The following is a 72,089-nucleotide window of genomic DNA, read 5'->3' as shown; positions in this document are numbered from 1 at the left end:
CTGTTGGTAAAGCGCCGGACTTTGGTATATTTTCATGTTTTCAAAAGCGCTCGATAGTAAGCGCATATGCTAACTATCGAGGTTTTACGGTAGAAGAACGTGTCTTGACCGACACTCTCATACACAAGTGCTTAATTTAATTGAGGGCATGTGTTCGAGAGGACACAAAGTCGTACATTATATACAGGACATTTTGTATCTCTAATTTGGAGATTTTTACAAAGAGACATGGGTTTTTGTCTTACTCGGGAAGAATGCCTAAACCAGCTATTCATATTAATATGTGTCTGATATATTATAATTATAATGATTCTATTTCTTTTCTTTTGTATTGTTGAATATATGTCACACTGTAGTAGTGTATATAGTTTCGTGTTGTGGCCACTGAGTTGTAACCAAGGTTTTAGAACGCCAAAATGTAATTATTCTGTTTTAACAAGGCTGCTGTTGTTTTTTAATATAGACAAATAATTTCAAATATTCAAGACCATTGGCATCCGTTCCTTTTCATCAAATTAATGTATTTATAATGAATGCTGCAAACAAAAAATGTCTAAAATTGAGAGTCGAGAATGTTAATGCTGTATTGGACTATTCCAGCTGAAATCCATGATACACATGACTTAATCTCCCACACAGACTGCCCATTCAGGGAAACCTCGGTTGAAATTCTCGCTCCCTGTGTGGAAGATTAGGGTCTTCCATAGGGGTGTATGGAAATCAACAGTAATAGCCCTTTGCCAGATGGTAGCAATTTTACAATAATACTTAAAAACTGAAATAGTGGCGTAACCGGCTAAAAATTAGGGCAGGAAGGTCGGGAGATGTTATTTCCAAGCCGTGTAGTCCACAACCACAATGTTTTTTGTTTCATTTACTTGTGTGATACAATCACAATTTACATGATTTATACTTTTTTTTTGACATTGGCAACAATGAGTTGTATCATCAACAAGCCATTATTTACCACAACAATGCTGGTTAACAATATGCAGACTATTGTTCTTATATCAAAGGCCTCACACAGTATTGTTACTGTGCGTCCATCCACTGTTTGCTTTGTAATATGGTGCATCCAACTGAAATTATAATATCAATATAGCATCACAACCCATAGCAATATCGCACATGTAAATCAGTCACATGTGTTTGTGGACTTAACACGGTTTGGAAATAAGCTCATCATATACACATTTCTATAAAAAGAAAAACCATTTTGTGATTTTGGGTGCACTTTCCAACGATTTTTCAAAATGCACTCTGAATGGACAATTTGGGTGCTTTTGGGTGCAAATTGGGTGATTGGGTAGGTCTAGTTACGCCAATAATAATAAAAATTGTTTTCATGGCCTAAGTATGCTAAGCAACGCGCACGACACCCGTTTTCTTATTTGAACCATAACTCTCAAGTCGCTCCATTAAGTTACAATATTCTTAATCCTGTCGCTAATCTTTACCTTAAAAAAAACTAACTTATCCTGCATGCACAAAGCAATCACCGCGATTTGTATACATTTATACCTCTACCGTACAGCATACACCAAGTGGTATTGTCTTTCAAGTCATGGACATCCGTTTTAAAGGAAATTTTGTATTTCATTTTTTAACATTCATAATAAGTGGGGTGTGTGGGGGAAGTGGTATGTATTTGTTGTGGTGTGTAGGGGTGGAGTGGGTTCTGTGTGAGGTAGTATTGATGCGTATTCATGTGGTTATTGGGTGTGTGGGGTGGGTTAGGGTGTGGGGTGGTGGTATGTGGGTAGGTGTAGAGGTGGAAGTGTGGGTGTGTCTATTATATACTTTCATTTCGTATTTTGTGATGATACCCAGCGCATGGAAAGTTGACATTAGTAATAAAACTGTGAATGTTTTGTTACCATGCTGGTAGATTTAGCATGGTCCCAGCCTGACGTTTAGCAAAAAATCGTTGAAATGTTGTGTTATATAAAAGACTTATAAAGGGTATAAAACGTTTTTATAACTTTTAAAAAGTTTTGCGAACTTGCAGCGAAACATTTACTTCTAACATCACACAATGTAATCGATAAAACAACTAAGAGTTGACAAGATATTTTGCAAAAGTGTTTGCCAACAAAAACATTTTGATAACATTCTAAAAATGTTGTTGTAGACCTTTATTTAATCCGACATTCTAATGTCTTTGCTGGGATTATGGTAAGGAATATGTGGGGTGTGTCTGTGGGGTGATATTGGAGTGGGGTGTGTGTGGGAGGGAGTGTGTGACGGAGTGCGTGGGTGTACATAGTTGTACAATAAACAATGAATATGTAAATAAAATGTATATTTAAGTTCATATCTGGACAGTGTGCAGCATTAACTTGCAGATGTGTTTACGTAATGGGTTATTCCATTTAAAATCCACACTACCCCTGTGGAAGATTTTAGAAATATCTTCAACAGGGGGAGTAAAAATTTTAAATGGAATGAACACATTAGGCGGCTCCATTTGAATTTCATTCATCCTCTTAGGAAAATTCAACCCGAATCCTCCATAGAGGGATGGTGAGTTTGAAATTGAGTTGGTTAATGTGTTAATTCCATTTGAAATTCATAATACCCCTGTGGAAAATATAGAGTGTATTTTAAGTGGAATAGCTCATTTTAAGTAGAAACAAGGGATGGTAGCCGAAACTGTGTCAACTTACAATAATATGTTTTCTGAAATAAAAAGCTACCATACAACGAATGTAGTTTTTCTTTGTTTCCATATTTCAGTAATCTTAATGCATTAACGTGATACGTTCGAAAAAATATTTTCAATGACGGTATGTGTTACATCAACTTTTTAAAGTTGATGTAACACATACCGTCATACCGTCAACGTATTAAAATACGTTGTACTATTACAGATAAAAGATGATAATTCAGATAAACTACATATCTACCAAGAAATTAGTATAAAGTCGCAAGTTGGAGGTTTCGAGACATCCTGGTTGACTGACCCAGCAAACACAAAACGTTTTCGACATCATTCGCAAAAGGTTATAAAAGGTTGTCAGAAAACGTTTAAATGTCGGGTTATATAAAGGGTATATTAAGAGTATAAAACGTTTTCATAAACATTTTTTTATATTATACTGCTCAGCAAACAAAAATGTTTTAGAGAAAACGTTTAAATGTCGGGTTATATAAAGGGTATAAAAACATTTTAATAACTTTCCAAAAACATTCTTGAAAACTTGATACAAAACATTCTAAACAGAATATTATTTTGGGGTTGAAAAAATATTTTGCAAAAAATGTTTGCCCAAAATATTTTCAATAACGTTTTAAAAACGTTTTGATGACCTTTATATAACCCGACATTTAAATGTTATTAAAAGGTTTTGAAAAAAACATTTCTGTGTTTGCTGGGTTCAAATATTTTATCATAATGTTATTTAAGTATTGACACAATATTTGGCAAAAATGTTTGCAAAAATAGTTTACAATAACATTTTTTGAAAACATTTTAAAAATATTGTTGTAGTGTGTTTTCATACAAAACGTTTGTAAACGTTATCATGACCATTAAAACCCGACATTTTAATGTTATTAAAACGTTTTTACCTAAACCAAAAGCCAAAATATAACTTATTTAAAACGTTTTTAAAACGTTTTTGTGTTTGTTGGAGTGGGTGTTCTTTGTTTGCCGCGCACCTGTACAAGCAAGTAGTATGTCCTTCGTGAAAGGACATACAGACATACTACTAGCTTGAACAGGTGCGAGTGAAACAAAGAACACCAACGCAATAATAGGGCGTCTTGAAACTACCAACTTGCGACTTTATACTCATTTCGTGGTAGCAGGTCACATGGCTTTCAGTGAGGATGAGAGGCGACTCATACTCCATATTCGATGCATCAAGTATTCGTTATTCAATCTGTTTCCAGTCATTTTTATTATCTAACGAATGTTTGTTGATAGAAAATAAGTATTCGACATCTAAATTTGGTGACGCGATTCGACGTCAAATATTCTATGGCATGTACTACTAACAGACACTAGTTAGAAGATACAAAGGACTTAAAAGATTGCATATCCAATACTATAAAGCCCGCTGCAGATTTTTGTAGAATAATTATTCGATGCAACATGTCTTCGTTTTTTAATCTATTCCAAATCTATTTCCAGTAATGTTTATCTTCTAACGAATGTTTGATGACGTGAAATCAATAATACATTTCCAAGAATAAAAATATAAAATTTGGATGGAAATCGCACATTATGGCTTTAAAGACTAACCGCGCCCATAACAGAATATCCATCTTTCATAAGAAATATTAGACATGGAAATTCAATTGTGAATTTTGTTCATTTTGAACAATTCCAAGTAAAAACGAAGTTGATTTACTCACGTTTTAGTGACGTTTCACCACTACACTACTGGCTTCATCAGACTGGCAACTCATCACATCTGACTGCTTGCTTTTATAGGCAACAGGATGCACCGTGGAGGGCGTGATGAGTTGGTCAAAGACGTCACTAAAAACGTGAGTAAATTAACTTCGTTTTTACTTGGAATTGTTCAAAATGAACAAAATTCACAGTTGATATCAACATTCCTAATGAACTTGTTCAAAGAAATGGAAATTCAATGTTTTTGAAAAGGTTGTAGGACCCTATGTCCTACCATGATGCAGTCATGTCTACAGTAGAATTCACCACGACCTTTGCAGGACTTAAACCCCATTAAAAGCTATTAAACCAAGATAACACTCATTGAAAACAGCTCAACCGATTAAATCAGATCTTCTCTGGTTGTACACATGTGTCTGTTTTACATGTGCGGTATCGCAATGATAGCTGGTATTAAAGCTTCAGTTGGGTAACCGATTATAAAGGAAACGCAAGGAAACAATGGTATGTGGACCTTTGTTCACGAAATGAGACAATGGTCTGCTTTTTGTTAACCAGCATTCTTGAAAATGAGCAACATAATGATTGTTGACTTAACACGGGTTGGAAATAATTTCTTCATATTTTTTGGTGTTATCTGTCTTTTACATATCCTTCCTAAAACACAAAAGTGCGACTATTTCCAAACACCTAAATTAGCTAAAAATTTAGGACATGTTACAAAACTATATTTTCTAGAATTCCATAGAATACTTTATATGTAGCTATAGTACCGGTTTTTTTTTGTGGCATCCTTCAGAACTGAGCGGTCCGTTACCAATATTTTCGGTCAAATCTCCATTCAATTAACACGGGGAATTGGCTAGCTATGAGCTAGCTATGCCTTGCCCTCACTCATATTTTACGAAAGTGCGACTATTTCTGAACATCTAACCTAGCTGTAATTTTAGGTCATGTTAGAAAAATATATTTGCTAGAAGTTTGAAGAATACTTTAAATATTGGCCGGTTATTTTTCACACAGTGATGTTAACTAGGCAAATGCATAGTACTTCTAACATACACTATTTGTAAAGGTCGCGCGTCAATGGTGAGAGTACTGTGTATTGTGTATAGGAAAACGGACAGTAACTGCAGTATGGGTAACACGATTGGCTCAACAAAATGGGAACTAACAACGTTAGTAGATATCTTATGTACATTTAAGTGTTTTGCCAATACATTTCTAAATTTTTTAAACCACCACCACAATAATAATAAACAAAAATTGATCCCGCAATAAATGTGAATACCAGAGACTGCAATTACTCACCCAACGTCAAGTAAATATTTTCCTTGGTTCGATTGATACCAAATGCGTTGGGTTGTTTATAATTGAACAACAATCAATAAGTTAATGCAACCAAGTTATTTACGGTTTATCGAAGTGGCAAAGGCCTCCATGCAAGCCTACCTAGAGTTAGGGTCGCTACAGACTCCGAGTATTCGACGTAGAATATTCGATGTAACATGTCTTCGTTATTTAATCTATTCCCATTCTATTTCCAGTAATGTTTAAATTCTAACGGATGCTTGATGACGTAAACTCGATAATACGTTATGTAGAAATTTCTGGTGGAAATATATTACTGAACTTTTTCATTAAAATAAAGTGCGATTATTCTCCTTAGATGATTCGCTTCATTAAATCATTTAATATAATTCTTTTATAATAGCTCTAAACAGAACAAAACGCGTAATTTAAAAAACACATTCTGCCTGAAAAATCCCAATACAAGAATTTCAACACCACAGAATGTATATTCGTACATTTTTGATGGTATATATATATCGAACAGACGAGTTATTGGTTATGTGAAATTAGTATTTCTAGTATTTGAGCGTATATTTACAACTGCCCCCCCCTTCCCTTCGATTCTCCCGTGCGAGTATTGTCTAAAATCTATTGTTGAGCGTGCAGGTTTCAGATAATGCATTGTTTAGCGTGCATGTTTATTCGCTGTCGAAGTCACGTAATAGTCGGATTAACTACCATAGCCATAGGGTAAAACAATTTTTGAATGTATCGTGCTGCACTACAAGCAGATTGTAATCATCACATGTGTATGTCTGCAATCATAGATTGAATACAATACCGCTCCTTTTAAATATACTAATCTTACAGGTGCGAGTGATCATCTTGATATGGTTCAATGCAGAGGTACCGCGTGAACGTACTAGTGAAGAGGGATCTATTCAAAATTGTTTTACTCTATTGCTATGGTAGTTAATCCCATTATTACATTCGACGGCGAATATGATGGGCTATGAAGGGTAGTTGTAAAATATAACGCACGGGAGAAGAATATATAACGATTGATAGAAATGGACAATCCTCTAAATTGGGAGTTTCAGCGGGTTCACCGTTGGACAAATATAATACTGTCAAGCTTTCGTCATGATTAGGTCTGACTTCTTCAGACAAAATTAATAGGGGTGCTGCATGTAGACTAGATACGTAAGTACAAATATCTACTTCAGAGATGGCGGCTCTGAAAAGAGCTTTTCCTCTTTCCATTTGGTGGCTCTGAAAAGGGCCGTTCAAGCTGGTTGACCCCTAGCGTGTCCACTGAAATGTATGTGGCTAAAGAGTTGTTGATATTTGATGCCCTTTCATACTGAAGATTTGGCAGTATTATATCATGTTCATCAGTCACAAGTGATAAACCCTCAATCAAATATCAGGTCTGTCTAATGGAACTAATGTAATGTCGTTGCATATCTTCACCCTGCTACGATAATTACCGAGTCATTTTTTGGAATTTTGATAATAAAGAACAAAATATGGTCCAAGCATGCATTTAAACATATCACCAGAACAAATGATAATGAGACAAACTAAAGAGAAAAATCCGAAGTAATTAGTGTGATTACGATGCATGCTGGAACCATATTTTGTACTTTGTTCTCAAAATTACACAAATGACTTAGGCAATTATCGTAACAAGGTGACGATATGGATATGAAAGTTTTATCCATAAACCACTGAAATTTCATCTAAACTCATTATTTCGTGGGTTTAACCTCAATTGATATTATTATGACGATTACAGCGCACTCATCAGTAGATTCAACAATGTTCAATAGCACTATTGGTGCTTAATCCCGAGTTCACGGAGTTCGTCACACATGACTGTCTTTGGGTTCAAAAGTTATTAACATAACATCTTGCCAATACCAGCACGATGTTGGAATTATATTTTTCATACAATTAAAATCAGTACAAATCCCTTTCAATAACATTGTGAAAGAATCCGCAGGCTTCGTAATATTGCTTAATGCCACATTCAAGGAAGTAAATAACATTTAGTGCCTGCGTCGGTTTTCGAATACATGTACATACACGAAGATAAGGACAAGATTGCCTGTTTGGAGAAGAAACGATTCTCCTTTGCGGGATTGCATCGCGGCGACGAAACTCATTATTGGATACCTTAATTATTGGATACCTAGAGCATTTACTGAAGACCGGCTAGATACATTTATATGTACCTTCCTCGTATAAACCAGAACACTTACCAGACCTCGTCTTTTACATCGGATTAAGTAAGCATTATTGGATACCTTAATACCTTAAACCTGGAGCCTTTACTGTAGACCGGCTAGATACATTTATATGTACCTTCCTCATATTAACGAGAACGCTTGCCAGACTTTCATATTTTACATCGGATAAAGTAAACATGGAGTTCAAGTTGTTTTTTGTTCTTTTCTTTGTTGCAATCATGAGAATGACCGACGCGTCTAAAGACATCTTGATTGAAGTGAAGATAAACGATATAAAAGGTACTGCTACCATTGCATGTACTGTAACACCCTTTGTGAAAGACATTGACAATCTGGTGATCACCAAACGTCATGCTTACTGTCCTTATATGCAGGGTGCTACAGGTGGGTACTTTTGTGGTGTTGACTATGACAAGAATATCCACCCTTTGAATTTTACAGAATTGATGGTTTGGGATGCGAAACTGACACACCCGTATGTGACAGAAAGATCTGCTGGTTTAGAAACGCAACCATTACTTGACGGCGATAAACTGGTGTTAGAGGTGACTATTCGTGATGTCAAGATATCTGATGCCGGACTTTATACTTGTCTTGTTATTCCAATTCACGATAATAGTACTGCTGTCATATCCGCATATGAAGGGGAATCTACAGTGCTACCAATAGAAGCAGTTAATCGTACTCTGCCACGATGTTCGACAAATATGACGAGCCTGCAAGGTAATGCGGGGACGAAAGTACAAATAGGATGCTCTCAATTTGGAACGTCGAACCTGAAGTTCCAGTGGTTTCGAAGTGACCAAGTACCGAATACTGAAAATCAACAGTTTTATCTGGGAGAAGATGGGAATCATTTGGTTTACTCGAGCTTTGTTCACACTCTCAGCGAAACAGATGACAATGTTACATTTACTTGCATCACAGGTGAGAACATTGATATAAACACCACTGGATATGGATCGGCACCAACGTGCTCCGTTGGTCCTTTCAAAATTACCGCCATAGAAAATGGCATCTTAGGCTTGAGTGTGACGGTATGGATGAGTATTCAAATATCAACAGGTGTTATACTGATTATCTCAATTGTCATCAACATTTGTTTGATCACACAAAGATGCCGCACGAAGACTCCTAGCCCACATGTGACATATGAAGTCAATGGTGGTAGGGTGAGCTTTCCTACTTCTGATCCGCCGAAAGGTACTCATCCAGAGGAAAACTATGATAATCCAGCACCAGACGATGATCCATCAACTGGAGAGCCTTACTATGATAATACGGCGGGAATGAACTTTGCCAAAAATGCTGGATACCGTCCGCATGGCTCTGTACCAATATTTCGTTAAAATCAATGCTGAGACTATTGATTGGGGCAGATGAAGCGTGGCATGCAGTCCATCATCAGATCACCGATGGGCAGCTTAATTTGTGTTAGGGTATACAGTGTAATTGATATCCAGAAGCCCCAGATAAGAATGAACCGCTTACCGATCAAATGCAGAGCAGCAATCTTGATAAATTAAGAAGCGACAGTTCAAAGGGTACGTACGGTTGCACATACGACTCAATATTGCAAGATTTTGGGATCGAACATTCACTCTTGTCGAAAGAAACAATTCCTGCTCCGACCTAAATGAGAACACAGGCATGATAAACTGGTACCGAGAATTACAAATCGTATTCTATGCATGTCAATTTGACGTAGAATAACAGCGACCGTTTTTGAAACATTAAAGGACCCCGTGACGTGCCTTACGCAATTCGCCGAGCGCGAATAACCATTTATGTCGAAAGAGGCTTTACATGAAGTTTGCACTGCAAACAAATCGATAACTTCGCCCTCTATAGTCGTTAAAATAAAATATAAACAAAATTATTAGGGGTTCGTCAGTATGCGTGACTCATGACGAATTATTCTGGTAGCCAAACAGTTAAAGGTGATGGTGATTTCTTCATTATTGTACACTCTTAAAAATATGTGGTCAAATATGCACCAAATAAAAAACGGGGTCAAACGATGCCCCGTTTTTTCAGTCGGTGCATTTCAAGTGACCACGTATTTTTATAGAATGTAATAATGCATGTACAAGAATACTAATTTCTTATTATATTCAGATTAAGCAAGGGAAATAAATACTCATGAAACGTTCACCCACGAATTTCGGGAACCGAACTTTCATCAAGTGATTTCATATACTTTCTATCTTAGAGACATTGTTTTAAGATTTTCTAATTCAAAAATGGGTCTGTCATTTTCAAGTATCATGAAAAAACCCATCATTGTATCTGAAGAGAAAACAAATCTTATAATGGGTTCATTATGCCATGCCACTTGCCGCTTTGCCACTCTGTGGTAAAGATTTTTACGCAAACTGTTACCGCTTGCAGAAAATTGCAAGCGGCACGATGAAGTGTTACGCAGCTCAGGGGCAAAGCGGCATGCAGTATGAAACCAGCATTAGTCTGAGGCTATATGGGCTGCTCTTGTACGGTGATCTTGATGAAAGTGCAAGGGCTGGTAACTTCTTCTCTCTGGGTTAATACCTTTTAATGTGCTGGTATATTGCTTTTATTATATTTTATATTCAGTTGTACTATTTTGGAAAAGTTGTACTATTTTGGAAAAGTATCATCATCATGCATATTGTAAGAAATGTATTTGATATTCAGTTGTGTTATTTGATTTTGATAAATTGTGACCGTACAGCACGAATGAGCCGTAAATGTCCTCAATTGTATTCTGAGTTACAGTGTAAAATGGGCATGAAGGTCGTATTCATAGGTACCTCAATTTGGTGCTACGTGTACCTCATTTAATGAGATACACGTAGCACCAAATTGAAATACCTATGAATATGACCTTCATGCCCATTTTACACTGTAACTCAGAATACAATTGAGGACATTTACGGCTCATTCGTGCTGTACGGTCACAATTTGATAAATGTATTTTTCTTATAATAATATTGTTAATTTAGGTTGTGTACAAATTGTAACAAAAAAATTATATAATCACATTGTTATTTCAAAGTAAGGAACAAAAATAGTTCCTCTATTTGATAAATAATTATTGCTTTCAATAATACTCAAGTTCAAATATTATGTACGAGCCGATTTCTAAGCTTATTTCCCTGTGAAACAGTATATAATGTTTGCTCTCGAGATTACAAAAGAATAGACACTGGAGTGATTTATTATACAACATCTATTCATGTGCTTATCTCATGTAGGAGGATCGATAGAAAACTATTATATAAGCTACCAGAGGGTTTTAGTTGGTTGCATTATACTTTGATCAGCTCGTAGTCGGCAGGCCTTATAACATCGCGGATTAATATCAAAATATTTCATTTTGAGAATTGGCTTGTGACATTTTCAAAGAATTGGCATACATGAAGACCCGGATCGTAATTCTGTTTCATTAAATGAGATACACGTAGCACCAAATTGAAATACCTATGAATATGACCTTCATGCCCATTTTACACTGTAACTCAGAATACAATTGAGGACATTTACGGCTCATTCGTGGTGTACGGTCACATTTGTGTTGAGGGATTATTCTGGATTCCATTATCATGTAATTCTGTTTTGTCGTTCTTTCTTTCTTTAGTACACTGTACATCCAAGTGTTTAGGGTTTCTGTGACACTTTTTAAACACTGCAAGGTGTTTAATTTTTCATTTACACAGTAAAGGTATAGGACACATAAACAACTAAACACCAAAGTAAACACAAAGTAAACACATAAACACAAAGAGAGTATTTTATAGATTCTAAACATTCAACGCGTTTACTTTCCGAACGATATGAAAGTAAAAATGTTGAATGTTTAGAATCTAAATACTCTCATGTGTTTACTCTATTCTTTATATACTTCTTATAATCTTAAATGCCAAGAAGACTAAAGTAATGGTTATTGATAGAAATGGAACTGGAGAGGACTTTGTCATAGATGGTCAAAAGATCGAGGAGGTTAAACAATTTGAATACCTGGGTTCAATGATAGACAACAAAGGTGATAGCACATCTGAGATCAAAAGAAGATTAGCTATATGGCAAGGACAACAACTCAGAGTATGTCAAAGATCTGGAAGAGTCGTGGTTTATCAATCAACCTCAAGGTACGGTTACTCCGTGCAACAGTCTTCTCAATTGCTACATACGGGTGCGAATCCTGGGCAATGACAAAGAATGACAGGAAGAAGATAGATGCATTTGAGATGTGGTGCTATATAGGAGGCTGTTGGGAGTATATATCTTGGAAAGACAAGAAGACAATCTGGGTCCTGAATAAGATTGGCACAGACTTAATCATCAGAAAGTCCATCATTGAGAGGAAATTGCGCTACTTTGGCCACATTGTAAGAAAGGATGGTGGAGTTGAGAAGCAGATTCTTCAGGGGGCTGTGGAAGGCCATCGTGGAAGGGGACGTCGATCAACATCTTGGGCAAATGATGTGAAGAATGTTTCATCACACGGAATGTATGGTGCAACACGTTTGGCTTTTGATAGAAGTAGATGGCGTACTCTTGTGAAGACCACAGCAGCGCAATCCTGCGCCATCTGACCCAGAGAGAGAGAGAGATAATCTTTATGTGTTTTCTTTCATTTTCATATAGGGCCTATATATAATTTTATGAGGTTTTAAGGTTTTCCTTTGAATAAGAACTTCAAAATAAACTAAAACGAACGAACACTGATCTTTTAAATAGGCATATTATACATCCATTAAGCACATGACGAATATAAATGGCATAATGAATGACAAAAGACGAAATTGCTTTTACGATTCACTAAACCATCGCCATGCGAGACGAAATTGACCACAGATTTGACGAATATCAATGATACAAACGTGAAATATACTGATATAAATATGAAATTCAATGACCGAATAATGAAAAGCTATGAAATTGCTGTTCAGTTTGTTCGACTTTGATTTTTTAGGACGAATTTAAACTGTCCTTTTTAAAAAAAAAAACACGCGCCCTCATTTTGGTATGAGTCAGTTAACAAAATCTGGGGGCGCAAGAGACAATCAAACTTTCAATCAATGGTATATATCTAGAGAACGTGTTAAATACAGGTATAGGATTATCAAAAGTAAAAAGGTTTTTCTTCATTTAGGCTTTCTTGTTCTTGAAAAGGCCTGGCGTACTAACCTCGAAATTTACCAAACCAGATCAGTGCCTGTTTCTATCTTTCTCACGGTCTGTTTTCATGCTTTCGGACTGGCGAACATATTTTCGGACTAGCGAACATATTTTCGGACTAACGAATATATTTTCGGACTAACGAATATATTTTCGGACTAACGAATATATTTTCGGACTAGCGAACAAATTTTCGGACTAGCGAACATATTTTCGGACTAGCGAACATATTTTTGGACAAGCGAACATATTTTCGGACTAGCGAACATATTTTCGGACTAGCGAATATATTTTCGGACTAGCAAAAATTTGACTTTTTTTTTTTTGCTCGCTACGCTCGCAAATTCTGAAATTTTATGACTTTTTGTATACTTTTACAAATTGGGGGAGGTGCGGCCGCACCCCTCGCACCCCCCGGGCATGGATAAACATCTTTTTAGGGGATACGCAATAATTATGAGCCCTAGCGGGAGGGTAGAATTGGGGGCTAGAAATTTTTGGCGAGCCGAAGGGGGTGAGCAATTTTTGGCAAACCGAGAGGGGAATCACTCATTCATGGGGTGCCTTAAATAAAACGCTCTGAGGGAGTGTTCATAAATACTTTGGTGGGGGTGGAAAATATTGGGGGTCAAAAATAATAATGGTCCTAAAAAGGGGATCAAAAAAAATTCAGTCCTTAATAGGGGGGATCAAAAAATTTGAGGGTAAAATGTACAAGAAGGTATGTACATTCCAAAATTTTTGCTCGCTCCGCGCGCATGAATGTTAAGTATTCAATTTTGTAATCTCAAACTACAAATCAACAAAATGTGCGCACTTTCATCTAGATCATGGGCAAAAATAGTATAAAATACATCGTCCATCAGTAGAGCCTTTTTGGAAGCTCAAAGACATGTGTATGGTCTCTTTAAAAAACAAAACCAGTATATGTAATGTTAATAAACTGCAATTGTTTTTCGTCTGTGCCCCTGAAATTTTATTTTGCCCCCATGACCAAGAAAGCTGGCTACGCCCCTGGTACATCCCTGAAATAACTTGTTACAAGACCTGGATTGAAAGCAATTCTAAATTTAAAAAAGGCCTATTATACACTGTAAGAGTGACACTGATAAATGATAAGTGTATTGCAGATCTTTTAAATTTATGACAAGGTTGAAACTGCTTCTGTATTAAAATAAGTTTAATCCACTAGTAAAATAAAGCATTAGGGGTGGTGCAATAATTATGTGTACCCCTGGGGTGAATTCTCAAAATGGTCTGCCAAAAATCGCTTGCCCCCTTTGGCCGTGCCAAAAATCTTTGCCCCCCTTCGACGTGCCAAAAAGCTTTGCCCCCCCCTTTTTGACGTGCCAAAAATCTTTGCCCCCCCCTTACACATGCACGATTTTGGGGAACCCGAATTTAAAACATTAAATTGTCTTATCATATAATGCGAGCGCAGCGAGCAGGAAATTGTGCATATTTGAATGTGTTCCTAATGTTTTCCTACGCCTTTTTAGGGCGTAGGCCTAATATAGAAACGGTACCCAAAATATCTGTGCCAAAAATTGCTTGCCCCCCCCCTTTCGACCTGCCAAAAATCGCTTGACCCCCTTTTGACCTGCCAAAAATGCTTCCCCCCCTTTCTGGCCTGCCAAAAATCTTTGCCCCCCCTATAATTCACCCCCGGGGGTACACATAATTATTGCACCACCCCTTTGCACCACCCCTTGAACGTGTACCCTTAGGGGTGGTGCAATAATTATGTGTACCCCCGGGGGGGGGGGGAATTCTCAAAATGGTCTGCCAAAAATCGCTTGCCCCCCCCTCTGGCCGTGCCAAAAATCTTTGCCCCCCCTTTCGACGTGCCAAAAACCTTTACCCCCCTTTTGATGTGCCAAAAATCTTTGCCCCCCCCTGCTTACACATGCAAGATTTTGGGAACCCGAATTTAAAACCTTAAATTGTCTTATCATATAGTGCGAGCGCAGCGAGCAGGAAATTTTGCATATTTGAACGTGTTCCTAACGTTTTCCTACGCCTTTTAGGGCGTAATATAGAAACAGTGCCCAAAATATCTGTGCCAAAAATTGCTTGCCCCCCCTTTCGACCTGCCAAAATCGCTTGACCCCCCCTTTTGACCTGCCAAAAAATGCTTGCCCCCCCCTTTTGGCCTGCCAAAAAATCTTTGCCCCCCCTATAATTCACCCCCAGGGTACACATAATTATTGCACCACCCTTACCTATATAGTGGAAACAAGAGCAGAGCATTTTAAGTATACCTTCATTATGTGTGCAGGGTGTGGGGGTGTGGGTACAAAAGTTTGGGTGTATATACTAAAGGGGGGTCAAAAAAGTTTTGAGTCCATAAAGAGTGGGGGTTCTAACAGTTTAACATACAGACAGAACAGTTTAACATACAGACAGAAGGGGGGTCAAAAAGTTTTGACATACCAAAATCAAAATTTTCCAGCCCCCCTATCCCATATAAAGTATTTGTGAACGTTCCCTTGGGGGCCTCAGCATTTTGTTGCGGGGGCTGGAATACCTTTCAGCCCCCCCCATAATCCCTTGAGCACCCCCAGCCTACCAAAATCTTTTCAACTTTTCAAGTTTCAGCCCCCCCCATGTGAAAATCTTCCTATCTAATGTAGGCTACATCCGATGGATCTTATTTTTCTCTGGATTAACTCTCGGAGGACGTAGGCTAAGCTTAAGACTTCCTCAATCAATCTGTTCAAAAAAAAACATAACTGAATTTGTACTTCTCATGTTACATTTATTTGGCAGCATAGATTATTTTTCATAAATTTTGTCATGCATGATGTTATTTATTCCACGGTTCAATTGAACTGTTCAATGCAAAAACAGCGATCGCATAAATTATTGCACTTATACCTAAAGAATACTTTTCAACAAATCGCTCTTTTGACCTTTCCATACGAATGAATAAATTCCACATAACAAAGCTATACACATGTACAAGTCAGTATTATTTAGCTATCAGACGACTTCACCATCACAATTTCAGTAATTTTTGTTCCGGATTTCATGGACAAGACAAGAAGAAGGTACATTTTTTCAGAAGCAATGACAGCGCTGTATCGCACCTGCAATCTAATCGTGGATATTTTGCTTTAATGCCTCCACTTTCTGTCACCAAAACGTTATATAATGTTTGCAGGTTGTTCCAGAAGTTGACAGAACGAACGGCGTGGTGAAAAAAACACCGCGTTTTACAACTATTTCACCCACGTACTTGAACTGCACGTATTTGTTTTTATATGGGCTAGTGTTCTTATTCAGCTCGGCCCACCTGACTTCATATATTTCAACATGGCGAGTGGAGTTAAATACAACGAACTGAATTATACTACCACCACCGAAAGCTCGGAAATAATTCAAGAACAGCAACAACCGTCAGATGGTGCGACATCATGGATCGTCCTCTTCGTTCTTGCTTTTATCGCATTCTTAATATCACTAGCTATAAACGTCTATTTTTGCCGTGGGAGGTGTCTGCAAGTTTTCCAGGATATCTGGTCGTTTTGTCGTGAACATTGTCATCTCAGAAAAAGTACTTCGGATCCGATATATAAAGCTGTACCAGGTCGTGTTCCATCGGAAAAGTTGCCTCCTGTACCACAGAGTGACTATGAGTCACCAATGAGGCTAAACGCACAGATTGCTAAAGCAAACACCTTCCCTCTCCCTAAAACAGGTGATGAAGAAAAAGATGTAGATGGAGATGGCGATGATGATGAGACAAAAAGGCCATCTGTGAAAACAAAGCGGGAAATCTTTGAAGAAGGGAGCGGGAAGAGGCCTGTATCAGGTACTTATGCTAAACCATCGCCTCGGAGTAAAAGAGGTATAGCTCTTAAAAATGTATCGAGTGACTTCAATGAATCTCTAGATCGTTTTTCAAATTACACGATCATTCCAAAAGAAATAGAAGCTGTTTCTACTAACTCTGTTGCTGATACAGATTCGGCACCGGAAGATCTTGCCCCAGATGCTCCAGCAGATCCGTATGAGAAAGTTAGTTTTGGAAGAAAAAAGAGCCGAAAACGGTCAGCTGATCAACAAAAAGCGCACTCACTGGCGTCTTCAAAACCATCTTCACAACCTGATAAAGTGACTGTGATTATACAAAAAGATGGTGCCATGGAGATAGCGGATGAGAAGGATGCTGATAATAAAAGTCACACTTCGATGCCAGATGATCTGCCACCCGCAGCACCTTATGAACGGATAAGTTATGACAAAAAGGGTGACAAGAATGGGGGAAAACAATGCAGCATTATGTAATTGTGTGGGAGACGGTGAATTGACTAATTGAAACGGTTGATTAATGAATCGTGTAATTTCATTTGCTGTGTTTTAATGGATGGTTATAATTTCGGTCTAGCCTATATGGCAATATAGCTGCGAAGCAAAGCAATTAATGGAGTATTCAACAAAAGAAGTACACACCCCTAGCTTATAAGAAGTAAAAGAAATGTCTGGATTTCAAGATTCTTTCTGAAAACAACTGGAATTCCAATTGCCAATGTTACTGGAAAAAGTTTGGCTTGGAAATGCAATTAAATGAATGAAACATCACGGAATTGTCTAAAATGAGGCTTTCAAAATGAGGATTTCTGATTTTGAACTACTTTTTGGTGTTTATCAGTGTGAGCTGGTGGCCTAATGGATAAGGCGTCGACTAGTGATCGGAAGGTCGTGGGTTCGAACCCCATGCCGTTTTTTTTTTTCAAGTTGGGTTGTGTGCCGGGCGGGTTTTGTGTTTATTTGTTGTCTTTGTTTAATTGTAACACTTTGGGTTGGTAAACTGTTCTTTCTTTCTTACTTTTTGCTGGTATTTTGGACACTTTAAAAGTCTGGATTTTCAACAATCATGACTGGACAAAAAGTAAGGAAATCCGAACTCATCAAAATCATTGGGATATGCATCTATTTTCTAAATAGCCCAATATTTGAAGCTTTTGCCAAGGAAGAAGATCACCTGCTTATAGTAACCCAGCAAACACACAACATTTTACAGAAAAGTTTAATGTCGGTTGTCGGGTTATATAAAGGGTATAAAAACATTTTTTAATAACATTCATAAAACATTTTTGAAAACGTGATGCAAAACATTTTAACAGAAAGTTAATTAACTATTGGTAAAATACTTTGCAAGAATGTTTGCCCAAAATAATTTACAATAACGTTTTAAAAACGTATTCATGATCTTTATATAACCCGACATTTAAGTGTTATTAAAATGTTTTGAATAAATGTTTTAAGAACATTTTGTGTTTGCTGGGAAACCACTCCCTGTGATTATAAGCATGATAAAGAGAAACGCTCTTAAAAATAGAGAGAATGAGTTCAACGCCTATTTTTAGATCGTTTTTCAAACTATTTATCATACCTATAAATGTCTAAATCTGAGATTTTTTTTTTTTTTTTTGGGGGGGGGGGGAGCCGAAAGCACTAAGCTGGTCAGCGAAGGGGCGCTCACTGGCGTCTTCAAAACCATCTTCACATAATAACAAAGTTACTGTAGTCATACATAATGATAACGGTGGTGCCCTGGACATGCTGGAGAAAGATGGGAAATATGCCGCTGATTGGGGATGGTGATCAAAATACCGGATGATCTTGCCCCCGGGGGGGGGGGCCCTCAACGCAAATGACCATACGGGTATGCTCCCCCTGAAAGACCCCCCTTTTGGATTTCGCAGCTCCGAAAGACCCCCTATATTTGACCAAAATAGAACCCTTGATTTTGATCAGTCAGCTCTGAAAGGGGTTTTTCAGGCGATTTTCAACCAGAAAGCTAAGCAAGACCCTTGATTTGGACTGTTCGCAGCTCCAAAAGTCCCCATTTTACTTGTTCGCAGCTCCAAAAGACCCCCTTTTATCGATACGTCGTCAGCTCCCAAAGACCCACAACCTCAAAATTCCGGGGGAGCATACCCACCAAAATTTTGCACCCGCAGCACCTGATGATGTTATGAAAGGACAAAGGAGAAAATGGAAAACAATGCAGCATTATGTAATTGTGTGGGAGACGGTGAATTGACTAATTGAAACGGTTGATTAATGAATCGTGTGTTTTGCTATCCTTAATTGAGTTTTTAAGGAACACTTAAAAATGTGCTATGTATAACAATTGCGGTCAGGACCGGGCAGTATCAACGTCAATTGGTGCATAAAATTGAAAACATAGTTCTTAAAAACAAATCACAAACAAATCACAATTTTTTTCATTGCACGTTTAAAAAGGTTTGAAGTTTTGAACTCAATTTGAAATGTTTCATATTAAATTATAAGTTTTTAAATTTTCCTCTTTATAATACTAGTTCCACGCGAAATCATAAGATCTTTGTGTCGCCAATTGACATGAAAAACTGTATTTAGAAATTACACAATTTTTCTTACACTTACAAAATTGGGCCGTTCCATTTAAAATCCACACTACCCCTGTGGAAGATTTTGGAAATATCTTCCACAGGGGGAGTATGTTTTTGAAATGTAATTAGACAGGGCTAATCATTTTGAAACCCATACTCCCTCTGTACTATGACTTTACCTATATCTTCCACAACTGGAGTGAGTATTTCAAATGGGAGTTATTCAACTGTCTATTCTATTTGAAACTCATACTCCCTCTGTGGAAGGTATTTCCAAAATCTTCCACAGGGGTAGTGTGGATTTTAAATGGAACAGCCCAATGTGTCTCTGAAAGAACTGATCCAAGCAAGATAGAATAATACCGTAAAACCCCGTCTACAAGCATATATAGTGTTTTTATAAAAGCTTAATTAATTCAAAGCAAGCGTTAATATACCAATACAATAGATCGGTCTTAAAATAATACTCGTTTGTATATGCTTGGATCCGTAATTTATTTGCTCAAACTCCATAATGGCGACTGGATTAATGTAGCTTTCATCAGAATCACACTATATGCTTGTAGACGGGGTTTTACGGTATATGCAATTGTATAATAAGTCAGCTTTCATCCCTTTTTACATTTTGAAAATTGACTACGTCGTTCTTCAAATAACCTTCTGCATGACAGTTCCTTTTGTATCCTCGGCCATCAATGACAATGAGCTACACCCGGGGAGCTACCCGGGGGAGCTACAATGAGCTTTATTTTTATTTATACCCAGCAAGCACAAAAATTTTCTTATCTAAATGTCGAGTTATAAGATCATGATTACGTATTTAAGATCATGCACATTCGCATGAATGTGTCAATGCACATTACTTATGGTGAACTGGATTGCATTAAGAATGAGGTGTGGTTTTCAAACTGCTAATTCAAGAACGAAGGGGTCAATTTTCAAAATAAATTTAAAAAAAATATGTGGTAGCTGCCTCAACATTCACATATTTCGTTCCCACAAAGTTGAAATTACATTTTCAGCGATTTTTGTATATCGATGGGTTGGTTTTCAGTGTAGATCAATGCGCGGTTATTGGACAAAAGTGGCTTTAAAAGCGCTCAATTAGGGCACATGGGTGCTTTTTGTTTAAAATTGGTATACTGATGGGTTGCAAAAACAGCAAAAAGTAGGTATAGAGAAAATCAACATCCAAAAGTCTGCGTGGCACATTCCCGTACAAATGTGTTCGAAGATCCCCCCCCCTCGCGGATTCCGTTCTGTTTCGTTGTGGTATTAAAATACTCAAACTTTAAATTAACTTTTCTGACGGTACAGTTTTTTCAGGGACACTCTGCATCTTAATCTTTGTACATGTATATACGTTTTGTAACAGTGCCTTAGCATGTTTTAGAACTATATATATGCCCATACTGCTAATAATGTATTTTCAGACAAAAACGTGATTCGCTGTCCACGCAGCTTTTGCTTTCATTTTCGAGCAAGGACGCTAATAAATTTGAATGTTGAAGCATTGCAAACAAGTTAAACTTGGGTTGAAGTGAAAGTGATACGGGTACCTGCGAAATATACTTCATTTTTCCACAGGCCCTATGTCGTAAATGTCGACATAACCATAAATTTTACTTTTTAATATTATCAGCTGATTATATGTGTATTGTATTTTCATGAGAAAGGAGGTATAATTATTATAGAAGCTTATAGATATTGATATATTTTGACTTTGCGTATACCGTAAAACCCCGTCTACAAGGATATACCTAAGAAACGCCCTCAATAAAATTGGTTGCTTGTTGTATTTGGAGTTTGAGCAAATATATACTGGCACTGGGTGGCTATGCATTCCATCTAAGTATGTTGTAACACCAATCAATTGTATTGACATAATAACGACTGTTTCGTATATCAGGATCGTATAGCTCAATTGATAGAGCGTCAGACTTTGGAACTGAAGACATGCTGAAGAGAGCATGGTCCGGACACCGGTTCCGTTTTTTCATTCTCGTTTAATTTTAACTTTTTGACATGTTCTTTTTATCTTTCTTCAAATCTACCTTTCTACTTTTAATTTTAGGTGCGTTTTTTTTTTTTTTTTTTTTTTTTTAGTTTTTTTATAGTTTTTTTAGTAATTTTGTGGTTTTATAGAAACTAGTAAAAGCATTTATTCTAAATAATAGCGAAACCCACGGTTAGACAGATGTGTTGTAACTACTTGTCTGTCCTCGTCTTTGCAATAAAAACCTATGTTGCACCTTTGTGCCATCCCAATTCTTGAGGTAGGGTGCGTTTTTGGCTTAAGCACGATTTTGTTTCTACTTGAAATGAAATCAAAATAAATATTGTTCTGTTGCCACAATTGCATTTTTTTCAAAAAAAAAAAAATAGATGAGGAATAATAATTATTCCATATTTGAATCTATTGTCCCATCAAGAATAGAGTGTCTTCAAAAACTTCAATCAATTCATCTGACAAAGGAAACTATTCTGGTCATTCAATTTTGTTTCGCTTGCACCTGTTATATCACAGGCGTTGGTGGAGAAGGCACACTTCTCTTGTCTTCACCGAAGTAGTGATGTAAACACTAACATGATTAATTACCATAGCTAGCAATGGACATACACTATTTTTTGTTCCACTTGAACCCATACTATAGGCTATTCGCTGTCGATGTGACGTAATTAATCGGATTAACTACCATAGCAATTGATGAATACAATTTCGAATATATAGCCCTGCACTTCATCGTTCACGTGGCACCTATGCATTAAACCATAGTTGTCAAAGAAATGCTAATCACTCGCCATGTAAGATTAGTATTTATGAAAAGAGTGGTATTCAATCTATGTTTGGTGACATACGCGGGTGATTAGTGCAATCTGCTTGATGGTAGTTATTGCGATTATTACGTCACTTCGACAGCGAATTGTAGTATAGACGAATCCAACAAGCCAAGTGATGGTCAGAATTTGTGACGTGTCATGTCAAAAGGAGACACTTTTGGGCAGGTTATCAATTTTGAGGTTTTTACATATCTTAAATATAGAGATATTTTGCTCCACAACGCCGTTTTCCCCAAAGAAATCGGACATTCCAAAGCAAAGATATTGAGTCCGTAAGTTATGGTATTATACAATTAGAAATTGAGATATCGGCCTTTAAAAATATTATTGACACTGTTGAGAGTAGGGATTACCTTCAAAAATGTCTCAAAAAATACAAGATGCCAGTTATATTCCGGTTTGAAACTATCAGGCAATATTTTAAACATAAATAACATCACAAATTCGCAAAAAACCCAAATTGTGAAAAAATCACCCCGGGTAGATTTTTGTCTATTTCTCCATTTACGATCCTGCCCAAAAGTGTCTCCTTTTGACATGACACATCACATTTATTCGGCCATTATACGCTGGTGAAGTTGCGTAATTAATCGGATTAATTACCATAGCAATAGGTGAAAACAATTTTGAACATATCGCGCTGCGCTACAAGCAGGTTACACTCATCACCTGTACTGTGTATGTCTGCAATCATAGATTGAATACAATACTGGTCTTTTCAAAGATCTTACAGGTGCAGCATGATATGGTTCAATGAAGAGGTACCGCCTGAACGTATCAGTGTATAACGCGGTATATTCAAAATTGTTTTCACCTATTGCTATGGTAGTTAATCCGATTATTACGTAACTTCGCCAGCGTATTGGAATAAAACAGGAGGATGTGAGTTCATAAGGGCAATGTCGGGGATAGGTCACAATCGATGTGGAGAGATGAGAGGTCCGACCAACAGCCATAGCGATTCAACTAATTCCAGCGGACGGTCTGTGGCTATTGTATGTCCAAATAACTTAGACACCCGGTTTTCAGGATATATTTCGAAAAGTTTTCACTTTGGCAAAAAGTCATGAAAGAAAAGTTGCTAAACACGGTCAGACCTAACAGAAATTATTAGTAAAGCGATGAAAAAATATTCTTCATTGTCTACTTTCATTCAATTTTGACCGATTTACAGCAAGATATCTGGGTCCAGCCGAATATTCCTAATGACTTGAAACTTTTGATGGGATAATCTATTTACAGTAAGGGGTGTTTGAACATTGTAGTCATGCATATTGATCAGTGATCCTTTTACTAATTCACAATAATGGCGGTCTACTCAAATGCATTCAACAAAAGCATGTTTGCAATCACCGCGAGAGGTCGTCTCACATGCATAACAAATACACTACGATCAAATAGGTTGATGACAATATTTGATTGAATGGACTGTGGATTTCGGTGAAGGACACCGGTTCAAATCCTTTGTTTGGAGCCAATCAATAATTTCATGCACAACCTCTATAACTCAAAAGATGTCACAGTTGGTGCATTATAACAAATGATAGGGCAAGTTACTATGCGTCTGGAGCAACGCTCTGCAGGGTATATTGTTCTATTGTTTCCGATTAGAGCGCTGACATATTGGAAAATGTTGCCAATCAATATTCATGAGAGTGTACATTCAACGTCCAGTTTGCAAAATTGGGTGAGTTGTGTTTAGTAGGTGTGAAATACATCTGACTGGGCGTTTTAATTACGTAACAAATAAAGGCATTGACATCATCGAATGGCTGCCCAGTGCTGTTATGTGTTTAGTTATTATATAGGCCTAATAATTATTATTAAATGTATTCATCATTCCTTTCTTTTCCCTTCTCTGTACTTATTCTTTCCTAGGCCTACACTTTATCACTCCCTCGCGCTCATTGTCCCCTCTCACCCTCCCTCTCTCACTCCCATCATTTTCCTTATATTTCTATTTATCTACTTGTCTTTATTATATCTTTTTATTTCTCCTTCCTCCAGCCCTCTCTCATTCTCCATATCCCCTCCTCCCCTCTTCCTCCCTCCTCCCCTCCCAAGACTTCTCACAGAGGTGAATCTGCCCCTCCCCAACCCCCTCCCCTCTTTGGGTACGCCACTATTTCTATACCAATCTCCTTCTTAAAATAAACTTTAAATAGAAATTTCTTAAAAACAACCTTTATAGGCCTATACTTATACTTACATAGCGATTACCATTATAGTGTAATATAGATATATGGACTGGACATGGCAGCCTACATACATTCTAAGGTGTTATCGATCAGCGAGAGCATTCAATTTATTTAAATGAAACGCCTAACGTCATGTGGGTGGTAAAGATGATTGCATCGACAGCTAAAGCCTCCTTATATACTTCAGACCCACACAAGCTAGTCCATACAGGACCAACGCAATATTTAGCACTAATAATCAACGCCGTCAGGCGTTGGTCCTTATAGATTGGAGCTCTACCCCCAGCAGCGCAATCGAATTACCATAAGCAGTGACCTGAACCAACCCAGTTAATGACAACGTAATAACTCCAAATATGGTTGGTAACCCCGCCCATCATTTAACCGCATCTGTTACGTAACTGGGACGAGTACGCTAGTCATCTCAATCGATTGATTTTGAGATTGCATGGATCAAAACACTTCACACTTTTAAAGTAGCTTGGTTTACCAGTGTAGGCCGAAATCGTGATATCATATTGATTTATTTTGTAAAATCAGTGTCATTATATTAGTCTGGTTATAGGAAATGTGCTTATATAATCATCAAGCGGCAAGTTGGAACTCCGTGACCCTCAAAAAAGACCCAAAAGACCGTCAAACACCCTACATACTCATAGTCATCATAGGCAAAAATTAAACATGCTCCAAATTCACTAAAAACATGTCAAATTATTTGTCTGGGTCAGTGTAACATATTTGCACGTAGGACACATGCAAGTTTTGAGGCTCGACAGGTCCAAGGTCAATTTGCATGCTAGGGGTGAAAAATTAAAAGTTACTCCGATTTTCGAAAAATGGTTGCAAACTGACATTCTTCAAGTTCAAGGGATTCTTAGATTAATCATTCAATCGTTGGTTCAATAAAGTATTCAACAAACAATCAAGAAAACAATCAGAATTATTTAATGAATTGATTGATTAATCATTTAATTGGTATGGTCATCCTATCAATCAATATAATATAATAATATAAATAGAATCACAATAACTTGTGATTGATATGAATTAATAGTCAGTCAAGCATTAAACTACTCAACAAGCATCAATTGATAATCATTCGTTTGATCAATCGATCAATTATGATTATTAACAAATTACATTGTAGTCTCGTGATTAATGTACCGTATCTTGGTGTTAAAATATCAATCAATTAAGTAATCGAGTCAAGCAACCACTCAATTTATAATCAGTCTCTCAATTGGTAGGTCTTCATGTCTTACACTAGGATCCACAACATGCTCATCTAATGAGGGCACAATTCTTTAACCCCAATACATTTGTATATTCATTGAATGGCCTTTGAAAATTTGGGTACAAAAACTCATACTCTGCAACTTGAGGTCAAATTTGCACTATTGAGTATTTAATTGAGGTTATTGAACTTTTTCATTGGGATGAAAATCATGGTATTATACCCCCTTAAAGTAAATAAATGAGTGAAACCCAAAGTTTTTATGAAGCGTGTGTCCTCCAATTAAATACCTGAGTGGAAGAAGGGCCCAACTCCATTTTTTTACAAAAATGAGTTAGACCCAGCATTTTATTGCCAGCAGACTGTTCTTCCTTGTGTGTGAAAGATGAGCCAAAGTCCACTTTCTAAATAGTATTCCACGCACACTTAATCATGATTTTCATGGAAGAAAGGCCCAACTCCATGGAGTTGGGCCCTTCTTCCACAAATATTGGTTTAAAAGGAATTTTGTTCATCCATGAAATCTGCTTTTCACTACAATAAACTTCATTGCTAACACATTACATGCTTCTACTTGTGCAATTAATTGATAATTTCCACATTTCTGTAGCTATTTATAACACATCTGCTTACGGAACTGGCACTTGCAGTATATTAGTAGAAGAAGGGCCCAACTCCAGCTTGTATTAAGACCTGTACCGTTGCCATGGAAACATCATATATGAGTTCGAATGTATGTAGTACTGCGTGTTCATGTATTAAAGGTCCCCTGAAGATGAAAACATTCTGTCTATACAACTTTTCCAGATATTAAGTTTTTTCTTAATATCTCAAAAACAGTTTTGATGGAGTTAGGCCCTTCTTCCACTCAGGTATTCAATTCTATATTTTTCTTAAACATGTTGAACGAATAGGCCAACTATCACAATTAATAGAGGTTGTGCATATGACGTATCATACCGTAAATATCGACTCCTCAAATCCATTCAACAAAAGCATGATTGCAATCTACCGAGACAGTTCGTCTCACACACATAACAAATGCACTACGATCAAATAGGTTGATGACAACATTTGATTGAATGGACTGCACTGCCCAATGATTACGGTGAAGAACATCGGTTCAAATCCTTTGTTTGTAGCCAATCAATAATTTCAAGCACAACCTCTACAAAAATAGTAACGAATCGTGGTTAACCAGGACAATATTAAATGTAGTGATGACAAAAGGAACTGATTGTGTGCTACCTACAGGTCAGTGAACTGAGGGTAAAACCGAGTATTATAATAGCATTAACACATATGCAACTGAAGAGGATTAATAATCAATTTTATTACGCAATACTGGTGTCAATCCCAAGCTAGAAGCTAGTGTTCTGGTAGCAGGTAGGCAAGCCACACCTACTGACAGCTATTGATGATATTCAGTCGATCGGATTGGCTGAATATCATTAGTAGCTAATCAGTAGGCGTCGATTAATCAGTTTGACATTTCCCCGACTTTCCGGGAAGGATTTGTCGAATGTAGAAGGACCCACGCCTGACGGCGTGGACTATCGTACTAAATGGAGCGTGGTCCTCCTTGAAGGACTAACACAAGCACACATTTGGGATACGTGAATACAATGGTACCACTTTACACATGACTGCCCTTACACATGACTGTAGTGTGGTCACTTATTGATACTCGCCTGTTGTGTATAGCGTTAATATGATGCTGGATCAGTGACCAATTTAATGGCGGAACTCCTTTATTCGAAACAATGGTACCACTTTTATGAATAGCCTGTCGCAACTTCTAATCGGCATCAAACGAACAAAAGATTATATAATCTATTGCGACTCTATTTCTATTTAAAAGCTCTTTGGTCTGGAGTGTATTGTGAATTATACTCCTCACCAATAACATCAGAACATTCATAGGGCATACAATTTGTATTTTCTTGGAATTGGGCCAAGCCAAAAGCATGCACAGAACAAGATTCAAATACCGCGCCGAATTGTTGTAATTGGTTAAGGGACAACTGGGATCACTGCGTTAATACACTAAGAATAAATATACCAATAAGAAACACTGCCTGCATTTTATGAACTGAATTATATTTTTCATTTTTATAAAATGTTTTTGGTGAGGAGTATAATTAATTTACTATTCATCCATTCACTATCCAAAATCACAATACCTACAAATCTGTATAATGAGACCTTCCAAAATAATGGTACCCAACTTCTACCGGATTATTTTATTAAGTGTTGAGAAAAACCTTCCAATTTCAATAGAATTTCTGGTAAACTCTCACTCAATGCTTTGGAAACACAAAAATCCCGTTAGGTCTCAGCGAATGTTAACACTTTTCTTTCATGACTTTCCTTGAAAGTGGATATTTTTTCAAATAAGTAACAAAAACTGGGTGTCTAAGTTAATTGGACAGACAATAGTAAGGAATCGTCTTTGACCACATGCGCAGATCTGTCTCGTCAGGAAGATATTTAATATCCCGAATTTATAATAGGCCTATGCCTACCAGTTCCATCGTATAACCGATCTGCTAGAGAATATTTGTTACCATGTTTAATAAATTCGTATTTATCGTATAATAAAATGTAGCCAAATGTATATTATGTGTCACACGGTTTTCTGCTGAACCACTAGCAGGCTATGTTACCACATCTATGACAATGACAAAGGTGAATTTTGATGATTTTTACGATCGTCCGGATGAGCAAATCACTGAATGGGTCTTTAGTTCCCTCCACTCCTTATCCTGCCAATATTATATGAATCAAAGAAAAATAAAGAAAAAATAAAATTAAACAAGAAAAAAAGACAAAGAAAAGAAACAATAAAAGAAAAACAATAGAATAAATTAAACTAAATATGAAAAAAAAAAATGATCACGAAAGGAGTCTTCAGAAAATGAAAGAAAATATAAATGAAAAGTTTGAACAATATTTTGTTTATAAAAGTTTGTGTGACCGTGATGAGGCTCGAACTCACCATCTTCCGATCTAAAGAACCAAAGTCTTATGCCTTGCCAAGTGAGCTATGCTCGTGAGATGCGAAATAAAGATAAAATAATACATTGTATACCTGCTTGTGTCGGTAAATGATTTGCTCAAATTCCATAATGATATAATATTGTGGAGGGCGCTAGCGTGAAATATGCTATCATCACAGTCGCTTCTATTCCTTATAGACGGGTTTCTACGGTATAGTTTCTTTCAAGCCCTTTCCTGTTTAACTGTTAATTCCAAATGAAATATACTAACATGGTTTACCAAAGATTTACAAAAGTACTATATCTTTTAAGATAAGATATATATATACCATGTTCTTTAAAACTATACGCGCTGTTTTATTGTTTAAATGTCGTATGTTTATGTATTTTTATCAGAACTTTTTTCATATACTCGCAAAGGGTGATATTGGATATTGATATTTTTTGACACGGAGTGTACATCTTTCACAAGATTTATGAAAGTTAAATGCAGTTGCTATAGTTTTTATAGTGAAAATAAACAATAATCATAATTTTATTGTTAGAACTACTACAATCAGCATTAATAGCTTTGTATTCGTGTTTATTTGTTTGCTTGTTTATGTTTATTTGTTTGTTTCAAACCCTGGTCTGTTTATGCCATATGAAATACGGTATATACTGACATGGTAGGCTTATATTTGCCGAAAATAAAAAACCATATTTTTACCTAGGCCTTTAGCATATGTCAAAGCATGTTTCAAATAGATGTAAGGAATATACTACTGCAAAGCATATTTCAATATTTAAACTGATAATTATTAAACCCAAGTTTAATGATAAGCAGAAAAGATTACCGATAGACACGATTTTTGGCCCCAATATCTGTGTATAATACCAGGAATACGCTGAAGTCTTTTTGGCCACTTTATATGCGAACTATATTTAGATGTATTATGTAATTATAATATAGCAATATTTTATCCGTGACTTTCAAAATAAAGTTCAAATAAGTAAGTCTTTCTCAATGCTATAATAATGCATGTGATTCTCATTCAGTAAAACGTAATTAAAATATAAAAGAACAAACAAAAGTTTTCTTGTTTCTTTTTGTAAGTTCGAGTCATTTCACGTTACTTCACAAAACGTTATTTAGAAAACGTTTAAACATGTTAAATGTCGGGTTATATGTTAATATCATTCAAAAAAACATTTTTCAAACTGGCTGGAAAACATTCTCACATAATGTTTTTTAAGTGTTGACAAAATATTTTGCAAAATGTGTGCAAAATAATATTTACGATAGCATTTTTACAGTTTTAAGATGTTGTTGTAGTGTTTTTATACACGTTGACCTTTATATAACCCGACATTTCAATGTTATTTTTAAAACGTTTTGACCCAAACTAAAACACGTTGTAAGACTCAATGTTTTTTTTTATAGATACAGACTTGACATTTAATATGGAATATTTCTTCACGAAGTGCCAAGACTAATCTAGAAGAGGTCTGCATAAACCGCACGGGTTAAATATGAACATGGAGTGTGTCGGGATATGGTGTCAAATATTTTTGACAGAAAATGTGCTTTCCGTGAGTTCACATTATGGTGCTTAGTGAATTAGCCTAAAATCGTGGAGTTAAGGAGATAGAATTTGAGGTGTTTTTTTTTTTTGGGGGGGGTTAAATTTCTGAACATTGTTCGATATTATCAAATTTATTGAAGTTTGAGATGTGTACTGAACCTAACCAATAGGTGTTGATCAGAACTGAAATGCACTTGTAATGTACCAGTTTTGAATGTGGGAGGAGCTTTTGAAAAAATAGCTCTTGAAAGTGGCACATTCTAAGAAAGTTTGAATGGTCCCCTGGGGCCGAGTGCAATTCCCTCTCCTGTCATATCTTTTTATTATGCCGTCACATTGATATTCTATTAGGTTGAGTTTTTGTGCAATGGTAAGTGTATAGGAGTGCATCAGTGGATGTTGGTGGGTGTGTATGGGTATGGGGGCGTGTGGGGGTGTGTGTGCAGGGATGTGTTTGAGATATGGTGTTGGGGTGAGTTCGGTTGAGTATGAGCTACAGCTATATTTATTATTTCTTTGATTGTACCTTTTAAAATTTTCATTAAGTATGTATTGTGCAATAATTCAAGTTTTTTGTATGTATTTTATTATTATCTGCCTTTCTTTATATAAATTTGATTGTAATTATTGTAATTCACCATGCAATTCAGCTATTTTGGCTGCTATTTGAGTGTTTTAATAAAATATACCATAAATAAACTGATGACTGTACACAAATAAACAGCCCGAGTTCATTCATGGAAATAGTTCATTGGACAACCAGGAATCCGCGCAGTTACTTTTGAACCGTATATAGGTTTATAACATTGACCCCAGTGGGGAACATTCAACCTTTCTAGTATACTTACCACTGTTATGAGCCACATTTTAAGCTCCTCTCATTTTCAAAAAGTTGGTACATTGCAAGTGTAGGCCTATTTCAGCTCTGACGAATACCAGTTTCTGACGAAGTTTAGTAAATATCACCTCAAACCCCAATAAATTTGATAATAACAGAACAATGTTGCATAAAGTCCGAAACTGTGTCCCCCACGAAGCTCAAATTCAACCTCCTTATAAATCTGCCATTTTAGGCAAATACACTACATTATGAGCACCATAATGTAAACTCACGGAAAGCACATTTTCTATCAAACAATTATTTTACACCATCTCCCGACACACCCCCATATTTAGTCCGTGCTGTTGATGTAGACCCCTTCTAGATTAGTCTTGGCACTTCGTGAAGAAATATTCCATATTAAATGTCAAGTCTGTACAATAGGTATTTTATTTTCTATATAGTCAGTCTATAGCACCACTCTGTTCAGTTATATTGTGGAAAGTGTTTTTGTCATGTTATATTATGTAAATCGAGTCACTCCACTCAGTGCACAAGCATGACGAAAAGGCAAATTTACAGACCGTTTTTTTTAACATGATTACTGAACTTGAAAAATTAACCCTCTTAACAAAAGGTGTACAATTATCATTAATTTACACGGTTCATCGAGGTATTTAAATAGTCAACTTGACCCGAACTTGAAGGCTAATGTATTTTGGTGACTTTAATGCATTAGGATCCACAACATGCTCATCTATCAGGACAAAGTTCTTTAACCCCAATACATTGATACATTCATCATGAATGTTGAATAACCTTTGAAAATTTGGGTTATACACACTCTGCAACTTGAGGTTAAATTTTGCACTATGATTGTTTAATTGTTTTTGAACTATGCCATTGGGATGAGGCTATTGTGGTCCATATAGTGATGCTTTCAGTTATTGAATCTTGTGGAGACTGTCATATCAGGAAGTATATCGAAAACTATAATATTGGGGAAAAAACATGATTTGTCATCAAAATATTCCAGTTGCTCGGTAATGTTACGAACCGAGTTTCTCTCTTGGACTATCCTGTTTCAGCTTTGCAGTTGGGTACTTTTGGTTTTAACATTTGCCAATTGACACCGGTGTGCATATCTTCTAAGGCGTCGATGTCTTAAGAGTAAATCTAAGACATACACGGACTACCATGCACTCATTGCGGGCAGAGCTATATATGGCGAGTAACAGTGACTGATTGAGAAATCTACTATTGGAATTTGTCTACCACAGTTAGCTAAGAACGGTTATGAGAATGGCGAACAGCAAGTTTATTACCAGTTGCATTCTTTTGCCGATTTTATTAAACTTCAACATCAAATATGCAGACGCTCAAGTAACACCAGATGCAGACTCGCCCACATGTTCTCCACCAACAACATGGATCATCCTGTTCGTAATTGCTGTTGTAGCTTTCTTAATTTCACTAGTTGCGCACATTATCTTATGCTACCAACGGAGAAAACTTGCAAGAGAAAAAGACATGGGTGATTATGTTATTCAGAATATAAATCCAACCCAGCCAGAAGTTATTGGAAGTCCACCGACTGACGATTATGAAAAACCAATACCGAGTGCAACTCTTAAACAAGCTGCAACATCGGCAGCTAGTCAGTCTGCTGCAAGTGCCTCTGCGGGATCGTCAAATACATATAAAGAGATGACCGTAATTGGGGGGTCTGTTACTGTTTCAGATCGAAGGAGTATGTTTGAAGATCCTAATGCAGCCGGAACGATGAACAGACGAACTGAATCCAACTATGAAGTTGAAACGGATATCGATAGCACTCGAGTGCAGCTTAATTCAAGCAATGAGAGTACAGGGACCCGAGATGGTCGGACTGAAATTGACAGTCCTACTCTTCAAGGATCTGCAGCGGGCACATTCAATCCATCTGGAGACAACACCAACAGACTTAGAAGGTTGAACTCGTTACCAGATGGCGATGCACCAACACCGTATGAGAAAGTTAACTATAAAGGTCGCGTGTGCAATATTTTGTGAAAACACTTTATTTTATAAACAATCATGAATATACAATGTAAGCACCAAAGACCAAATGTCAGAAGATGATTATAATGGACACATAATGAAGATTGCAGTATATACAAATAAGGCAGGACAAAAATCTGTTAATCTAAACTGAGATTTCTTCTCTTCGAAACTCTGCATAAAAAAAAAATAATTTTGGATTTATAAAGCGCCTTTCTCCAGATCTTAGAGGACTCAAAGCGCTGTAATTTCGCTGCAATGATGAATCATCACAATCAGATCGCATCAACTATAGGTTGCTGCCGAACGGCGCACATCTATCCTCATTTAGATTGTAACATCCACCAATTTTCTGTGCAGCTCCCCAAATTCCATTGGGTGAAGGAAGTTTTTGATAACCAAACAAGTAATCACCGATTTTTGCGATGCCGAGTTGGCATGCCGAGTTGACAGAATCTGAAGACAATAAAACCCGAGGAAGTTTATAAATACATGCAGAAAAAGGGACACTTCGTGATCCTCATCCATCCTCCCATTTGCTCCCAAGACGAGATTTTTGTACCATCAGAAACCTACAATCCCGCGCGAAAAGCTTGGGACAGTTTGTTGATTTTACGCATCCCCACTCCCCTTATTAATGTTGAAGTACAACATTAATATCATGAATATGACCATATCTCCTAAACGCGTTGTTCAATTTTGATTATTCTTTCAGCTATGAATAGATTAATAAATTTGCCATCTTTTTATATACACGGTTTTATAAACTTGTCAATCCTTTTATTTTTAATATAAAGATATATGCAAATTCACGTTATCAATATTAGGACAGTTTGTTTATTTCACGCATCCCCGCTCCCCTTATTCAATGCATCCCCGCTCCCCTTGTTCAATGTTGAATGGTGAAAAATAGTGGAAAGTGGGTGAGCTCAATCTGTGCTCCAACATTGTTTCGGGGGCGAGGGGGAGAGGAGTAAACAAATACATAACATGACCTATGAAACCTATCATGTATTTTCAGCGTCATTTTCAATTCACAGGAATTTGATATTTCAAACATCATCTGTCCCAACTATTTTCGCACAAGATTGTAGGACTATAATGTTTGTGTACAAATAACCTTTCATGCAAATTTGGTCGATTAACAAAGACCAACATTGTCCGAATTAACGGAAATTCTGGAATTTAGCTTTTTTCGTGGATATCTAGATTCATACCCGTAGGGGTAGCCTGTTTTCTTCGTTGGGGATATTTTACTACGACACAAATACAAAACATGTTCAATTATAATGCTTACTTGTTTAGGCATGGCAAATAAAATATTAAGTCATTTCCACGAAGTTTTAATTTTGTTATTCTTTACTTTATCTGGCTATCTTGGTCAAAGTGTTTTCAATCTGTTCTAATGTATTTGTCTAACCGCCCTCTAATTTACATAATTGCATAATTAATGAGTTAATTTGCATTAATGTTAATTAATTATGTAAATTCGCGGCTGCTAGACTAACCCCCAATTCCTGGGGGTGATTACTGACATTTGAAGGGCTTGTGAAGGGTCGTGATATCAAAAGTACACTCTTTGGGCCTAAGGGTTGATTTAGTCAGTGCTGTTTTTAATTAATAATTCTTGTTTTTATTTTTGTTTTTGAAAGCTTGGGCATTAACATGCAGGCATGCATGTAAACAAACCACGCCTACACCTGCACAGTTTGTAGGCCTATTTATAGTGGTGTTCAACAAATAAAATTTCAGACATAAATTACCAATTGACATTTAACATGTTTAGCCTACACAGACGCGATGAAGCAAAACTGAATGTAGCACTGAAAAGGGCAAAAATATTGCGTTCAGATCAGTTTCATAAAAACCACACTGTCTATTATTAGGGATAACCATCAAAATTTCATGTTGACCCTATTGCTACAAAAGATTGTTTTCTGAGTAGAACTAATCAACAGAAGTATTTTGGTGGTTAAATGGTCAAAATCGGTCAAAAACTTTTCGAATTATGAATTATCAAAGTTTCCCATTCTGACCGGTCATTGGAACGAAATAAAATGACAAGGTCCAAAAATAGCAGTTGGGAGCAAAATTGGCATAAGCATATATTTACCTTTATATATTTCTTTATTTTAACATATTTGCAAACATGAAACAAGCATATTGTGAAAGTATCAAAGGGTTTCTTATGAAATGGCACTTAACTAGTCACTGGCATAACTTATTTTTTCAAACCAAGGCATTGAAATCATGCATTTAGGGGACATTTGCCAAAAATCATCCAAGATAGCCGATATGGCACAAAATCAAAATTGCACTAAGTAGGTGAACTTTTTTTTCACAACCAAGAATTTCAATGTTATTGGGTTTAATATGACCAATTAGTAGGTGTATGTAAACAAAATCTTAAGTTTTGAAGGTCATTGACTCATTCACAACAATAGAGATTATCCTCATCATGCTCATATGTATTCCTGTAGTATTCCTCATTCAAACCAAAGTAGCACTCAATACATTATGAGTATCTTTGTTCAAACCAATTCAATGCTTGACCTCGGAGTTACCTGCATGACTATCGCGGGCTATTTTGAAACAGTTATGGTTGCACATTCAGGTACTTCTTTTGAAAGTCCTAAACAAGGTATAGCCAGCAGCAAGTTGTAGATGTTATAGGCCTAAATATAAGAAAACGTTTAGGGTTAAGATCAGGTGAACAATACATCGAATGAGCACGAAACTTCACATTTATGTTCAGAAAGGTGTCTTCTTAACATGATTTGAAAGGAATATAAAATTCCAAAGGGAAGCTGGTGATTTAATTTGTAACTCGAGATCTACTTGTTCAATTTTTAACCTTTTTACAGAGGGTATGATAGAGGTATTACTGGCAACTCTGCCAAATTACAGCTCAGTAGGCCACGTTTTTCACCTGATCTTACTGATTTGAATATTTTGTGCCATTCTTGAGCAGTGCTAAACTCAGCCACTGGCAATTAAGCGCACTGTGGCGATGGACCAATTTTGACTCGCACTTACAGAAAAACAAAATAAGTTATGTTGCTGTAATTTGCAAGATAGTTACAAAATATAATTGGCAGTAACTTCCCCAAATTTTACAGAAAAATATTGAAAAATAAAGGAATGAGATCAATTTAGAAATGTATGTGCAAGCAGTGCACAGTTGAGCTCCCTGCATGTCTATGGGAGTGTTCTAATCAAGTTGATGGTTCATTGGTCATCTCTACTATTATTTTGCAAACACAATAACACGTTAATATTTCGTTGAAATTCAGAGATACATGACCTCTTCTATACAGGGACCAAACAAAGATTTTTTAACTTTAACAGAACTTGATAAGCAACACGGAAGCTTGCATGTTTAACAAAATTCAAAATGTAACAAAAGGTATCCAGATGCATTATCCCAGCAAACAAAAACATTTTTAATACGTTTTATACGGGTTATATTTTTGGATTTTGGTTTCGGTAAAAACGTTTTAATAACTTTAAAATGTCGCATTATATAAAGGTGAAAACTTAAAATATTAATGAAAACGTTTTTTAAACGTTTTTAATGAAAACACACTACAATAACATTTTTAAAATGTTGTCCGAATGTTATTGCAAAATATTTTTTGCAAACATTTATTGCCAAATATTTTGTCAACGTCATGTTAGAATGTTTTGCTGTAAGTGTAAGTGTTCAAAAATGTTTTTGATTGTTATGAAAACGTTTTATACCCTTTATATAACCCGACATTTAAACGTTTTCTCGCAACCTTTTCCAGCCTTTTGTAAATGTCGAAAACGTTTTGTGTTTGCTGGGATATTGAGCGCATTAAACCAGTTGGGAAATAACATGGAGTCTACCTACTCGTCCATAATGGGCGACTATATAAATCGGAAAATGAACGAAGTCAAATGCTTCATAGACCTATGCCCGTTTCACTTTTTCGAATGTTTCTTGTTTTCAAGATACGCTCACGTATCAATTGATCAGGGACATGACTCATTCTACTTTCTTGATCCTATTTCTTAAACGAGCTGAACAAAAACAAATGTTCCTAATATTTTTATGAACAACTATTCAGTTGTGAGTTCTTTATATAACTTCATAAAAAAAGAGTCATCAATTAAGTTTTAATGATCACATTTTGGGGCAAAGAGCACATTTATGTTTTGTCTCATTCACGCATCCTACTACTGACATAAGCGACACATTAGATTGCAAGCAACCCAGCAAACACAAAACGTTTTTAAAACGTTTTTAATAGGTTATATTTTGGATTTTTGGTTTTGGTAAAATCGTTTTAATAACATTAAATGTCGGGTAATATATAAAGTTTTGAAACGTTTTGTATGAAAATACGCTACAAAAATATCTTTAAAATGTTTTCAAAATGTTATTGTAAATTATTGTTTGCAAACAGTTTTTGACAAATATTTTGTCAACACTTAAACAACATTATGTTAGAATATTTGCAGGAAGTTATCAAAGAACGTTTTCAAATGTTATGAAAACGTTTTATACCCTTTATCATAGTAGGCCTATACCTTTTATATAACCAATCATTTAAACGTTTTCTGGCAATCTCTTCTAACCTTTTGCGAATGATGTCGAAAATTTTTTGTGTTTGCTGGAAGGCACTATTGGTGATTCTTGTGAAAGCATACATAGTTTAGTGACAGAGCATAAAATTCTGAACGTGTATATTTTTAATATGAAAAATATACAAGCAAGAAAACATCCACGTTGAAATAGATGTGAGGCTCCTTTCACGTGTCCCGAACGTACAGGGTTCAAAAGAAATACCCCCCCCCCCTAAAATTACAAAACATTTCTTTGCATAACTTGACATACATTTGGTTGATTTGAAAAATTTAAAAACCTGTGAATAGAGGAATCTTTTTGCTACCCTCCCAATTTTCTTCTTTTTGAAAATCATTTTTTGTTGGTCAAAAATTATCACATTTTCCAAAAATGATGCTTTCAGAAAAAGTTGCACTTTTCAACATCCTATACATGTAATGTACAAAAACGTTCTCGATATCAACGTGATCAATGTAAATTGTTAGTTAATTTGTCTTAAATTTTATGTATCCGATTACTCAGTCACCCATGCAATCATCTTTCAGTATAAAACAATGAATTTCATTGACATGAATTTTGACAAGAATGGGGTTTTCAGTCGGTGTTTCAAAAATGGTAAAATCACTATAGGAGTATAAATAAGCTTTGCAGTGTAATGCTTATTTCTTTCGTAGGCTAGAAGAGATGAAAAATTTACTTGCAAATTGTAGACTGAAACAGTTGCAAAGATCTATAGTAACGGCTCTCTTGATGAATAAAGGCGTACATGACAAAGAAGAAATGGCCAACAAAGATTGGAGGTTGGAAGTCAGCATTCAGCCAATTAACTGCATGCAGCCAATCTCTTGTGGCCACATCATGAGTGTTACACCTTTATCCAAGAAAGCCATCATTTTAAATCAAAATGCAAGATGCTTCAACTGACCCAATACAGGTAAATGTTCACGCTTTTGGTCAAATTTATGCGTGGAGAGCTCATTTGTCCTTCCTAGTGATTTTATCATTTTGAAACAACTGCTGATTAAAATCTTCAAAGAAAATCTCATTTTACGCCGAAATTAAGTTCAACAAATCTTTGTTTTACACTGAATGATAGTTGCATGGGTTCCTGAAGGATCGGAGACAAAAAGGTGAAGGAAAACTCCAAGAATTAAATCAACCTTAACATTAATATCGAGAATGTTTAGTACATAATGTGGTAAAGTGCAACTTTTTCCTACAAGCATCATTTTTGGAAGATGTGAATTGCAAATTGCAGATTTTTGCAAATGAAACAACTTTGGGAGGATTGAAAAACGATTCCTCTATTCACAGCTTTTTGAATTTTTCAAATCAACAAAATATATGTCAAGTTATGCAAAGAAATGTTTTGTAATTTTAGGGGGGAGTTATTTCTTTTGAACCCTGTAGTATGGTCTTTTTAAAAATGCTTTTTGTTTTTACCCTTTGTTTTAGGGGGGCACATACACGTTCCACGGGGTACCAGGATTTGTACACTATTTTAGTCCAACATATAAAGGTGCTAATTTGTGTTTACCAGGCCAATTTACTATTTTTCACTATTTGGGTGGTGGAGCAATTTTCTTTGGTGGGGGCTTATTTTATGAGGGATGTGAAGTTTTCTATTTGGGTTGAGTTAGCAAACAAAATCATTTGAGGGGGAGCCTTTAATCCCCTAACACCACCGCCCTGTCCATACAGACAGTGATCTCCAATTTCTACGAAATATTAGATCTTAAACTTATTAGGTCGCTTTTGGTCTAATTCGAGTCTACTTCAAAATTATTGTAGGGTTACTCAAGGTATCAATTTCACCTTCTTGCAAGTCCAAATCACATGTCCAGCACAAACATGTTGTAAGGTGTTCTGGGGACGGTCTCCAATATTAATTAAAGTACTATGAAATTAGGCTACCTTTTGTAATTAGACAGTAATGTTGATATCGCTTGGAAATCACAAGACTTAGAACATATTATACAAGGTCCGTATGCACAAACAAGTTAGACTGGGTCTAAAGTTAGACCTGGTCTAAGTGGAATTTAGTCCCAGGAGAAAGGATATTTTCCTTTACATTGGTTATTTTGTATTATTTTTGAGCATTGCATTTTAATGCAAGATTTTCAAAAAATCTTTAGAATTTGCTAGCTACTCTAGGAAGGAAATAACAGTTCCAGTTAGACCAGGTCTAACTCTTTTGTGCATACGGACCACAGGAGTTAAAAAAACATTTGAATGCTTTGATCTAAAAGTTTCTTCCATGTTCATAGTCATCTATAAAATCAAATTAAATACTTTTGACAACTGTTTCACTTTGTATATAGCGTTTCTTTTTAATATGACTTTCATACATGGAAAGCTATGTTCAATTAACATTTTAGCATTATATTGTAATAAAATGCAATATCTCTTTATTTATCAATTTTACATTATTTAAGTTATTGATGCAAACTTTGCAACAAAGATATCAGTGAACACATATCACATCACAATTATTGTATACTCATAGAAAAAGAATTTAATTGACATAATTCAAGATTCTAAACCATAAAAGTGCGGCAAAAAATAAAGAAGGAAAAAAAGAAGTTTTTTCAGGAGCCTGCACGTATAGCTTTTAACATTTTGACACATTTTTTTAGGTATTGGGTTTTTCTTTGTTTAGTCTTTAGCAGTCCTGTATTCCTTATTTATAATTAGCAATAAATAAATTCTCCATGGGGTACATGGGCCCATCCATTACACAACATCGTATCAGCAACAAGTACCTAGATAAGCAATTCACTCCATACAAATGAATAGGAAAACAAGATGTCGGTATTCATGAATTTTCACAAAATGATTACTGCAAAAAATATGAAGATTGGGGGATCCTGTAACTTATATAATGTTATGAAAAACTAATTTTAGAGAAAAGTTCAAAAAGTTACCGAGCGCCATTCATTTTATAATGGTTTTTTTCCCGGCAAAACACACCCAATTGTGACTGCCTTACCATTGAAAAGTACAGGAAAACCACCCACTATGCTAGAGGTCAACTCTCCAGACATACTGGCACCCAGCCATAATGGCAACCTCCAGTTCTGCCTATCAAGAATTTATAAATTGCTATTTATAAATAGGGAATACAGGACTGTTCAGAGAAAAATAAAGAAATTGAACCAAAAAAGTGGCCCTAAAACTTTAAAAAAATTACCTTTTAGTTAATTTTCTCCTGAAACAACCCCTTTCCCCCTTCAGCTGACAAACCCTTAATTCCCTTCATACGAAACAGCATGCAATCGACAGCATATCGCCATAAACTAAATATTGCCATCCACGGGGCTGTATAATGTGCATGCAGTAAACCTCAGAGGAACCAGCAAAGAACAATACATAGAATGTTTTAGCCCTAACACCCCTGGATCCCATAAAACCCACCACCCTGTATGCGTTCTCTGGAGTGGGGGTAGGGAGCAGGTACCACATACCTGCATACAGCACCTCCACCCAAACAACCTAATGTTAGGTGAAGGGTTATATATATATTATAGTACTTCTGTTAGAAAATTCATAGAGATATTTAATACACTCTATTTGAGCATCTGCATATCGTCAGCCTGCTACGCTAATTGCCTAAGTAATTTTTACATGTTTCTCATTTGCAATTTTGATTTTCTGAGTTTCCAGCCGCATTTTTCATTAACTTGTGGAATACATCTCTTTTTGTAATTATTGGTTTATTACTCAGAAAATCAAAATTTCAAATGAGAAACATGTAAAAATTACTTAGGCAATTCGTGTAGCATGCTGACGATATCTATTTTTATTCACCCCAAAGTCACGAAAGTCCGGGCCCAAAGTAGTATGTTTTTACCAACAATTAATGATCATCTAATTCTCTATAAACTCTTCTCAGCTTTTCTTTTGCTCTTCTTGTTATTGTGTTTCTTCCACGGCTTTTGACCTCCTACCATACTGATCTCAGAAGGCATGCCATATGCATGATGTGCTGTGTAGTTGTGGACACGACTAAAGCCTTTGACGCCTTGGACTCCTTTGGTGTGAGGCAGGTGCGACTGCTCCCGAAAAAAGGATTCGTCAAGCTTCTTGCCGGCATTAGCTTTTACCTGAAATTGAAATGAGTGAAGTATTAAAAATCATTTAGCAGAAGAATCTTTATGCTGGTTCATACTTTCTGCCGCTTGCCGCTGAGCGGCATGACACTTCATCGTGCCGCTTTCACTTGTCGGCAAGCAGAGCGGCACACCACTGAGCAGCAGCGGCGCGATTCTGAAAGCTACTCTTGCCGCTCAGCACCGCTCCAAAATCGTAGTTTGTTCTCATACGTCAGAGCAGCACCGCTCCGAGTTGACTTGAATTCAACTCCCAGCGGTGCTGCCGTCGCGGCAAGGGGTGGAGTGATCGATATATCGGCTTGCCGCTGGTCACCGCTAGCGTTTCTGGTGCAACTACGCAGTGAAGCAAAATCATCTTTAGAGCGGCAAAGCGACAGGCGGCAGGAAAGTATGAAACCAGCATTAGACTTCAATTAAAGTATTTGTCCATTGTGTTTTCTATCTTATACGGGCCGTATCAAAATGATTGGTACCAATCAGCTTACATGTTTATTGACAAGCCTGCTGCTTCCAAATGCAGCATTGGATCATATTGAAATGGCCATAATTTATTATAGTTTACAACCTTTCACAACATTTATATACAAATTAGGTGCATGGTATGTTGCATTTTAATGTGGCAGTCCTGTCCATAATCACTGGAAACTGATAGGTATCAATCATTTTGATTCGGCCTGTATTGAGGCCTATAATAACACCACTTTTTTTCAATTTTTATGGGATATTCGTCAGGCTGTTTTATATTTTTTTATAGAAGCAAATACATCTATGATCTAACAACCTTATGCCCGATAGAAGAGTACATTGAAATTTGAATTGAAATTTGAATTGAATTGAATTTAATTTTGGGTGACTTTTATTTCAATGCATTGGAATAGAATTGGAATAAAAATGAATGGGCTTGGGCATGAATTTTTTTGGATTGGAATTGAAATAATTGTGAGCATTGAAGAAATTAATTGGTTTGGAATTGAAATCATTTGAGTAATGCTAATTTAATGCATTGAAATTTGAAATCTAAACGAAACATATCTAAGGTGTTATATTTCATTCTCCTGATTAAACCTTCGATGAGGTTACCTAAGTGTGGGGGGATGAGGCTGATGATCTGGTCACACACCTTTAATATTTCCTGACTATTTTCTTAGATTACCTTCTCTGAAAAAATAAGCCAGCCAGCCACCTTAATTCAATAATGAAAATAAGTGTTCTATCAGAAAATACCTAAGGCAGCAATACATAATTTTGTTTTGTGTTTGTATCAAAATTTGAATCACAATTGAACCAAGACAGCTTTACTTATACCCATTTGCAAAGACCTTTCGCAGCGCTTGATTTGGCGCAATTTACGGCATAAATATAAAGTCGGGTTCTAATTGGCTAATTGAATATGTCATCATCACCTCATTTGCAGATCTATCTGCAAAGCATTGCATGACACAGGCATGCCCCAGCTCTTTTTGCGTGATCAGTAGCTATCGGTCAGCAGCTGTGTGAAGGGTCTTTGCAAAACCCTGTAATCATGAACCAAAATGAACCAAACCTCACCTTAGTGCCTTCAGCTGTTATCAGCGGTCTGGATGCGTATTTCCTGTCGTCTCCAGTAGCGTGAGGTTTGCTTTCTTCCGGTGTCTGAACTGGCATGAAAACGTCTGCATCTACACCAGGTGGGCAATTGCAGTACAATAGTTTTCCCTGAAAAATTGAAATCAGTTATCATGTTAACCCCAATGGCACTACCAGCTGAGTTATCGATTAAAATTGGTTACAAAGAGAGCCTTATCATGTATTGAGCGGGTGTTTATATCCAACTGCTAACCATGTTTTGACCTTGTGTTCATTTGGGAGCAATGTGGCATACTGATTAAGGTCTTTGCCTTTGGTGCGAGAGGTCCTGGATTCAATTCCCCGCAGAACCCCCCAAAAAAAATCTAATTCCGCTCTCCCCGTGGCTCATATGGTAAAGGTGGGGCAGATGACCCATGATAAAAGACCTCATTACAGTCAGTTCCGATATCAGGGTAATAAGCCCAATTGTTGGCTACACTTGCCTGTCCTCTAAAAATACCCCGACCAGCTATCTATGGCGACCCCTCCCCCTTCACCAGGTCAATTGTGCCTGGCGTTCCATCAGCGTTATAATGCCTAGTTATGCTCGACATAAAAGAACAATTGCAGATAGTCATAAGCATCACTCAAATTTTTGTGTTTTCTATTCAAATTTGCAATGATCACATCCACTAGTAAAACACAATTTTCCACCAAAAAATTGCTATATTGTACTGACTTTGCACAATTGTTATGCAAAGTTGGCACTATATAGGTGTGATAAACTTTTGCTTCACACACTGATTTAGTGGTATAAACTCTAAAGCAGCATAGTGTCTTTCTGGCATGCATAAACAATCACGGAAGGACCTACCTTGACATAGTCTTTCAACACTACCCTAGCTGACTTTGGTCCATCTGGCAAACCCTTGTGTGTCATGTATCCTCGCATGTCTGCAATTTAAAAATAAGTAAATAAATAAATAATACATGTAATTTATTAAGCGCCTTATATTGCACGCAACCACAAGGCGCTTTACAAGATAAACAAAATACAACTCTAAAACTCTACAATTAATCTACAACTCTAAAATTACAATAAATTATTTACCTATGATAAAAAAAATAACACTAATTAGCAAAATGTGCAATGGTAAAATAACAAGGTAAAAACACATCAGTTCAAGTTCATGCCGTGCATTTTGTCAGGAGAATCATGGAAAAACGATCACAAACCGAGCAAGAACAAAAGGACAAAAAGGCAGCATGAAATTGCACATGACATTAATTGCACTCAGAAAACATATTGTTTTACTCCCACATCAGCATGAGAAAAAAACATCTGGAGCTAAACAAACAGTTTTCATGAAGTAGGTAAACAAACAAGTTTATGTCAAAAAGAATATACAAAAACAAAATAGCAACAACATCAAAAATTTCATATGTTTTTGCTTTTTACGAGGGGGTATCCAAAAGTTTTTGACATCATCCAGAAGTGAAAGAGCTATACCGATGAAATTTTGTCAGTGTAATCACTGGTCCTTATGTACATTATGGTCCAAAATGGTCTCTTAAGTATGTTTACTTTCTTCACAGGTGGCGCTAGATGGGAAGTAGGCGCATAACCTTTTCATGATAAGATCCTCCACTTTCTTGAGTTTTTTCACTGTGGCTGCATCATCCGTAAGTGATGGACGTCCACTTCTTGGCTCATCTGTGAGGGACATGTGGCCAGTTTGGAAATTCCTTTTTCACAAAACAATAGTGCCATATGTTGGGCAATCATCACCGTATATTACTTTCATTTCACCATAGATTTTCTGAGCATTGTAGGCCTAACCCCTTCAAATGCAGGAACTTAATCACGCTGCATGCCTCAATTTTCACCATCTTGCAGGTTATGCGCTTACTGCCCATCTAGCGCCACCTGTAAAGAAGTAAACATACTTAAGAGACCATTTTTGGACCATAATGTACATAAGGACCAGTGATTACACTGACAAAATTTCATCGGTATAGCTCTTTCACTTCTGTGTGATGTCAAAAACTTTTGGATATCCCCTCGTACACCTAGTGACAAGTCTAGCAGCTGTATTTTGCACCCTTTGTATCGTTGAAATTTCCTTCTTGTGGAGGCCATACAGCAGAGCATTACAGGAATCTAGCCGCGAAGTCACAAACGCGTGTACTAAACGTTCAACTGATGGGCGATCAAGGTAACGTCGTAATTTGCCAATGCGGTAGATCGCGAAAGTTGCTGCACGGACAAAGTTCTCGACATGATCTTTCATATCCAATGATTTGTCAAAAACGACACCAAGATTTCTAGCAAATAGGAACACATATAAACACAAGTGCTTCAGATTCAATGAAAAAAAAAAATAAACAAAACAAAGAACAAAACAAACCCAAAACACACTAAACAAAACATTCTTGATGAAGTTCATCAAGACTGTTCATAATAGAGTGTTATTTGTAAATTCATACAACTAGTCCAATAAATCCACTTACATGCAGACATTTCGAAAACTACCAGTTTTCTTTATCGATGCAATTGTTGCAATAGATAAAGAAAACTGGTAGTTTTTGGAATGTCTGCATGTAAGTGGATTTTATTGGACTAATTGAATCAATTTACAAATAACATTCTAAAAACAAAATGGTCAAGGACTTGGAATTTACTACTTTCAAATATTTTATTATTGAAAAGGCCACAAAAGGTTTCCAGTATGTTCAGGTATACTTCAATACTTTGTTTCACCTTGAGTTTAGCAGACTTGCCATCAGTGCTTGTATGTGATTGCACCACAAGCATGCCAACAAGCCACCCTTGTATGCATTTGTATACACATTTGTATGCATTTGTATACACATGCAATTTGATACTGGGACCAGCAAAATATGCACCAACATCACAACCAAATTTGAGGTCAAATAAAATAGAGGTAGGCCGTAACATTAACATACACTGAGTACTTTCCTATTCCCACTATACTTACACCCATATGCATTGATGAACTCCATAGCTGTTGGGGATCTATTGGGGTCTTCACCCTCCTTGGGTTTCACTATGTTGATGCCATAGATGGTCTCTAACACCTGCCTTGGTATACGATGACATATGTAAACATGTGAGTTAAGGTTAAACAATTATACTTGGCACTGCTGACCGGCACTGCTGACCGGCAGTGCCTGATAAGGGTATCATGAAAGTTCACTGCCCACTTTTGTAAAATTTCTTAAAAGTTGCCTTGCCTCCTCTCCTACCAAACTCCTGGTTACACCCTGAGTCTAGTATCTCAGGTTACGCCATTAAGGCCCAATGAACTTGATACTAATAGGGACAGCACCATAAAAGTAATTTTGATTCCACTTATTATTATTCAACAGCTTATTACTTATTAGTCCAAAATCAATCATCTAATGGGCTATTCCAGTTGAAATCCATACACCCTATGTGTATGACATGACCTTAATCTTCCACACAGGGTGTGTGAATTTCCAACGGGGGTTACCTGAATGGGTGAAAATCTACACCCCTGTGAGGAAGATAAAGGTCATGTCTTCCATAGGGTGTGTATGGATATCAACTGGAATAGCCCAATGAATCAAGACATTGCACTTGTTCTTGTACCTTGAACAATTCCCTTCAAAATTGATCACTGCAAAATTGATTGTTGACCAAAATTCCGTACTAATGCATTAAGGGCTCGGATGGCAACATTTGCACAGTATTTTTTCTGGGACATGAGAGCACATCAGACATATCAAATTGCATTCTGAATACAAGGAATTTGTGATATAATACAAATTTTACGGCAAATTTTCAAAAATTTGATATATTTCTTAAATTTTTGATATTTAAAAGTCCTCAAAGTAAACCTCAATCTAATGATATACATTCAAAGTTGGGAGGAAAAACCGACAATCATATGAAAATTTTGACCTTCAGTATTGAAGATATTAATATTTTCCCAAAAGACCTAAATTTGTAGGTCTTTTATGAAACTTCATGTATATCTTCAATACTTCATTAAATAATATCAGAAGGACAATCCTCATATTCAGAATGCAATTTGGTGTATCTAATGTGCTCTCAGGTCCCACAAAATATATTGTGCAAAGGTGAGTGACCGGGCCCTTAAAAAAACAGATGTATGTATCCTTTAAAGGTATAGAAGATTTCAAAAAGGATATGAGAGATATCGGCGGAATGAAGTCCCTCAACTGGTCAATTGGCAAGATTCCATTGATGACCATCTCAGCCTTAGTGGACACAAATGATGGCATGGTCAGACCTGGACAATCACATAGACACATGGTAGGCTCTACAAATAATGTCTGCAATGAGAACAAATATGAAGAAATATTATTACATACTAGGCGGTTACCCGTATTTCGCGGTTCTCGGCTGTCATAGTTATTGGCTTTTGCAGATCTCAAACCTGGGCTTCCTTGGCCAAAGTTACACCCACCGACCAAGTTTGAGCTCCATGAGCAATTTGAAATCTTTGTTTTTTGACCTATGACCTCTCAACCATAGGTCTGACAAAAAGGTCACAATGGAACTTTTGTTTGTTAGTCCCATTTTCACCTACCCACCAAGTATGAGCTCATAGGCAATTTGAAATTTTTACCTTTTTGACCTTTGACCTCTTAACCGTAGGTCTGAAGAAAAGATCACCATGGAAGTTTTTGTTTGTTAGTCCAAGGTCCACCCACCCACCAAGTTGAGTTCCAGAGGGGCAATTTGAAATTTTGACCTTTCTTGACCTATGGCCTCTTAACCTTAGGTCTGACGAAAAGGTCACTGTGGAAACTTTTGTTTGTTAGTCCAAGGTCCACCCACCCACCAAGTTTGAGCTCAATGGGACCAATTTGAAATTATTACCTTTCTTGACCTATGACCCTCTTAACCGTAGGTATGACGAAAAGGTCACCGTGGAAACTTTTCTTTGTTATTCCAAGGTCGACCCACCCACCAAGTTTGAGCTCCATATATAGGAGCAATTTGAAATTGTTACCTTTCTTGACCTATGACCTCTTAACCGTAGGTATGATGAAAAGGTGACTGTGGAAACTTTTGTTTGTTAGTCCAAGGTCCACCCACCCACCAAGTTTGAGCTCCATATGGGCAATTTGAAATTTTTCCTTTCTTGACCTATGACCTCTTAACCGTAGATATGACAAAAAGGTCACCGTGGAAACTTTTGTTTGTTATTCCAAGTTCCATCCACCCACCAAGTTTGAGCTTCATAGGGGCAGTTTGAAATTTTTACCTTTCTTGACCTTTGACCTCTTAACCGTTGGTCTGATGAAAAGGTCACCGTGGAAACTTTTGTTTGTTAGTCCAAGGTCAACACAATGGCATGGCTAGATGTGCCATTTAAAGTATTTGAAATTAGACTTCAATTGAACTTGACCCCGTCCTTGACCTTTGACCTTAAAAAATATAAACTCGTTCTTCCTCATACCAAGCTGCACCCACCCACCAAGTTTGAGCCCCGTATGACCTACGGTGGCCTCACATTAGCAGTCACAGACAGACAAACAGACAACTCTACAGAGAATAGCGTAAATAGCGTATTATTATATAGATGTTCCAACTCCAGTGACACCTCAATAATTGTCATTTGCATGTATTGTAATAGGTATTTATAGCATTTTACATTGAAAAATCAATATAACATGGGATGTAGTGTCAACACATGCATGATGGTATCACTGAAGCTGGAACATAATATTATAATAAACAGTTGTGTAGTGAATTTTGACTGTCCAGTGCCATTCTTCAGAGTCCACACAACCAAAACAGTCCCCTATAATCTAATGTGTAAAATGGCAGCTAAAAATGCAGTTTCTTCAGCTATTACATGACTGGATGCTTCAAATCTGCAACAGCAGAGGGTTTGCGGCTGGGGGCAGTTGACTTGTGCTCGAATGTACAAGTTCATACATCGGCCAGACAGGTAGATAACTCGGAGATAGACTGAAGGAGCACAAGTCAACTTCCCCCAGCCGCAAACCCTCTGCTGTTGCAGAGCATAAAACAGAGTCTCACCACAACATTGACTGGGAATCCACAAAGGTGTTAGCCAAGGATGATAGAGAGTACCCCCGCTTAGTGCGGGAGGCCCTCCAGATCAAGAAGAAATCGCCAGAACTAAATCGCGATCAAGGACTGGAATTGCCAACCTTATACAACGCCCTCATTTGACCAAAAGTTGCCAATGATCAACAAAAGGGCAAGTCCATCACAACATCTTAGGACTTCTTCTGATGAAGATGTGTGTCACACATCGAAAATTCAAGGTTAGTGATTTTTTGTTCTGAAAGTCAGTTTAAACTTTTGGAAAATGGAAAATGTAATTTTGCAAAATTAAACTTCCTTAACCTAAAATATTGGCTATTTTGTATGTACATTCAGCAAAAGGCCAAACAATATCTTTATTTACTTGCCCATAGAGCTAATTAGTGGCTGCTATATTTGTCAATTTGTAGGCCTTACTGACCTGGAAATGTTTGGTTCTTCCTGGAGTAGCTGACACTGGTACTTTCTTCTGCTGTAGTAACGCATTGATGGTAGAACTTTTACCTACATTAGGATAGCCAACCTGTATCAAAAATAGGATGTTAGGATTTATATCATTTATATCATTGTTTTCTTTATCATCAAAGTTTGTAGCAAAGTGTATCAAAAAACAACCAGAGAACATAATTCAGAGCATCCTACAACACAGAACACACTGCTACATGTATGTGCTTCTTACAGCAATTGAGACAATACTGATACTTGCAGGTTCTCATAATCGACACAGAATGAGAGACTTGCTGCATCCAAGGAGGGTGGGTTCTCACAATCATGTAAAGGTGGTACTGGGTTGTGCGGCCAAGAGTCCCCTTTTCAAGCTCTCCGGCAATTCCTACCCCCAAGACCCACATTGGGTCATGCTCCAGTTCTTTAGCCTCAAACTTTGACAATTATAGCTCTTTAGCTCAAATTTGGGAAAAAATGGAATATTTTAGCTCTACAGGCTATGATTTGACCCAATTTTAGTTCACTAGACTCCCAAAAGTGTTGTTATTTCAGTTCAGCAAGCCCCTATTTTGCCAGAAAATCAGTTCTTAGTTCCCAAATTAAAGTTCAGTGCTTCGCGCCACACACCCTACCAATTTAAGATGAGTACCCGCAACCTGCTGCTTCATCATTGATGAAATTATTTAAAACTTGATTGTGTTTGCTTATATTATAAAAACCAACAAGCTCCAACTGTTTTAGTCAAAATCAGATCATGAAATTTGGTATAAAATGGGAACCAGCCATGTTTTTCTCTGTATACTTATACACTCAACCATAGAGCAAACAATATACGGTAGTAACTCAATACCCTGAGGTGTTTGACCAACAGAATTTAAACCAAAGAACCAGGACTGCTTGTAATATACTACTACATGCAATAGCGTGGCCTATTATGGGGAAAAATTGGGGGTATATGGGTCCTTGCCGATATTATGTGGAAACAAATGAAAAACAATAATGCATGATAATCACACACTATAGATAACGCACTTCATTGCTCCTTGGCCTTAAGATGTATTCAGTGCGTCACCTCGCCCAACAAAGCATGTCTAGTATCGCACACATGCACTGATTAATTTCAGGTGCATTTCAAGCAAAATGTGAATACCCCAATTGTTGCCCCATGCTTGTACCAAGATTTAGATAGCAGTCAAGTTCTGGTTCTGTGGGTTTAATTCTATAATGTACTGTGGGATGTTGTAACAATCTTCATTGCTCCTTACCATTCCAACAGTTGTAATTCCATCTTGAACTTTCTCCTTCCCATCATGCATTGCATAAAATAGTGCTATCAGTTCCTCCCCATTCACCAATCTTGGATCATTATAAACCTTTCTAGCCCCATAAGAATCAACATCTGATTCATTATGATCACTACATCCTCCACGCTGATCTGATTCTTCAGGATTGACTAAATCTGTTCTTTCATTATCATTTTCACTTTCACTGTGAGTTCTTTGTGATTGCGATTCTTCCGTAGATTGTGTAGGTAACTCAGTATTTCTAGAATCAGTATCTTCAGCATTACTAGTTCTTTCTACTTCATCAGCTTGCTTTTCATTGCTGGCATGTCCTTGACCACCAGGAGCTATAGCAGCATGTGTACTGCCCTCTAGCGTTGAATGTTCATCAGTTTGTGTACTGGAGGAATCTTGGAGGGAGAGTTGTTGTGTTTGAGCTGCTAGGTCATCTCCTGCCGATTCATTTGGATTCACTTCATCACTCGGTAACTCATCTGGAATGAAATAAAATAAACATAGAAATTAACTTGAAGAAAATCCGGAAACTGTGCAAAATCAGTCCAGTTAATTATGCACACCTGACAAACTCATGAACTGATAACTAACAACAGCACCATATTATTATTGCTGACTTTGTGTCACAATTGGTATTAGGGGCAAACCCAACCTCAAGACATCAAGAAGGATATATGTGTACATCCATAGCAACACAATGCATTTGTCGGATGCTACATGTGTCTTATTTCACATAATAGCTAGGAATTAATACCAGACTCATCTCAAGTGGAGGTTACTTCAAATCATCCCTGAAGTCACTCACATAGTTAAGGAGTGTTCTCTGTATTCTTAAACTATGTGACTTGGGGATGATTTGAGGTGATCTCCACTAGATATGAGTCTGGTATTCATTCCTAGCTATTACTTCAAAAGAGACACATGTAGCAGCCGACAAGTGCATAGTTTTGATATGGATGTACACATATAACATGTGGGAAAAGGGAGCATGCAGGACATCTTGGGCTATTCCCGTTATAATCAATACATTCCCCCTTAACCGTCTACAAAGAGATTGTGAATTCCAAATGCTTGTTTACCTGAATGGGTAATCTACACCCCTTTTGTGAGAGATTAAGGACATGTCTTCCATAGGGTGTATTTTAAATGGAGTATCTCATAACATGATCAGATGGACCAAATGATGATAAAAAGATAACTATACCTTGTAATACAGCAGCTGGATTAGACACCTCTACCTCACTATCCTTCAAATCCTCTTCTCCCTCATCCTGTCCTCCCTCTTCCTCCTCCTCCTCTTCTTCCTCTGATCCTTCTTCCTGGAGGCTTTTTATTCGTTCCATTTCCAACACAGCTGACCAGAAAGCAACTTTCACGCCACGTTGGGAGAAATAATCAGCCCACAGTTTCCTTTGTGTTGGTGTGAGTAGATCTGCCTTGCTGATTAATATCATATTCTCCTTAATCTTATTCACCTCTTTAACATATCTTTCCTGAAACACAATAAAATTACATAAGGAGTGAAAATGTGTTAATTCACTTCGTGAAATACCAAATGCTGAATGCCATCTGTATTGCTAATGGTCTAATTCATTTGGTCTACATAATCATGTTCAGCCTGCAATGCTTATGGTTGCAGTCTGCTACATCAAAGGTTCATTATGTCGAAGGTCCGCTATAAGGTCCGCTATGTCGAATGTCCACTATGTCGATGGTCAGATGGGTCAAAAGTCTGCTATGTCAATTATGAAATACAGTTCACTATGTCGAAGATCCGTATGTCCACTATGTCAAATATGAAATAAGGATCAAATATATATCAAATACGAAATATGATTCGCTATGTCAAATCTAACCTTAACCATAACCTTATCCCTTGCCCCAATGCTAACTGGTCCTAATCCTAATATAAACCCAGCCATATCCTATGCTGACCCTATTTCATATTCAACATAGCAAACCATGTTTCACATGAAAGTGAACCATATATTATTATTCAAAAGCCTTATTTTTCGACTTATTAACAAACCTTATTTCATAATTGACAAACATGTAGCAAACCTTACACATAGCCAACCTTACAGTGGTATGACAAGATACAGAGGGAACTTTAGCAACTCCCCCCCTCCCCCCATGAATTGTTTATACAGTCTAGATTCTGTCTCCTATAGCCCTATACCACAGCATTATTGCCTTCTGCTACCCCCACATTTATAAAAGTTTAGTAACACCACTGAAAGCTTACCAGGTCTTCACATCTGAATAGCAATGGATTCCTGGAATCCACTATCTGAATGATGATGTCACTCCTCTCTATCACTCTCCAGAGCTGACGCCAAAACTCTAGATTTCTTTCAAACGGTGTGATAACCAAGTGCTCCTTCTCCTGCAGACTGAAACAAAGATTACATCATATTTCTATATTTAGCTTTTCAATAAATAGGCTTTGAGGGCCACTTATAACTTCATCGGACTGGTCAAAATCCTGCATTTTTCTGACGTGGTCGAATGTCGAACAATCAATATAACTTATAACTTTATTGGACTGACCAAAATCCTGCATTTTTCTGAAGTGGTTGGATGACAAACAATCAAGGTGTTAGCCAGATACCTTTCTTTAACTTCTTCCAGTTAAGTGCATTTAAAGCTTCAGTACTTGAATCAAACCTCGTACTACATGTGCCTGTAATGGGGTGCCACATGCAGGAGAAAGTTAAATTAGCTTTTCATCTGCACTGTTAATACTTCATGTGCTGGACACTTGCAAGGGATTTTGGTTGCTTGTAAGATGGATTTTATGTAAATTATTTTTTCTTTTTTAAAGCAATATTGGTTTGTCATGTACATGTATAGTATAGTTAGGCATATACCATAAAGGTTTAATGGCGCTATGGGCTCCCTTGACAGTGGAATTTTAGGCACAACCTAAAAGTGCCCTCCCATAAAATTCCCACCAGCAAATAAGGGCACGGAACCGTAATTCTTCATAAGATTTCAGAAGAGGGAGCTCTCTATTTGTACATGAAATTTACCCCAAGGTAAAGGAGCCTAAGTGCGCCATTTGGCAAATCTTAACGGTACGTATCAACTTCAATGGAGTTAACAATATTGGAGTTATGCAAACTTGCCAAATTATGTATACTTTGAATCAAATTACGTGTGAGCAATCATGATAATAAATGATAGATATTGGACCTGAAAGTTTTTGGCTACCTCCCTGCCAAGCAATAAATGTCATCATAAAGCAGCATTACTAATGTAGCGTCATGTAGGCACTTTTGAGCTATTATTTTGTCTTGATAGATACCAACCAGTATGGTTTTACTTACAGTGCCAGTTGTCTTCGCCATTCCAAGAATGAATCTCTCTCACTTTGATCAAGCTCTTCTGCTGTAGTGTCTGCATCCCACTTGGGTCTGTTAACAGAAGGCAAAACATATTTTATAATCAAACAATGGAATCATCATCTTTGTTTCCTACTCAGGCAAACATGACAAGCTCGGCTTCCAAACAATGTCACAGATCATACATATACGTACAAGGTGTGTCTACACCAGAATCTGTGCATACACCAAGATAGTCTTGATTCAAGCCTATCCATCCGAAGCAACATATGTTACTGCCCCAGTTATTGTGGTGCTGTGCTGAGCATAAGTTATTGTGTGGAAGTAACATCAATCAACGGTGACAGATTCTTTAGCAATGGTCATGCTCTGTAAAACTAACAGTGCCAATGGCCTTGTGTGCTCGCTTCGCTCGCACTATACTACGTGAAAGTGCTCGCTTTGCTCGTGCTAATGTTGGCAGTATAAGAAGCTGGCGCTGGGGGCTATGGAGATCAGCTAGCCATTTATAAGAGATCAGCTTATAATTGAACAAGACTAACACACAGACTTTTAAATCCTGCCATTTCATGCAGACCACATTGGAGTGATGACACAAACTCAATAAGCAAATTGTAATATATAAAGATCTATTTTTTTACCTTCTTGGTATTTTCAGCAAGTCTTTGTTGAGTTCTTGTGCTTCCTCTATGGCTCTCACATCCTCTGCTGATGGTAGGCCAGTGTGCTGCTGTGGGTCTATCACTTTGATATTCAACTTCTCTGTCAACCAAAATAAAACCATACAAACTTGTAATTAATGTAAAACCCTAACTACACAGTGCACTACAAAATACTACAGCTGAAAGCCACTGCGCATGCATGCATCTAACATGATAACGCAATCACCCCAAGTCATATACCAACCGATTCATTGGCCGGGCCAGGGCCAGCGAAACACCAATAGCAACTGGTGGGTGACCTAGTGTGTGGCATACGAGGGGTCTTGGGTTCAAATGCCACCCCAAACAAACAACTCTTTGATCATCTTCTCTCTTCACCCATATATTTCCCTTCCATTTGCACAGCACTTGAGATTTCACTTTTCCTCCATCCTCTCCAGGGAGCTAGAAATTGGGGTTTTCCTGTCATTTGAATAAAATTAAACCTTTAAAACATTTAAAAGACTTCTACATCCCATTGGGGGTCCAAAGAGTACAATGGCCTTGTTTTGCAAATCTGGTCTACTATAAAAAGGTCAAAAGTTTTTATCAACAGCATCTATCAAAGGCATTAATTTTGCCCATCCCAGGAGCAGACTCCTTGTCTAAAATGACGAGGCAGACAGGTGACTAGCTCTTTAGACACTGACCGCCCCCCCCCCTCCCTGCAAACCAACTGGGCTTACTTACCTGCTGTGAATTCTGTGCCAGCAAGCTGGGCAGTAGTAAGGAACTCATCTAGAGCACTCTGTTCTGTGATTGATGTCAAGTTAAGTCTCCCCCAGTCGTAGCCATCATTTAATTCACTTGTGTGCCTCTGAAATCAACATCAACAATCAAAATTAAGCCAAATAAAAATACTCCCACCTCAAATTCTGGGATTACCTGTACTCTTTTTTTAGGTGTTTTTTTTCCTTAGCCAAATACTGCAGAATACTGGCAGTGAAAGCCAGTATTCCAATGCTAATCAAACATGGTGGATAATCATGGCCAATTGGCCATGTTTCACTTCAAGATCGTGAACTGCGAGCAAAGTCACTGGTCATCAAATTCAATGGTCAGATGGTTGAAACCACAACCACAGACCATTAAGGGGGTACTACACCCCTGTGGTAAATTTGTGACTATTTTTGCATTTTTCTCAAAAAATAATAACACACTGGTAACAAAAGTTATGCATATTTTTGGGGTAAGGGATCCAATTACTAGTACTACACTGAAATTTCAGTACCGGTAACTCAAGACAAGCGGTTCAGCATATATGATAGGAAATGAGGTACATCCTAGCGGTACCTTATTTCTTATCATAAATAACGAACCGCTTGTCTTGGGTCACTGAAATTCCAGTGAAGTAATTGGATTCCTTGCCCCTATAATACACATAACTTTTGTTACCAGTGTGTTATTAGTTTTTGAGAAAAATGCAAAACTAGACACAAATTTATCGAGGGGTGTAGTACCCCCTTAACAACAGTCAAAGTCCATGTGCATTGTATGCTGTGAATTCTTGCATTATTCATGAGGGCCGATTGTTCCATTGGCCATTGTGCTGTTTCTAGCAATCACGTCAGCGTTGTGTGCCTCCGTGTACATGTATACGCGATAGAGCGTTACATCAACTTACGTGCCTTCACGATTACGCGATAGACTGTAAAAATACGCGGCAGGTGTGTAGCAGTTTTGCCTATTGAATTTCATGGAACAATCATCCCTCATCAGGTGATACTCCCAGACTTTCTGCTTGTACGCGGTCTGTTACATTCAATGGTTATCTTTTTGTCCATGGTTGAAACACACTTTTATTTTAGCTATGGTGGCAGTGCGTTTGCATTACAAATACTTCAAGGACACGGACATAAACAACACACCGACACACAGAGGAATTTTTTTTTACCGAGGACCTTACTGGGTCATGGACTAGAGTGGTCGCACTCTTTTCGAGCTCCCGTTTTTGATCAATTTATTATTTTTTATCAACTTTTTTGGCTTATTTTTCAAAATTGACCCTCCACAAGACATTTATTAGTACTAAGGATTATTCGTAGCGAATTTTTTGGAAATTTTGGACCACTGGAGCTGTTTTTAATCAACTTTAAGTTTTCGCGCCAATTGGTGTTTTTAACTGTGTGTGGACACCTGTGTGAATATTTGCTGCGTCACCAACGAGTCTGATTTGGACAACGTTTTGCTACCATCTTTGCGGCAGTATTCTACCATCATCCACCCTCCTTTTTAACCAGTTTTGGATGTGTTATTTTGCTGGTGCTGTTTGATGTGATTTACCAATTTTAATAAGGATTCAGCTGTTGACTTTGTGTGAAATTTTTAACTTTGTGAAAGAGCCTCGCTATTTTTATCTAACCGGCCGCCATGTTTTTATCGGGATTTTATCAACTTCAACTCAACGTAAAAATCAACTCAGGGGATCTTCAAATTGCGTAGGACTTCATGCATTGGTTTGTATTTCGCTGTATGTGACGGGACGCAGCTTGCTCAGCGTCTACATGATACCTGGAATGAGAGCCACGCCCATTACGGTAGGATCTTGCCATTTTATGATACAACTTTTGACCCAATCCAATTTAAATTTCATGAACTTGCAAACTCTTCGACCTCAGCAGTTTGCTATGTCGACTTCGCTACCCAAGTATTTGTGACCCAATGCAGTAGATATGAAATGCTTAAAATGAGAGGCTTGTACTTTGAGAAAACGTTTGGTATGTTGACGAACTCTCGCCCAACTGGAACTTTTATGGCCTTTAAATTCATGCTCATAATCCTGAGTGGTGATGTTGAAATTCAACCTGGGCCAACTAAATCAATCCCTCGTATCCCTGTACCATGTGTAGTGCGGAAGTGCGTGATTTGACGATTGGGCCCTGGAATGTGACAAATGTAATCTGTGGTCACACATCCAATGCTGTGACATCTCCGAGGAAGAGTATGCTGATTTCCAAAATCAATCATCCTTTGTCTGGTACTGCCCTGGATGTGACTTCATGAATTTCAGCGATTCAATTTATCATCAGCTTATTGATGATGAAAACCCATTTCGATTTTTGGATGCAGTTCATTCATCTTCAGACTCTGACAGTGACATTCAATCGCCCTTTACTGGTGTCGAAAGTAGAAATATTGTGCCGCCCAAAAGGGCAATGTTTCTACAAAGCCCAAGACTACTGAAACCCAAAGCCAAAGCAAATGGGACTAGCCGGCGTAACCTTGGTAAAAAGAATGTGGAACGTGAACTGAAGTTCATAAATCTGAATGCCAGGAGTCTACGAGGGAAGATTCCTGAATTTCACGCGCTCATCGATGAGCATAGACCAGATGTTATTTGTGTAACTGAAACTCATATTGACAGCACAATACCCACTTATGAAATATTTCCTGACAATTACAATGTCTATAGAAAAGACAGAAACCTTGATGGTGGAGGTGTAGCAATCGCAATTAAAAACAATATTGCCAGTCTACCATGTCTCAATTTAGACTCGGACACTGAAATAGTGTGGGCGCAAATTTTGTTAACATCTGGTAAAACATTCCTTGTGGGGTGTTACTACCGTCCCCCCGATAGTCTTGTTGGTGCTTGGAAAGACTTGGACGCCTCGCTTGAAAAAATTCCTCAGGATAACAGAAGTATTCCGCATATTATCCTGAATGGTGACTTTAATTCCAAAACCATTAACTGGGGTGATGGTATTCAAACTGCCAATCAGGTGAACTGTATCTTGTTGACATAGCCAACAAACACTTTTTGTCTCAGCATGTGTTAGAGCCCACTCGAATAACGAAACAACAGCAACTATTCTGGATCTTGTATTTAGCTCAATCCCTAGCAGCGTCCAAAATGTTGTGATTAAACCTGGGATTAGCGACCATGAAACCGTTAGTGGTCAGTCAAAACAAATCCTAAACAGATGCCCAAACCACGGCGTAAGATTTACTGCTATGGCAAAGCGGACTTCGATGGTGTGCGTACTGACATGAATAAGTGTAAACAGGACTTTTATGCAAATGACCCTAATACAAGGACTGTTAATGACAATTGGAACAAATTAAAGGAAGGACTTCATGACGCAAGGGAGTCATTCATTCCTTCTAAGATGTCTTCAACACGTGACGACCTTCCGTGGGTTAATGCTAAGATCAAACGTCTCATCAGAGCCAAAAATCGCATCCATAAAAAAGCTAAGCAGTCCGGGAAAGCTATCTTCTGGGAAAAGTTTAGAGTTGCCAGAAGAATTGTGAAACAGGAGCTCAAAATGAGCATCAGCGTCATGTTGAGTCTGTCGTGGAGAATCTGCAAGAAAATCCTCGTGGTCTGTGGAAATATGTTAGAAGTAAGCGCATGGAAAATCAGGGTGTGCCTACACTCAGAACCCAGGATGCTCAGCATGTCACCGACACGGACAAAGCGCAAGCTCTTGCTGACCAATTTAAGTCAGTCTTCACTGAGGAGGACTTGGATAAGATCCCTTTCATACCTACTAAATTACCGACTGTGGCTGATATCAACGTTACAACTGAAGGTGTGCTGAAATTGCTCAAGGAGTTGAACATTAACAAAGCAAGTGGACCTGACGACATCAGTCCCAGAATGCTCAGAGAAACAGCTGAAGAAATTGCACCAATTTTATGCGTGACATTTTCCAGCAATCTTTGGATTGTGGTGAGCTTCGGAGGATTGGTTATTGGCCAATATTTCTGCTCTGTATAAAAAAGGGATAAAGCTCTTCCTTCAACTACAGACCCGTCTCGTTGACTGCTGTGTGTAGTAAACTTCTTGAACATATTGTGCACTCCCATATCAGTCGTCATTTGGAGAGATTTAATATTCTAACGCCAAAGCAACATGGCTTTCGAAAACATCATTCCTGTGTTACTCAATTGATTCTGTCTTCGCATGATTGGGCAAAAGCTGTCGACGCTGGTCACCAAGTGGACATTGCTATATTCGATTTCTCAAAAGCGTTCTCGACACAGTCCCGCATGAAAGACTAAAAGCCAAACTTCACATGTATGGAATTCGTGGGAAATTATTGAACTGGATCATCAGCTTCCTCACAAAAGGAAGCAAAGAGTTGTTACCAATGGTGCCAATTCTGAATGGGACAGTGTAGACTCCGTGTACCGCAAGGGACAGTGCTTGGCCCCTTATTGTTTTTGCTATACATTAACGACATTACGGACAATCTGCAGTCGGAGATACGTCTTTTTGCAGACGACTGCATTTTATACAACATTGTTAAAAACACTGCTGACTGCGAGAAACTTCAGAAGGACATTGACCAACTTGACGAATGGGGTAAAAAATGGCAGATGCAATTTAACGCGAAGAAGTGCTTTATTATGAATATGGGCAACAAAAGGGAGAAGCTGAGTTATAACTACAGGCTCCAAAATGAGACTTTAGGTACAGTTGAGCATCATCAATACCTGGGGGTATTCTTATCGCATAAATACAAATGGGATCACCATTACAACCATACTGCAAAAAAAGCTAACCAGGTCCTGGGAATGCTGAGGCGTAACTTGAGGGGGTGCTCTAAATCAATCAAGAGCACCGCTTATCTGGCACTCGTTAGGCCGCTCCTGGAGTATGCTGCCAGCGTCTGCGACCCTTATGAATCTAAGTATATCTACAAGTTGGAAATGATACAGCGCAAGGCTGCAAGATTTGTTTGCAACAGTTATGACCGTCATGCTAGCGTCACTGACATGATTAGGGATTGGAATGGGACACGTTAGAACACAGACGTGAAGCTACCAGACTTTTGCTTATGAAACAAATTCAATTGGGTGAATCAGCTATTCCGAAATCATTAACTCCGCCAGCAGTTAGAAGATCCCGCCGCTCAACAACTGGCAACAGTCAACAGCTTAACCAGACCCACTGCAGGACAGACGCACTCAAATTTTCTTTTATTCCCCGGACAACAAAAGATTGGAACAGACTACCCGACAACATAATCAACAACAGCTCAATCAACTCTTTCAAAATCCAAGTATTAGATCACATCCGGGAAAGAGCCCAATCTAGCCCATGACCACATTACCCTCACCGTGGCTCTACATGGACTACATAGTCTGTCGTCACGTACCAACGAAGAAGAAGAAGAAGAAGACCTAAACACGCGTCCTTGCTACACAAACCTTGTTAAACGATGTAAAAATGAGGTTTTATACCCTACTACCCCTGGCTACTACCCCCTCTATAGTTTAACGTCCTCCCAGTGCGCGACAGCGTTAACCGGAATTGAATTTATTCGTTATTACCGACCTCTTGAGCACTTGACATAACAACCCACCGACACACCGAGGACACACACACGTTTGGACTTGTAAAAATTTGGTCTTTTTTTTTCAGGTCCTCGGAAGTATATGTAATGCACGGGGCGGGGGAAGGGGGTGCGACCGGTGCGTGTAAGTGTGCAAAAATGATAAATTTGTCAATTTCTATTTTTATAAACAAAAATGCAAATTTACTCTGAAAACATATTGATCAATGTTGATGGGACAACTTACAAATGCATGAGTCTCGGGATATGAGTTCCTCATACCATCAAAAATCATATCTTATCATGCAAATACATGTCATGAAAGTTGAAACATGAAATAAGCTTACATGACACATGGACAATATTACATTTTGATTTTAAAATTCATGAATTTAAGCTTACTCAGTACTCACCCATGAATCGCCATCAATGGCAAGACGATTTGTATTGCCACGAGCACGACGAGTTTTGATTATACTCTTCCCTAAAGTGGCATTGCTGTTCTTCTTCTTCCCCATACCTACAAAGATATTACAGTTTAAAGAACGTTTTCATAAAGTTTCAACAATATTTTTGGACAGTGCGTAAAATGTAAACACGATCTGATGCGTGGTCAGTCACGTTGTGCAATATATTGTTGTTAGCCTGAGTCCCTTGGCCCCGATCTCGAAACAATTCAAAATGGCGGAATAAAATGGCCGTTTCGGCCCTGATTTTAGACTGCTGCCCTCAGTCGTCAACCGTCTGGATTGACGACTGAGAAAACTACGTGGAAAAAAAGTGACGGATTTTGCAACAGGATTCCTGTGGCATAGAGCATGCGCAGTTGTGTCCAAATTGACCTTTTGACCGATTTTGTTGTTTTTAGAAGTTCAGAGCGCGATCTAGTCACAGCGGCGCGGTACAGCGACGCGGTACGCGGGCGCCGCTAGTCAGTCGCGCTACGGCGCACAACTGAAGTCGCATTGAATAGTTTTCAGAAGTCCGTCATGATATTGGCTGTAAGATAATCAGTCGTCACTACGAAGCATACACAGTACATGCGAAGTGTAGACGGCTGATTGGAATTAGTCTACCCTGATTTGGTAAAATGATCTAACTTGAAAATCGCTGTTTCAGGAAAAAGAGCTTTTGAACACTTGACGTTTTTCTTTTTGAATAAAATAAATGACTAAACAAATCTAATATCTTAGAAAATATAAAAATCTGTTTATTTGCAAAAATTTGGCTAATTTTGTTGAGTTATTTTGAAATGACAACCATTTATCTCAAAATGTCCAAATTTCAAGTTAGATCGTTTTACCAAATCAGGGCCGGTTTCTCGTTCGGGCCAGCACAACCCGATGACCGTGCGTAAGCAGTTGAAGGACTGGTGGATCAAGTCTATATTGTTGTTACATGAAAACTATTTTGGAAACGTTAAATTACCTTTGGAGCTTTAATAGACTTGACCAAGCTCGCACTTCAAACAAAAATAAAAGGTACTAGGGTAAGATGGGGTAGTTGGTAAGGGGGTATATAAAACTCATGTAAGTGAATCAAGATTGTTTTTATAATTCAAGTATAATCCTAGGACAATGTCTGGTGTTAGTTTTGGGGCGATTCAGTACAGAAGAGCGGGGCCAATTATTATGTAATGACTCAACTGTACCACTTTGGGGTATTAAAAGTGGGACACATTCTGGGGTAGGGGTAACTTTGACACATATATTTATGATATTTTACAGCAATGCATTTTTTATTGGAGCATTTGGGTATTATTAACATAATTATACAAAAAAAAATAGTAATACTATACTATCATTAAGACCCATTGGTGATCCCAGTGCAAGACTAGTGTAAAAAAAAAATGTTTATAAATTGCTTAAAAATGAAGGATAAGTCATTCTAATTGTCATTTGATATTTTTGAAATAAAATATTTGGCAAAAAATGAAGAAAACAGCAATATTGACGAAGGTGAAGCCCCATTCAAATACATGTAGCTATTAAATTTACATACCGACAGTATATAAATTACAGATTCATGTAAAATTTCTTATTTTGTCTTAAATAGCCTACACATGCACCTTTTGGCTGAACCACTTTTTAGAACATCTATGACAATGACGAAGGTACCAAAATCTGAATTTTGATTGATGATTTTTACGATCACCCGGATGTGCAAATCACTGAATGGGCCTTTAATATGTTTATTAATTATTTCATCTGAATACATGAGGCAGATTTTTTTCTTGGATTTTAGTGACAAAATCCCCAAAAAAACACGATTTGCGATTTTCAGCCATAAAATCAATAATCAAGTCATTCAATAGGCGTGTTTAGTATTAATTTATTTTTTGAGCTTGTTGGCGACATTATATGCAATTAACTTAGTAATTTTGTTATTTTTGGTATCAGAAATTAATTTCAAGAATCACTGTCCCCGTGGCACCTACCCCCCAAGTGGATGGGGTAAGTGGGACACCATACTAAATAGGTTAGCCTACACTAATTTCATCATGATTGTCTGCTATCAGGCTTGTTAAAAGCATTCTTTTTTATGGTAAACGAAATATACTATCTCTCAATTTGTCCATAATTCTCAGCAAGGATGTTCAGATATTTGATAATTAATAAGTATAATTCCTCAAAGTTGGCCACCACATTAAGGTACTGGTGTTGGTCTCAAGCATGCATCTCCCGCAGCTCAATTACCAAATAAACTCCAATATTTGCAATGGGGTAACCCAGCAAACTCAAAATCGTTTTTAAAACGTTTTAGATAAGTTATATTTTGGGTTTTGGTTTATGTAAAAACGTTTTAATAACATTAAAATGTCGGGTTAACCGTTATATAAAGGTCATGAAATCGTTTTAAAACGTTTTGTATGAAAACACTACAACAATATTTTTAAAATGTTTTCGAAATGTCATTGTAAACTATTTTTGCAAACATTTTTAGCCAAATATTTTGTCAACACTTAAATAACATTATGTTAAAATATTTGCACCCAGCAACACAGAAATGTTCTTAAATTTTTTTTTACAAAACGTTTTAATAACATTTAGGCCTAAATGTCGGGTTATATAAAGGTCGTGAAAACATTTTAAAAATGTTATTGTAAATATTTTGGGCAAACATTTTTTTTTTGCAAAATATTTTTCAACCCCAAAATAACATTCTGTTTAGAATGATTTGTACCAAGTTTTCAAAAATGTTTTTGGAATGTTATTAAAACGTTTTTATACCCATTATTTAATACCCGACATTTAAATGTTTTCTGTAAAACATTTGTGTTTGCTGTGCAGTAAATTACCAACAAATATTATTTAATGTTATGAAAACGTTTTATACCATTAATGAACCCTTTATATAACCCGACATTTAAACGTTTTCTGACAACCTTTTATAACCTTTTGCGAATTACGTCGAAAACGTTTTGTGTTTGCTGGGAAGTCACCATTCGGTATATCGTATTGGTGGATTTAGTGCTGCAATAGGACTTGCAATGATCATGATGATGATGTAGTATAGTAAGTGCCCAACTTACCCAACTGTCCCACTTACCCCATCATACTAAATAGGCCCTAATTGGCTCATTTGCATAATTCCATCATGATTTTCTGCTAAAAGCATTCTTTTTATGGTAAATGAAATATACTATCTCTCAATGCATAGTATTTTCTTCTACTTTTCAATTTTCATATCTAACCTATTCTGCATTAATTTGACAATAAATAATGTGATTTGAGGCACAATGATACCTACATCCAGACTCTGGAAAATAAGTTTTTAAAACCTCATTTTGCATTAAGGATTTAAGCCTGACCCGTTTTATGCTTATTATACAGCATCAGCAGAAAAGATGAGAAGAAATGTGTTATTTTGCTTTTTTAAATCTTTCACTGAACTTGATTCATGGTGTGCAGAAGTACATTCTAGGCACAGTCCGGGGGCACAGTAGGCATATGCAAGAGGAATATTAACCTGTAATTTGCAACTAGGCCTAGCCTTCAAACCAATTAGATTTCTAACGAAATATCCGGAGAAATATCACTTATCGTACTCAATTATAGGCCTAATACCATGCAGATAAGGCCTTGATCATGTTGATCAGATGCTTAGGGAACGTTCATAAATACCTTGGTGGGGGGGCTGGAAAATTTGTAGGGGGGGGCAAAAAAGTTTTGACCTTCCAAAAAGGGGGGGTCAAAAAAGTTTTTAACGTGGCAAAAGGGGGGGTCAAGAAAGTTTTGACACCCACAAAGGGGGGGTCTAAAAAGTTCAATACAAAATTTGTGCGCGCTACGCGCGCACATTGTCACAATAAAGCCCTTTTCATCCCGATCATAGGTGTAAATAGAGTAAAATACAAATTTTTTGCGCGCTACGCGCGCACATCCAGTAAAGCATTTTTTTAAAGCTCCGGTATGTATGTAAAGCAACTGCAATTGTTTTTCGTCTGTGCCCCAAAATTTTATTTGCCCCCACACCACATCAAGAAAGCTGGATCCACCCCTGATACATCCGTGCAATAACTTTTGAGACCTTATTTGAAAGCAATTTATTCATATTTTATGATGTCCTGACAATTTAGGCCTATTATAGACACTAGCGGGATACCCGCGCTTCGCGCGGATCCCCGCTAGATGAGTAAATGGGAGCGTTCACTATAACAGGAAGAATTACTGAACAGGTAGAATCATTGAAAAGGTACATTTTTATTTATCTAAATCTGTCTCTTCTAACATTTTCTTTTTTAGTTTCCTCTGCTTAGCTTGTGATTTTCCGTTTCCATGTTATTTATTTATTTAACCCAGTTCCCATTATTTTCTAAATCTATTCTTTCTTACACTTCCCTTTTAGCATCTTTTTTATTTGCTGCTTGTGATTTCCCGTTTCCATGTTTTTTATTTAATTCTGTTCTCATTATTTTAGCTTCTTTTTTTCTTACATTTCCTGAATAGTTTCTTTCCTTCTTTGTTTCGTTCCCGTTTCATTTAGTTACTTTAATCCGTTGGTCTAATTACTCGTACCTTTTTGTCCTCATTTTAATTTTTCTTTATAGTACCGCTTCATCCCGTGATCCGTCCATGTACCTTTTTGTCCTTTATTATATTTCCTTCTTTCCGTAATATCATGTCCACTGGTCTCTGGCTCGCAAATCGTATGGCTCTGCGCCGTTTACGCGCGCATTGGCGTAATTCGCATTATGCACGCGACGCCGACGCGCTGCCGGCCAGCTGCAGTGGCGCGTAGGCTGGTAACCGATTTTCATAATAAAAATCCCCTTTTTACCCATATTTTCACTGTTTTTGCAGCCAATTCTTGACCGTTTTCAACCAAATAAAGACCAGCCCATTCCCTGTATATTCCTCGATCTCCCGTATGAATTTGGCGACATTTGGATCCAAACTGACGGAGCCTTTCGATCTTCATACTAACACACATACAACATTAGCCTATTTATAGTAAGATAAGGCCTGTAAGAGTGACACTGATAAATGAGAAATTTATTGCGGATCTGTTTGCTTGAATTTGTAACAAGGTTCAAACTGTATAAGTTTAATCCACTATACTAGTAAAATAAAGCATTACTTATAGTGGAAACAAGTGCGGATTATATTAAGTACTAGTATACCTTCATTATGCGTGTGTGTGTGGGGGGGTAAAAGTTTGGGTGTATACAAAAGGGGGGTCAAAAAGTTTTCAGTCCATAAAGAGGGGGGTTCTAAAAGTTTAACATACAGACAGAGGGGGGGTCAAAAAAGTTTTGACATACCGAAATCAAAATTTTCCAGCCCCCCTACCAAAGTATTTATGAACGTTCCCTTAGTATAGACTTAGTCATGGACACTTATTTTAGTAGGCATATTTCACAAACCCGCCTCCGAGAGTAACTTGCCCAAACGTGTCAGGGATCCAGTAATGACAGAAAATATGAGCAAGTATTTGTAGGCCTATATAATAGTTAATGAAGAATGAAGGTTAGGCCGTATAAAATTAATATTTTGGTTCTCGTCCAGAGGATATTCATGAATTGATGAGGAGGGAGGTTTTTTTTTTTTTCTGCCTCCGCAGGAGGTAGGGGAAGGTGGGGCATAACGGACCCCCGGGGCAAAACGGAACCACCTGGAAAAATAGGCCTTGGCAATACTGCCGCCTATGCAAATTATATTGAGGAACACAAGTATGGCTACGAGGATTTACAACAAAAATTTTATCTGAAACAATTCACTGACATTCGAGCAAGATCGAGTCAAAAAATTACTACCCATCTGGTGTAAGATATGTAGATGTTTAATGCGCTGAAATTTTACTTCATTAATATCAGATTCCCAAATAATTGTGTATAGTGTAAACACGAAGGTACTAGCCATGAGCTGTATTAAGTGCATGGCCTATATGCTACGATGTATTATGCATGCAACCTATTTCTAAAAAATCGGGTATGGGGCAAAACGGAACCCTAGGTGTGGGGCATAACGGAACAGGGTTCCGTTTTGCCCCAAACGTTTTGTCCCACAGATGGGTTCCGTTTTGCCCCAATTGGACATAAGTTGTCTTCACTCAAGGAAATGTAGGCGTTATCTAGGGGCCTAGCCTACTCGAACATGGTAAACACTTCGCTGAAACATAGACATATAACTAGACCTACAGATAGAATTAATGATTAAAAGTTAACCACTTACTCCACAGAGATGGTAGGCCTACTGAATATTTCTTTCTAATCAAATATTGGTCATACATATATTATAGGCCTACTAGGCCTATAAGAAGTTAACCACTCACTCCACAGAGATGGTAGGCCCACTTAATATTGTAACTGAATATAGGCCTACATATAACTAGGCCTAGGGCCTACTGATGGAACAACTGATATAAGTTTGCACCAGGGTGCCGTTTTGCCCCATAGGGGGTTCCGTTTTGCCCCGATAGTGGGGCAAAACAGATTTTTTTTTTTGAAAATATTTCTTCATTTTTATAAAAATTGTAAGATTCAAGTTATATTGGTTACTGGTATATTAAAGGTAAATACAAACTTCAACTGAACATATACTTTTTACAGTCATATTACTTATGGTGACGTCACAGAGCATCCTCAAAGTTAAGTGTTCCGTTATGCCCCACCTTCCCCTAGTTTGCTTTGAAATTGACACCTAAAATGCCGCACATTGCGCGGCATGTAGGCCGATTGTACAAATTTATATTCTGACAAGTACTCTAATTTCCGCCCAATATTGAGAGCCCAATATATATCCCCCACCTCTCTGCGCCATACATAAATTCGCCTATCACCATTTCCGAATGTTCAAAAAGGTAATCACGCTTCCTCAGCATGTGCAATAAATGAGCATCTATATAAATAAAAGGAAGTCGCTAAATCTTGTGCGCGAATAGACTCAGAGATGATTTCACTTTCAGCTCTGATTTATTGGTACATTGATCGGGTACATATTGCCATTAAACCATCTGAGGTTCATTTTTGCAAAAGTTGGTGGTAACTAAGAGAATAACATAAAAACTGTCGTGTTGCTATGCAAAATCGATCGCAGTGGCATTGTGGGTAATAAGGACAGTGTGAACCGCGTAATAATATTTCCATTAAAAAACCATTCTGACAAGTACTCTAATTTCCGCCCAATATTGAGAGCCCAATATATATCCCCCAGCAAACATTGTAATATTGGCCCAGTAATGGCTTAAACCGGTCTACTTCTGGCAATACCGGACACGGCTGACGGAATAACGCCAGTACAAATCCGATACTGGTTAATGTTTGGCCGCCGTTTTCTTATCAGGATAAGCTGTGCCGTACTTGGTCCATTATTGGGCCAATTGAAGACTACCTGAATATGGCATCGAGCCGGCATGTACATACTGGCCCAGTTGCGGCAGAAACTTTTTGGCCGGGCTTGTAGGCCCCGAGTACCGGCCCAATGTTGCATTAATGTGGGCGTGGTTTTGAAACCCTGACATTTTTTACTATCAAAATACAATATTTGATCATTATCATCTTCATTTTGAAGGGCCACATGTTATTATTATTATAAAGAAAAGGCAGCGAGTTTACGCTTGTTCCGAATATTTCATTTACTGCCTTGTAAAGAATCTACGTGAGCAAGTCATAATTGTTTTCTGATGACACCATAGAATATATATTTCATTTATCAATGGCTCAGTTTTGTGAGCTTAGTTTGTTATCGAACTTTAATACATTGCACATCAGTCAGGTAATACCAATTCAATTATGCTGAGTGCAAGTAAGTTTCCTTTTCAAAGGAAATATCTGGTTCATCGGGAACAGGTGAAACTGACCAATAATGCCTGAACCGGGTAAAAGAGGAATAGAAGAACACTGCACAGATAGACGTGGACCAAAAAAATAATAAATAAAATAAAAAGGACCAAAATTGGACCATTACCGTTTACTTACGGTTTCATAATGGGAATATATTGGCAATATTATATTGGCCCAGTACAGTATTGAATAAATTGGACATGTACTGGGCCAATTTCAACCCATTTTGGTCCAGTGCTGGCAATATCTATTGGGCCAGTCGAATGCCCGTGTGCACGACCGTACCGGACCAATACAGGCTGCCATTCTTGGTCCATTATAGCAGCTTTTATAGAGCCAGTATCGGGCCGATTGTATAATGTTTGCTGGGGCAGAGCAACATTGCCCCGTTTTCTGCCAACTGCGAGGTGGCCAAGAAATGATTCAGGCTATCTAGATGCACAACCGCGCATAATTTAATAATGATCTTACGAGCTTTTCGTCCCTACGCAGATCTACGCGCCCCATTTACCGCCACTGCATGCATCAAGGTTGGCAGCCAAGAAATTAAGGCTACGACGCGTGAATCAGGTCTTTGCATCATCACTATACGTACGTAGGAAACAGTGGTCTGGTAGTCTAGAGTGGTGATAGTGCCTGCGTGGAGACCCGGTATAGCATAATTATCGACATACTTTTAAAGTATGATGTTTTGCATAGACTTTTTGTATCGAGTTTGGTGATAATATACGTGTTCGTAACTATAAAAATATTTGTCAACTTGTGAATCAAATGTGAATTAAGAAATATATTGCATTATATCCTTACAATTTTGATTAACCTTTTGCGTGGTTCGCAAATAATTTGAAGAATTTTTGCAATTTTTAGGAAATATTCCACCCAGTTATATATCACCACGTGGTCATTTTAATTCAAGGGCTTATACCACTAAATCAGACTTCTGCCAGCTTCTGCCCAAGTTTATCAGTCATATAGTGCCATCTTTACATTCAAAATGTGACAAATTGATATAATATTAGCAATTTTAGTGTTCAAAATCGTGTTTAAATACAATTTCTTAATGTGAATGTCACACAGGTTAAAAAGAAACGGGAATATTCGGGCAATATTTAAGACTATCTGCGCATGAATACACAAGGGGAAATGTAGTTAGCAGTCGTCAAATCGGTCTTTTTTTTATGTATCGCTGATTTTCTCAACAAGTAGCCGAGCAATGTTAAAGCTAATGCATACCATGGTATGCAAAATGTTCTTCTCTAAGATGATATACATACTTTATACTTTAAAACTGGGAAAATATCTACTTTTGCACATAAACGTGAACTCTACTTTCATAACTTTGCGTGTATAAAATCAATGCGAAGAAGGTTTTTGTGGTGTGTTCTTTTTATCATCACACAGCTTGTCTCTCTTCGCAATGATGAAAAATTTCCACACGACGGTGTCGCTGACGCTGAGTTTTGCAGTGTATTCGAAAACATTTCATTTTCTCAAAATTTTTGAGAATCTACAGTCAAGCCAGAGAAGTAATTGGTGTGGTTGATGCATTCCTAGCCAGGTAAGCGTTTGAGTTTCTTTGCAAATTAGCTATTTTAAGCTCATAGTATGACATGGTTTGTGTACAGCTATGTACATGTACAGTACACCCATCGTATGGCTCGACATTACACAATTGTCACACTATGTCAGGCTGACGAGGCTGTGTCAGTGTTCATTCAATTGAAAATGTATCCTTGCTTGAGAAGTCAAGTCACAAATTTGTGCACCGCAGTGACCGATGAGCTTCACATTCGAGTCTACCATGCTACACTGGATTTCAGAGAACAACGGCAATCCCTTGCTCAGATTTGTGCGAGCGCCCTGTTAATGATCGACGTACGCGGAACTTTGTGTTCACTTCAAGGGCGCCGATCTGCGATGAGTAACGATATGATGCACAATCAGCTAATCAGATTATCTGTCTGTTGCTACGATTCAGCCAATCAGTACCCCACCTCCGTAAATACTCTAGACTGTGCACACGCTCTCAAAATGTAAACAAGTGACATTCATACATTTGCTATATAACGGCGCAAGCGATTGGTGAGAGCCTGGCATATTCAGCGTTCATACATTCACACTATGTAACGGCGCGCGTGAGTGGTCGAGGGGCGGGCATAAACAGCGTTTATGCCCGGTGTCCCGGATGTGCGATCGCCAGGTAGGAAAAATGAAGGAAAATCATGATTTTTGATATACGGTAAT

General features: G+C 37.5%; 1 protein-coding gene and 2 long non-coding RNA genes across 3 annotated transcripts in view; 2 read left to right on the top strand and 1 right to left on the bottom strand.

The window, feature by feature from the left end:
* The first annotated feature begins 22,858 nt into the window (after positions 1–22,858).
* On the top strand, positions 22,859–28,947 carry LOC140156978 (uncharacterized). Its single transcript, XR_011859617.1, has 2 exons — positions 22,859–23,284; positions 28,161–28,947. It is a non-coding gene; the product is annotated as an uncharacterized lncRNA (long non-coding RNA).
* Positions 28,948–41,562: 12,615 nt separating this feature from the next.
* LOC140156977 (large subunit GTPase 1 homolog) lies at positions 41,563–62,183 on the bottom strand. Its single transcript, XM_072180024.1, has 13 exons — positions 61,975–62,183; positions 55,968–56,094; positions 55,218–55,338; positions 54,562–54,648; positions 53,478–53,625; positions 52,437–52,725; positions 51,200–51,711; positions 49,909–50,010; positions 47,595–47,737; positions 46,396–46,520; positions 44,271–44,350; positions 43,397–43,543; positions 41,563–41,839 (listed from the first exon to the last, which is right to left on the bottom strand). The coding sequence occupies exons 1-13, from the start codon at positions 62,077–62,079 to the stop codon at positions 41,612–41,614; spliced, it is 2,214 nt and encodes a 737-aa protein (XP_072036125.1). The 5' UTR covers positions 62,080–62,183; the 3' UTR covers positions 41,563–41,611.
* A 9,023-nt stretch (positions 62,184–71,206) lies between these two features.
* Positions 71,207–72,089, top strand: part of LOC140156976 (uncharacterized) — a 12,234-nt gene continuing 11,351 nt past the window's right edge. Inside the window, exon 1 of the long non-coding RNA XR_011859616.1 lies at positions 71,207–71,403. This is a non-coding gene — a long non-coding RNA (uncharacterized lncRNA). The remainder of the gene's footprint in view (positions 71,404–72,089) is intronic.

This window comes from Amphiura filiformis, chromosome 7 (genome assembly GCF_039555335.1).
Source record: "Amphiura filiformis chromosome 7, Afil_fr2py, whole genome shotgun sequence".
Lineage (NCBI taxonomy): Eukaryota > Metazoa > Echinodermata > Ophiuroidea > Amphilepidida > Amphiuridae > Amphiura > Amphiura filiformis.
This window is presented reverse-complemented; position numbering and strand designations above follow the sequence as displayed.

Bases quoted from the DNA above. Each gene is read 5' to 3' on its own strand.
- LOC140156977 (XM_072180024.1), bottom strand. From the start codon at position 62,079: ATGGGGAAGAAGAAGAACAGCAATGCCACTTTAGGGAAGAGTATAATC. The intron at 44,351-46,395 runs GTAAGTATAGTG...TTTAAATTGCAG, and splicing joins GTTCATCAATGCATATGGGT to ACATGCGAGGATACATGACA. The intron at 43,544-44,270 runs GTAGGTCCTTCC...TCAATTTTTCAG, and splicing joins TGTTGAAAGACTATGTCAAG to GGAAAACTATTGTACTGCAA.